This window comes from Uloborus diversus, chromosome 5 (genome assembly GCF_026930045.1).
Source record: "Uloborus diversus isolate 005 chromosome 5, Udiv.v.3.1, whole genome shotgun sequence".
In the NCBI taxonomy this organism is placed as follows: Eukaryota; Metazoa; Arthropoda; class Arachnida; order Araneae; family Uloboridae; genus Uloborus; species Uloborus diversus.
Genome location: NC_072735.1, coordinates 136294966 through 136355913, shown reverse-complemented (window position 1 = coordinate 136355913; position 60948 = coordinate 136294966). Strand labels below are relative to the sequence as shown.

The 60948-nt window shown below is 30.9% G+C and overlaps 2 protein-coding genes across 2 annotated transcripts in view; both read right to left on the bottom strand.

Annotated features, from left to right (window-relative positions):
* Positions 1-9997: 9997 nt before the first annotated feature.
* Positions 9998-49442, bottom strand: LOC129223155 (zinc finger protein 836-like). Its single transcript, XM_054857723.1, has 8 exons — positions 49337-49442; positions 44262-44465; positions 34547-34821; positions 33061-33234; positions 20170-20303; positions 16380-16966; positions 14619-14831; positions 9998-10311 (listed from the first exon to the last, which is right to left on the bottom strand). The coding sequence occupies exons 1-8, from the start codon at positions 49440-49442 to the stop codon at positions 10103-10105; spliced, it is 1902 nt and encodes a 633-aa protein (XP_054713698.1). The 3' UTR covers positions 9998-10102.
* A 2755-nt stretch (positions 49443-52197) lies between these two features.
* LOC129222626 (uncharacterized) overlaps positions 52198-60948 on the bottom strand; it is a 46315-nt gene continuing 37564 nt past the window's right edge. The window contains exons 12-16 of the mRNA XM_054857152.1: positions 56001-56090; positions 53627-53751; positions 53364-53490; positions 53123-53238; positions 52198-52501 (exon numbers count right to left, since the gene is read on the bottom strand). Of these exons, the coding sequence (XP_054713127.1) occupies positions 52235-52501; positions 53123-53238; positions 53364-53490; positions 53627-53751; positions 56001-56090 (725 nt within the window). The 3' untranslated portion in view covers positions 52198-52234. The remainder of the gene's footprint in view (positions 52502-53122; positions 53239-53363; positions 53491-53626; positions 53752-56000; positions 56091-60948) is intronic.

Genomic DNA, 60948 nt, shown 5'->3' with positions numbered 1-60948 from the left:
GAAAACAAACAAACATAATTCATAGAAAATAAAAGTGGCACCAAAACGAAAAGTTAGTAACTAATCAGGTATGTACAAAAAATAAATAAAAATTGCTTTGAAAAGTCACAAAATGATATCTTTATGTATATTTGAAACAGGTAAATCTCCACCATTTCAATTACAGGGAGTTATATTGTTATAAAAAGTTAATATTCAAGATTTGAAATATTTCTAATTGAAGATGCAAGTTACAACCTATAACATGAAAGAACATATCTCACACCTTATACACACATTTCATAAACAAGACTTAGTTATAGCTGTTATTTAAATCATAAGCATGCATATCAAAGGTAGTGATGAAACTGTAGTAAAAAGCATGCAGTTATCAATCAGTACAATGAACACTTAATTAAGTAGAAAATCATAACATAAAATTTCATAAGCAACAACAGTTAAAAATCAGTTACAAATGAAATGAATAACCTGAAAATTCTACACTACTTATTTTCATTTCTAGCTCAAAATAAAATTAAAAAGTACAACAGAATTGAATTAGAGTAACAGCATCAGTAACAGACATGCTTAAGACATCGTTATAAGCTTAACTCAATTTTCTCAGCCTTATAATGAATACTTAGAAAAAAAATTTCCTCACATCTCATCTAACGTTTGGCTGCTTCTGGATCCTCTGAATTAGTTAATCGTATTTGTATTTGCTCAATTTTGAAAAAAGGTTCGACCCCCAGTAACATACACTGAAAAATCTGATGATACCCAGTAATGGATAGGATAAGGAAAGGATTAATTAATGGACAAAATTACCATTTGCTCTTCAATTTGTGCAAAAGTTCTTTATTTTTAGAACTAAATGGACTCATTTCATATCGTACTGTAGCAAGATGCAAATGTTAAATCTAGAAAGAAAAAAAATTCCCTCAAAAATTTAATCAGATCCCAAAAACACTTTGAGTTCAGTCTATAGTTCTACTATTAAAAGTTATAATATAGATAATTTTGGAATTTACGGCTTACTGCGACGGGCTAAGTTTGAGGACATCCAGGGCCAAATTGATCCAGGCATGGGCACAGGCCCAGAGCACCAAAGTTTATAGGGCTCCAAATCTGCATCTAAAGTTGGAAAAACTTGGAGAAATTTCATATCACACTTTAGCAATATTAACACGTACACATTCAATTCAAACCCGCAATATTTTATTACTGCAATATACATTGTAAAAGCGAAGGGAGGGGGCACCAATTGAAATTCATGCCCAGTCAGTGGCGCCGACTCCATAGGGCTTGAGGGGGCCTGAGCCCCCTCAATAGTTTGTTTTGGGGGGCAGAGCCCCCTCAATAATTTAAGAACATTATTTGTCATATTATGATTTCTAAAATCACAAAATTACGTTGGTATTTTTAACTTTCCTTGTTTGAAGATAGCTACATTGTAAAATACATTCAGTAATGAATTAAAACAAATAACTATTAGGGTAGTAAACGGGTTGATTGAAAACGAGTGGTGTGAATAATGATAGTGTTACAGTGCTGGCAGCACTCATAGAATTTGTCCCTCTGCGCAAACCTCCGGGTAAGTCTCGCCGGCGGCGCTCTCATCTGCGTTGCTGATTTGGAAAATATATATCAGGGTTTGATTTGTATATTAAATGGAAGGCGTGATAGTTTTCTTCAATTATTAGAGTTAATAAAGTAATCTGTATTATCTTTTCAAACTCTATTAAAGAATTAATTTTGAGACATTATTTTTATTAAATGAACTCTGAGCCTTATTCAAAGCAAGCTTAAATTAGTTATTTCACTTAGAGTAATCAAAGTGCGACAGCAATCTTTTATGCTTTATTCTTTTAATGATAAATTAGATTTATTTAAATATCATTTCACTCTTTTCAGAGCTATATATTCACTGCTCTGTAATCGACTAAAAGCATAATTATTAATGTAAATTAAATTAGCTTTTTACGAAAATATCATGCGTATTTTTTTTTTTTTTTCAAAGCCAAAAAATGCGTTGACATGTCGAGTTTATCAGAGTGTCGATTTACCGAGTGTCGAGTTTTTGGGGTTCTAATGTTGATCATATGACTATAAAATGCTTTAAAAACTTTAAAACTCACTATTTTTTTTTATCTCAAATTTAAAAAATTTCCCCTGGCAAGGTCCCCGTTATGGCACTCCCCCCCCCCCAATAGTTGTTATAAATCGGTGCCACTGGGAGTTCCTTTCCATGCAAGTCAAGTGCACTACCTTGTATGCGCCGTAGCCTAGCTATGGCACTTCACGGCTCCCCACAAAATGGAACTGTAAAATTGTCCCTCATTTAAAGCAAATGACATGATCGAATTGAAGCAGAAAATTTGTGCACCAATTTCTAGATTGTTTTACTTTGAAAACGCCATGTCACATATTGTTTGTTTGTATAAATTATACACACCAGAAAATATGTATAAGTTGGCATTTTCAAAGCACAAAAATCTGATTTTTTTCGGGGGGGGGGGGGGGGCTCCGTGCTTTAACATACTCCCTAGACCCCGGTGACATTGAGCCCCCCCCCCAATAATTTTTTCAAGTCGGCGCCCCTGTGCCCAGTGTCCTCAAAAGTCATAGCCGGGCCCTGACTGTCTGTTACTGGACCCTTGTCTGTTACTGACGCCATTACCTTACATAGTTTCATTCACATAAGATTCAATGGTCTATCAGGAAAGAAATTAATAACTAGCAACTGTTTTAAGAAGAGTGCTTTGATATCATATGCATTTTAAGATCATTTTTCCTAAAGAAATCCTTGCTGCAAACCTCACAAACAAAAGCTTTTTCTCCAGAATGTATAAGTAAATGGCCACTAAGATGATGCTTCCGCCTGAAAGCTCTGGAACACAGATGACATTTGAAAGGTCGAAACTGAGTATGGGTTTGCACATGCCTTCTGAAATTGCCCCTGTCTACAGTTGAGTAAGGGCAAAGTGTGCAAGTACGGATCCGACTTGGTTCGCCTTTAGCCCTCAAGAAAACTGTGGGGGAAAAAAGATTGGTCATTACTTTTTGATGAAATAAGTAAAAAGTTATTTAATTTTGAACATTATACACAATTTGAGCAAGAGTTTGAAGTTTAAAGTTACTGTTTGATAACATTTAGTTTTAACTTTTCCCCTGGCAATTACTTTTACTATCTTGTTGCTAAGATCATTCTATAGCTTAGTCCTTTGTGATAGTGAAAAAGGCATATTGGGGCATTTTCATTTAATTTTATATATTGCCATATCTTTGATTTTTCAACGCCAGGGCAAATCTTGAAACCGCCACCCTTATTTATCTTCTATCAAGTTTTATATCGAGTTAAAAAAAAAAAAAAACAGAGAGAAATAAGGCAAATTTGCTGCTTAAGGTAAGGGGCTCAGCCTGCTACCCTTTTAGAACTGGCATTGAATTTATACCCTAGAAATTTAATATTATCATTCTCACCTATTTTTTTTTAAAAAGGCACTAAATTGAGAGGTAATAAAAAAATGTTAAAATGCTTAAAATTCAGCCAAATCTGAAAAATCTTTTCCTTATTTAAACAAAAAGTAGCCTCAAATAATAGCTTTGGAAGCACAAGCTTACAAAAGACAAGCTACTACTTCTAATTCAGCAACCATCAAAATAGTTATGCTTGCTTATAATGAGAACTCATTCCACAAGAACCTGCGTTTAATGAGGCAACAAATTCTTGGTAGGCACACTGTTAAGTCTATTAGAGTCACTCTTTATAAGAAAAACCAGTTTATAGCAAGCCATATTTTTTTGATTCATAAAATTTCTATTGACCTCCAGCTCAGCTAACCCTTTCTGGGGAAAAAATGGTAACAACAGTTTTTCGAGTAAAAAAAAAAAAAGTGATTTATAGCTAATGACTGCAATAAATTATTGACTAATTAAGACTAAACATCCTTACTATAATAAACAAAAAAAGCTTACTTTTAGAAACATTAAAAAAAATGGTGAGCACAAAGACTGGGTTGGAAAAAATCAAAATATTCAGCATGACAACCTTACACATAATTTGCCAAAAACATTTGATTCAACATATACAGTAGATGTTCATAATAAGTACACCTATCATCCAAAACAATTCAGTCACTATAATTCAAATGTACAATACATAGGGTCGTTCCATAAAAAGTCAACCCTTTGTACCGCACGTGATGTGTGGTTCACATATTCCATTAAAAAGTAAGAATTTTAAAGAGAAATGACGTAATTTTTTGCTTAAGAAATCACACATAAGTTTGTAATTTGTTAAGCAAAAAAAAAAAAAAAATTGTTCAGTAATATTTTAAAATATTTTCAATGAAATATATGAGGCGTCACATGCAGGACAAACTGACAGTTTTCTTTGGATTGGCCCTATAAGCATGTTTTCCAGTCATATTTAAAAATACTGAAATCCTATTCACAAGTGTTGCTTCATTTTAAAAGGGAATCAAGAAAATAAAAATGTTATAAATAATTGCTAGTACAAAATAGTAAATGCAAGTGTGATTTTAGCTTTATAAGGGGAAGGTGGAAGGTTCAGATCAGTGCCTGTTCCAAAGATTAAATAATATTTTTAAGTACCACTTAGAGCCTGTAGTTATAAAAAAAAACAAACCTTAGAATTGTAACTATTAAAAAAAATAGTTACAATCTCAAGACCTTGTGGGAACTCTAACTCTTGTACATAAGAAATTATCTTAATATATAAAAATCTTCTGTGCTGACGTTTGTCACCATAAGGCTTTTAAACGGCTGGACCGATTTTGATCAAATTTTTTGTGTGTAAGTAAGTTGTGGCAAGCATGGTTTCGAAGCGCGATGGATTGAATTGGAAATGTTTTTGTTCATTAATTAATTAATTTAAACATTGGATGGTTATATCTCCCAAATGATGAATATTTATTTTAACCTATTGTTGAGCGAGAACTGAAATAAATATTTAACCCGTTGCCAAAGGATAATAAGAAAGCCAGTTCAGCTTTTTGAAATGAAATTTCCTACTGTGATGATGAGAGAGAGAGAGAGAGAAGCCTTCACATTTCTTGAAAGAAACGATTTTAGGTCCAGTGACTTATTTTAAAGTAAAGTACTGGAAGAAATCGGGTTTCTTTCACTAGGTTCACGCAAAACGCGTATTTTTTGTTGTAGTTAAACCATGTGACTGGATCGGTGCTTTAATTTTTCCTAACCAAATGATCGGAAAGTACCTTACATAACAACATTTGTTTATCGGTTCAAATCCATCCGAATTTTGGCACAAATGGCAGGAATACTTTAAGGATTACCATACTAATCATTACATCATTAAAGGAAAAGATGGTGGAATTTAAAGACAAAACAAATTTTATTTTCGTCCAGATAAATTACAACAGAGTAGTTCTGTACACACAAGATCGGTGCAGTGGAAGATTTTTATCTTTGGCGGAAAGAACAAATTAGGCAAATATATGAAGTTTTCGTTTTACAGATGGGACCAATAATCAGTCGGAGTTCGCTTTGCTCACTGATCGGCTGGATTACAGGAACGTGGTGGCTTTGCGACATTGGCCATTACAATACAGTTGCGTGATTATTTGTTTACTACTGTTAATGTAATTTATTGTATTTTTTGTTCATTTGGTGAAATGTTTTAAATCGCAAAGAATTTTTTTTTTTGGTTTTTAAAGAGTGTTAAGTCATTTTAGTTGAAGAACGTTTTTATTTTACATCGGGGACGGGTGATTTTTGCTTATTCAGAGAACAGTTTTTACATTTATCATGTTTTAAAACGATATCCTTTTGATTGTTTTTTTTTTTTTTTTATATGGGTTCGTTGCAGCGGGATTTCCCGTTTTTTCTAGATGGATAGTTAGTTTTTTATACCTAATATCTGAGGATGATTTTTATCCTTTGAGTGTGTTTGAAGGAACAAACCATACAATCTATGAAGATCTTTTAAGTACGCGAAAAAAAAATGATAAAGCAACTGGTCAGTGAGCACTAGATAAATCAAGTTGTAATAAATATACGCATTCTGACACCAAGCAGCTTAAAAGCATTTTCCATTTACTTATTTTCTTTAACAAAACGGTTCAAATGCTTGATAGTTTATTGAAAATTTTCAACATTTCAATTAACTAAGTTTGAACAGAACAACGTCTGTCGGGTCCTCTAGTCCATTTATAAAAGTTTCCAGGTTGTATGCATGTAATTAAAAATATATATCTAAAAATACTATATAAGTTATTTTACATCAATAATGGTTAATAAGTTATTTATCACTAAGAAATTATTAAAATATTTTTTTAAATAAAATTTTTAGAAGATGATAAAAATTAGTACATAATCACAATATAAGAAAATAATTATATGTATACAGAAACACACACACATACAGATCATTTTGTGCATTATTTCATTGTTTATACATTTATAAATATAGAAAGTAATACTTTCTTCCTATGTTTTTACAATATTTTTGTTTTTTTTTTTTTCAAAATAAGCACTGTACACAATAAATAAATAAATGACTCTTATGTTTAATCCTCAAACACTAAGAATAATCATATGATTGCATTTACTGACTCTTGATTATATTTTTCAAGAATAATTTAAGCAAGAAATTTTTAAACAAAAATAAAAGCATAAGAGTGTTGAACTACAACAATTTCCATCATAATATTTTCAAGAAACACTTCATTGATATATTGAATTGTATGAATAACAAATTAAAATGAAATAACTTGCTTACTAAAAAAATTAAAGGTAATTTTATTGATTTTAAAACCATGAAAAGCATGATACTAAAGGAATATTTGTAAATAGTAAAACCAGTTCTCTCACTTTTTCAACTGTCCCACATAATGCAATAAAAATACATTAACTGTTTAAGAAATATTCTTCTAAATTTTTATATTTTTGAGCAAGAACCTTTTCAAGCGAAGATTTACCTTTTTATAGTGTACCTGCAATTGAGATATCCAAATAATATATACCCATGCACTTACATGCTTAGCCATATGAATTTTAAGATAATCTTTTCGATTGTATGACAAATTACAGATGCTGCATTTAAATGGTCGTATTCCAGAATGTTTAATCAAATGTCGTTTAAAATTACTACTATCAGTAGTAGAGTAAGAACAAAAAGAGCACAGATTAATAACACCACTTCCCTTGAATTTTAAAGGAGTTGTGAATGCTGAATCACCTAAAAAGAGTAACAAATTCAGTTTAGATTAAAAATGTTTAAAACAAATACATACACTATTTAAATCAATGCTAATTTCTTTCCTATTTTTGAGATTTAGAGAAATGGAAATTCAAAGTTTTGAGCAGGTCAGAGACACTAAAAACTGTAGTCCAATTTTGTTAATCAAAAGCATTCATTAAAAACAAAAACAAAACAAAAACAAAAAAAAATTAGGATACATATATGTTTTCCACTAGCTCTCATGTTAGAAAACATGAAATTTTTAATGATTCAAATCAAATAAACATAATGAAAGATCTTGAAAATTGATTGCTGTCTGGACCAAAATGTTATTACAGCATCTTTCAAAACCACTTTTTCATGATGCAAATACTAGTCTTTTGAAAATAGGTGCCTCTTAAATTAGAATAATTGAGTGGTTAACACAATATTGATGTAAAATTTGATAATCTCATCTTGAAAACAAGAGTGCTATTTTTTTTTTTTCTTTTTTTAAATCTCGTGTACACGCAGTATACAAGCACACTCAAATGGTTGATTTTGTCTCCCCTCCCCCACCACTTAGAAGCTCAATTTGAGAAAAAAAAACTATGAAGTTTTGTTTATAAAGCTCTAGAAATTTTTATAGCAAAAATTACTATACTCCGCATAGCAATAAATTAAATTAACTGTTTTCGTGGTTGAGGCATATCATTCAAAAAGAGCAAAGATATCAAATGAATATTTTAAAAACTTATTTCCAAGGTATTGAAACGAACACAAAACTTCAAAATTACACATTTATTTTTTCTATTTTTAACTTTAGATAGTTTTTGGACACTTTTTTTTTTTTTTTTTTTTTGTAATTAAAAGAAAAATACATCATAAGTATATATTTATTGACACTGCCTTTTCTTTGTCTTATGGAAGTTTTTGAGATTTTTAATAAAATATTTCTTCACTTCATGGTATTTAAAAATAAATAATTTCAATCCTTCACATGTATTATATCCCAATGAGGAGCATAAGTAGATATACCCAAGGCACATATCAACCAGCTTCAAAAAATAAAAAATCAACATATTTAAAGAGGAAAAAATAATAAAACAAACATAAATACTGATTATATTAAAGGAATTGTTAAACTTCACAGTTGAACATCAATAAGAACTTATTTTTTCCCACAATAGCATACTGTATATATCATACTTTGTTTGGTTTTGAATAAATGTCACATTTGCTTCATCTGATTCTAATTTTTTGATAAAAAGAAATTTTACTACATAAAAATTGTTCTTACAAATGATGCTACTGCAGGATAAATTTACCATGTAATGCAATATGTTTTCAATATCATTAAAAACATACTTTTTAAGTAAAATAAAATACTGTGTCCTTTTGCTTTACCTTCGTGTAACATAAAAACGCTGACCATTAGATAAGTAAAACAGTCTCTTTTAACGATTTTATAAATTGATTGCCAACAAAATTAAATGATAGTAATTTTAAATATGCACAGCCTATTTTAATTTACAATAGTATACAGATAGCAATAATACAACTATTTAAAGGCAAATGCAAACTATTTACATCTCCTCCAAGAGTTTTGTTCACAAGACACTTCCAATTATCTTTTGACTTAACTTGCAAAAATAAAAAGATCATAACTGAATTTTAAAAAGTTAAAAATTGCCATAAATTTACCTAAACGTTCATAAAATATTCCAAAATTATTAATTTTAGCTTATTTGTGTAAATTATCTTACTTGAAGTGAGCAAGTGATAAAATTAAATGATGTAAAACACTTGGTTGAAGCAAAGAAATTGTCAATACAAAAAAGATGCTCATTGCTCAAAAAATATTGTTTTATGCTGAAGTGATGTTCATCTAGAGAGAATTTGTATTTCAAACTAAACATATGATCTTCCCACCAATGCCTCATTTATTGGAAATTGCTTTAATACTTCTAAAGTCAGATTGTCAGTAGTGCATGTAAACCTTACGATTGCTTTATTTATTAATTCATTTTTTTAGCTTTTGATTTATTAAATACTGAAATAAATCTTCATTTCAACTCTTCAGTAAGCACTTTGGTCTCAGAAAAGCAGTCGGAAAAATATTATTGTCCAAAACTATATGCACTTTCTCAAAACATGAAGAAAAAGCACTTTTAAGGATTCTCAAAAAAAAAAAAAAAAAAGATGCATTTTTTAAGGTGGCGATTTTGTTTGAAAGTTTGGACTATATTGAGTCATGGAAGATTTTGCATGAACTTGAAAAGGCTTTAACACAAAATATATTGTGATAAGGGCAAGAGTATTTTAGACATGACAAAGTGACAGTAAATGTTGAAAAAGAGCTTTTGAACGCTTTGAGTCAGAGCCATACACTTGCACCAACAAGAAACTCCCCTCCCCCCTCCCCCACCAGGGCAACCCAGTCTGTTGAATATCCAGCAAAATTCATTACTTTTCAACACTGGTTGAATGCAATTAAGAGAGGGGGAAAAACTATAGCTGAGTTAAATATTATGATTAAAGATAAACAGTGACAATTAGGCCCTGCAATAAATGAAATTTATATTAAAATTTTTTGCATGTTGTGTATTTTTTTATCACAAAAAATAAAAAGTTGATTCATTGGTATATTACACCAATTTGAAAGAATACATGTAGCTATGAACATATGAGTAGAGAAGTTTATTACTATTTTTGTCAGTTATGAAGGTAACAGATGATTGGTAGACGTGACAAAGAAGATGCACTAGAGTTAAGGTGTACATTTCAAAATGAGCACAGCAAAGAATATATAACTATTTTATTAGAACTCCCCAAAAAATAATAAAATTCTCGAAATATAGCCCATACAGAAAAGGTCACTAAATATTGGGACTAAACACAACACAAAAGTTAAAACTACACTTCTTTTGTAAGATGTGTAATCCAGTGGCGTTTAAGGTGTTCTTTTTGCTTATATGATTTTTCACAGAACCTGCATTGAAAGGGTCGAACCATGCTATGAGCGGCCAGATGTCTTTTCACATGTCCAATATGGTAGGTTGAATAAGAACAATATGTACAAAAATACTTGCTGCCTCTTTTTTCATAGCTTTTATCAGGATCATCTGTTTGAAAATAAATGCAGTATTAACATTCATTAATGTGTGACTTAAAAAGTAAGACACAAACACTTGATGCACAAAAATTATACATTAACATTCATAAGCACACACAAAAGTAATGTTGTATGATTTTTATTTTCTAAGCAAGTTTATGCAGACAAAGAAATCATGTATGAATAACGAAAAGAAGCTTCCTGTTTTCCTTTGAACTTAAAAAAAAGGAAAGAAAATAAGAAAAATGTCTCACAAAAATGATAAAAATTGGCACAAAATAATGGCTTCAGAAAGCCCTCTCATCCATGCACATAGCTGCCAACATGTCAGCTTAAAAAATCTTACAATGTGCAAGGTGGCTATATTTCTACCCTTTTTTGACCATCATAAAGCAAAGTATTAAAATTTAAATTATTATAATATTTTCAAATCCTGAGTTTGACTTGATCTCTCTGTGCTTTTATAAGCAAAAAAAAAAAAAATTAATAATAATAAATAAATTTAAACATAAGTAGATAAATAAAATTTAATTTCTTTGAACTTAAACTTTGAAAAGTTGCCGACTTCGCAGCTTTCAAAAAATTATCTAAAACTTGTTCAAAACAATAGTCTTCCTGCTCTCAAAAAAGTGTTGGATGTAAAAGAAAACTTCAACCGTTCGCAATTTATCGTAAAATTAAAACCAAAAACCTAAAAATCGCACAGATCAGCCATAAGACCGTACAATGGTACAAAACTTCCGAAAATCTTACAATGTACGGCTAAGTTGTACAGGTTGGCAGCTATGCATGCATATGCACTACACATACAGAATAAAAAAGTATGTTTTTTTTTTAAGTTTTAAAATTTTAATTTCTCATAAGATTGATAGGAATGACATAAGCATGGCTTAATTTTACTCAGCACTAATTTTACATGTGGAGTTTCATTAAAAATTTTTTACAAATGATATAGTAATATTTTATAAGTCACAAGTAGTAGCAAATGAATATTAAATATTTTTTTATCAACTAAAAAGTCTATTTATTCATTTGCAGTTACAAATGCTTTATTTTTTATACTTCTCGCCATTGGCCGAGTACATAGTCAAAACTTGATTGACTACAAAGTACTTCTAAAATTGGCCAAGTACCAAGTATATACTGAGTACACATTGCATGATATAACAACCAGTGCATTAAATTTTGAAATTTGTGCTACAAAATTAAATAAGAGACCCATCATGGGAACATTAATATTTTCAAAGTTGATGACCATACAATATTTAAAAAAAAATATTATAATAATAATAAACACCAAACAAAGTAATTCAAATAAAAATACTTTAATAAGCTTCAACCTAATAGTCTTCAAGATATGACAGAGAAAGAAAGAAATGATTGCACATTACAGATAAGGTACATTTTCAAACAGTACATCGGTCAAAAATACAAACTCATATTTCATAGCTCTCTCAGTCAAAAATCAGTTTTTTTTTGATGAGTTCAAATAATTTTTTTCCCATACAGAAATTAATTCAACTTCCTTTGTGTGAAGTTGGTGTATCTTCTAGAAGTTCATTAAACTTTCTTTATTTAATTAGTGTAAACAGTTCCTCACAGAGTCCATACAATACTGTACATGTTTTTCACTTCTCCTTTACGCTCAGTAAACACTGGGATAGAGATGAGAACCCCAAAATTTTGGGGGGGAAACTAGTTTTCTTCCAAAGGGTTTTTTTTTTCCACTTGGGGAGAAATTAAAAATTTTGAAATTTCTAGCAGAAAATTATGCGTTCAAAAATTCGTACATTCCAATGTTTTTTTTTTTTTAAATGTTCAGTATTAGACATGAGAACATTTTGATAAGAAAAGCTGTAAGATAATGTACTTCTTTGTACACCAAAATTTTACTTGCTACTTTTCTCATTAATAGTGTTAATGTATACACAGAAGAGAATTGGTGTATCAATATCAATTATAGGAAATACTTAAATAAAAATTTTAATATAATTTCATTTATGTGTGTGCACTTATGTACTCTTACATATAAATGCGTGCCACAATCTTTTTTAAAGGTAACTTTCTGTTAAATCTCAATTTACTTTAAAAAAAAGGTAATTCTTCAAGACGTTTGATTTTACAAAAATCATATTTTTCTCAAAATTAATAATAAATTGGTGATTTGACTAAATAGATAATTTTTGGTGTTTTGAATGAAGAAAGCTACTGGTTAATTTTTCAACAGTAAAAGTTTCACCTATATTTCTGTCAAAAATAAAATATAGCACAAAACAAATGCAAGTTGTGCTTTCCATTTACATTTTTGCAAGGATTCTACATCATTGCAAAGTGCTAACATCTAAGCTACTGATGAGAAATCTAACATGTCTGATATCAAGTCCCAAATGTTTTTTTCTTTTACATTATAGTTAACTGTTTGGTCCATTATTTTATTTCTATTATTTTGAGCTAATTTAAAAAAATAAGTTATACTTAGTTGTAGGACCTTGTCTCTGTGATGAACATTTTTACATTCGAAAGATTATTTTTCACTTTTTAGTTCATTTTGCTACAAGAGTGTGTTTATTTATTTTTTTAAACTATTATTTTCTTTTTATTTTTTTAGTCTTACTTGTTTTATGAAAAAATATTTATTTTAATAAAATTCCAGATTTTTAATTGATGAAATTTCACAAAAAACGACAAACGAGCTAAGGAAACTTCTAAAACTGGGAACTCTCACACTCTAAAAAGAATAATTATACCCCTTAAGGTATAAAATCAAACTCTAAAAATATTCAACCTTGTAGATCAACAAGTCGAGAGATTGTCTAATTCGGCTAATCAGCTCTTGTTCTCATTGAAGTCCACTTGTATATGAATTAAGCTATACTAAGAAGCATTTAGTTAAACTAAACGAGAAAAGCAATTGATTGTGCCAACCTCTCTGATTCAATTTGTGCCAAAACCTAAATTATTGAATAGTCATCCCGTTTTTATAGGTGAGCAAAGTTTCAATAATTGATTCTCGACCACCCCAAATAACATACCTGATAAGCGGGGGTTGAAAAAAAAATTGCACACATTAATTTTTACAATTTATAGTATGAGCGTGGAAAACACACATAAAGAGTGTTTTTTAGAGGTATAGAACTTTAGGTTCAAATAAAACACCGTTAAATGATATAAATCGCCATAAATTTGGCTTTATTCAAAAGATGATTCTTTGCCATTTGTATTTAAAATTCAACTGATTCATGTGATTTCTGGTATATGGCCACTTCGGCTGGCTTGGAAAACGTCTAATCGGGAAGTCCAATTTTCTATCACTTTTTGCAGCAATGGGGGCGCATGTGAGTGATATGTGGCGAATGTTCATGTCCAAGGCGTCAATCGTCTGTGGCTTTATCGGTGTAGACCTGAGACTTCACACAGCCCCACAAAAAATAATCCAGCGTAGTAAAATCGCATGATCTCGCAGGCCAATTCATGGGTCCGTTAAGCAAAATTATTCGTTCACCGAAAGTTTCTTTCAATAAATCAATTGTGACAGGTGCTGTGTGGCGTGTTGCACTGTCCTGTTGTCTATTCATGATGAAATGGCAAACCAAACTAAACACAAAACAAGTGACAACTATCAAAATGGCCCACAGATCAAATAGTGTTCCCGACTTAAAGTTCTATACCTCTAAAAAAAAATACTTTATATTGCTTTAAAGATTTGAGATACATTTTAATAAAAGCACTGTTCAACAATAACCATGATCAACAATGAATTTTTAATTGAAGACTCATCTACATTTTAGCATGAAATTAGTTAAAACCAATTATAATTCACATTCTAATTACCTTGGAACATTGGAAATTTTTTTATCCAAAGCAGAAAAATCAGTTGTTTCTGTTGTGTGGATATTAATTCTAATTTCTGTTAATATTTTTTTGTTTTCATATCGGAGGATTTATGCAAAATTGTTGATTAAAATTTGAATAAATTAATAATTAATCAATTTGATTACAGAATATTGCATTGTCATCAGGTTTCAGATTGCAAACCAAGTTTGAAAGGAATCCGATCGCATTAAGTGGGTGAAAATTGAGCTGCAAGATTCCGGTACACATACACATACATAGATACACAGATGAAGCTAATAAAAGCATGTTAATGATATTAACCCAAACAATTAATCAATTACTGTCAAACAGCACTTTGAATTTCATGAATGCATCCTTTTTACTATTTTCATCACTCTGCAATTTATATTTATAAAAGTCGATGTGTCATAAACATATGACTTTTAAGATCTGTTCTGGAAAGATACTTTCCACACAATTTACACTCAAGATAATGAGAAGCCGAATGTCGCTTTAAATGGGCTCTTAGTTTAAATGACTGATCACATATTTCACAAATAAATTTCTGTTTTTGACTATGGCCAAGTAAATGTTTTTTAAACTGATCATATTTTAGTGTTGTAAATGGGCACTCTGGACAAATTCTCAGCATACTATTTTTACTAAGCTTCACACACATTCCAGATTCCAATGAGCCTAAGAAATAAAAACAAAAACAAAGTTTAAGTGTCAAGTAAAAGGTACATGGAATTTTAAAGCTAAATAAATCACTTGATTAAACAAAGAAAAAATTAAGAAATTACATTTCCATTACTAAAAAAAAAAAGCAAATACACACATGTTGCAGTTTTACCTAAATGAAATATTTATCCAATCTACCGAAATAAATAGTAAAAATAATATGTAGATTTTCATATTTTTTTAATGATTTCCACAATACAAAATTAGAGAGAAATTAAAGGTTACTGCCAAAAAAATGGGAAAGATACACTACACTTAATTATTTCAAAACTGTTTTGTGTGGATTAAATCGGCATATTATGCTGATTCAGAATTTTTATGTAGTAAAATAATGTTTTACAAGGTAGAAATACATATACAAGACATACTGAGGGATAAATTTGGAAAAATCATGACATCAATGTTTTGAATACATCAGGAATGTTAGCAACAAAAAATATTTCTATAGCCCAATTTAGAAAGCTAACAAAATAGATTTGAAAAAAAAAAACATTCAAAAGTATTTTGATACCATTTTCATAAACATGCAAGATCCTTAAAATGAAATGGTTTTGCAAAACGTTTCTGTAAAATTGATGCTTACAAAAATTGTTTTTTGCAACAGTATGAGATAACCAAATAAACCGTCAACAACAGTATGAGATAACCTTTCTTAACATTCTTTTATGAAAATGACATTTACATTAGAGTGGTCTGGTTTCATTTTGTATAAAAGTACAGTAGAATTCCAACCATCCAAATCAATTGAGACTGGACCAGTCTGATAATAAAAATTTGGATACTTTAATTTTTTTTCTTGAAAGAGTATTTTAGTTGATTACTGTAGGCACGTTGAAAATGAGATTAAAAGGTTAATTAAATTAAAAGGCAGCATTATTACGTGTTACGTGCACTAACAAGGGCTGTACATTAGCATAGTATGTTGTACTAGGAATGCACCAATAAGTAAATTGGCCAATTACTGATTAATCGGCAGATTAATGATCAGAATGTTTTTTTTTTTAATACTACTAGTTTCTCAATCATTTTTTCTCTTATAATTTTCACTTTCAAAATGGTAAATTGTTTATTTCTGAGAGATCTGTTCCTGTTAAAGAACCCATTCTCTGTTCAGATTTAATAGCACCAGAGAAATTAAATACACTGGTCTCAAAAAGTTAAGGTACAACCGGTTATTTGTGTCTAACTCACAAATGAATGACTGTAGAAACAAAAAATTTGGAGGATATGTGCATTAAGTAGTTTTTTACTGAATGCAAAATTAGTATAAGTGTATTGCAAAAACGATTTATCACGAAAAAAGCGCAATCTTAGTGGAAAAGTCCATTCTTGAAGAAAACAGAACATCACAGCGTTATGTAGTAAAATGTCATAGAAACAATTCAAAAATTGAGTTCTAATAAGGAATGTGTCCCTCCCTAACTTGAATGCATTGGCGGCATCGATTTTCCATGCTGTTTAGTAAATTGTCGAACACCGGAATAGGAAGCAAAGACCAGACACAGAGTAAGCCTTGCTCCAGCTCATGTAACGATCTTGGAGGACGATTTAAAGCGGCAACCTGTCTGCCAAGATAGTCCAAAAAATGCTGTATTGGATTCAGATCTGGAGATCGAGCTGGCCATTCCATTTGTTCCGAACCAAGGTCGTTAAGATACTCCTCAACAATCCGAGCTCGGTGAGTTCGTGCATTACTATCCATCAGAATGAAGTCATTACCAATAGCACCAGCATATGGGCAGACATATGGATCAAGAATCTCATTCCAATATTTCAGACCAGTCAGAGTTCCTCCACAGAACACATGCACGTCAGTGTGACCACCGAGCGAGATCCCTGCCCAAATCATGATTCCACCGTCTCTATAACTGTGCCTTTCAACAGTGTTGGATTGATGGTATCTAGTGCCGTTTCCTCCAGAACAGTAGACGCCCGGAACCACTCTCCAATGTAAATCTGGACTCGTCTGTGAACAGCAGAGAAGTCCATTGTTGTTGGGTGCAGAAAACCTGTTCTCTTGCCCAGCATAAGCGGATCCTTTGCTTTGGTCGTTGAGTGGAACACACACAACTTTTGCCTTGCATTGAGACCTGCATTGTGAAGACGATTTGGCACCGTAGCAGCATAGATTCTTCTTCCTGATGCTACAAAGTGGTCTGCAACGAGCTGTGGCACAGTAGTGGTTCTTCTCCTTCGGGCCGAAAGAACTAGAAAATGGTTTTCTACAGGTGTTGTAGCTTGTGGTCAGACTGGAAGAGGTCTTCTGGATACAGAATCTTCTGATTGGTATTGATCCCAAAGTTGCTGAACAATACTACGAGACACATTGAGAGGTCTAGCAGCATCAGCCTGAGAGACAATTCCATTTCCATCCATCCAACTGCTCGCCACCTTAGCAAATCGGGCAAACGACGTCTCTGAGACATTTTCTAAGCTCTATTGACTATTGTCACTAAAACTGCCAACAACGGTTGAAAATCAACACAAGTTACACACAAAAGTACGAAAGATTGGTATTTGCACATTTTTTTCTCACTTATAAAGATACGTTCTTTTCTATAAAATAAAAGTGGCAGCTATCGTTTTTTTATAAATGGTTTTAAAGTTCCCTATTATCATTCATGCAAAACATGCATTTTATTGTTACTCCACTTTTTGAATAGTGAGCTTTGAAAAACATGTTGTACCTTAACTTTTTGAGGCCAGTGTACATAGATTACATTGATTTAATGATGACTGATGTAATGATTTCCTTATGTTTACAAAACATTTTACTAGTCCAAATTTGCCTTAAATTTAGTGTTAAACTTTCGCAAATTAACAACAGTTTTCTTTTATTTAATGATTGCAACATTTGCACAATAATCGACTACCAAAAATACACTAGTATATGCTTAACAAAGGGAATTTTCTGAGTATTGTACTAAGGAAAACGCTACACCACATGTTCCTTTGTTTTATTTTTAAGAGCAGTAATGCAAACTATGTGAGAGCCTGTTCATTCATACCTGCTTGCCCTAAGGCTGAGTGGTGACAAACAGAAGTCCTGTTCAAAACTAGCCAAAAGCTATGATCCTAATTATGCAGTGAGCAAAATTTAAGCACATGCCATTTTGATCTTTGCAAGGCATTTTAGTTTGCTCTAGAGAGTCTGAAAGCTCATTCATTTGGGGGGGGGGGGGGGCACTACTAATGGGTTACTGTTGGGAGATGTGCCTGCCAGGTGACCAAAAGGGAGCACATAAAATATTTGTAGTAAGTACCGGTCACTTGAAGAGTGTATGTATATTTCATGCATCAGTATCATCTGTGTTTGTAAGTGATTTACTAGTAAAGAAACAGTCCTTTGAAAACTGGTGAACCATTCAGGCCAACCTTGCACGAAGTAGTGCATGAAAATGACCCCAAAATATTTTTGGTTATCCATCTGCAAAATTGACAAAAAAAAAAATCACGCCCAAATAAAGATTAGAAATTTAATATTGATTGAAAAAGGTTGACATATTATTGCACTATTTAACGAAGACATTTCAAATATTTCTTCAAAAATCATAGAGCTGATAAGTATAGATACTGTATCTTATCTTTGTCAAGAATGAAACTAAAGTCTTTTTAAGATAAAGATGGATTAACAGCATATTTTGAAACAGGCATAATAAATAACACACACATGCATAATCAGGATACAAAAAACATTTCCATTTGAAAGCCTTCCTTTAGCTTTTTCCGAACTTACTGTCCACATGTTATTTCAAATTCATAATCAATTGATGTTTCAAATACAAGTGAGTTCTTAAGCTATCTTTTCTTGAAAAATCTTTTTCACACAAGTGGCACGAAAATCGTTCACTAGAATGAGTAGACATGTGAGACTTTAAATGTTCCTTTAACTTGAAGGATAGACCACAGATGTCACACCTAAAATTACGTTTTCCAGTATGTAAACGCAAATGTCTTTTAAAATTACTAATATTATTTGTTGAATAAGAACATGCAACACATGTATTTATCACATATGGTGTTTTAATTACTGCAGTTTCTCCAGTTAGTTGAGCACCTGTAAATGAAAAATGCGTTGAATAAATTGTGAAAAAGGGGACTTTTAATTAGGAAGCAACTGATAAAAAAACATTAAAATATAGTTAAATATGAAATTCATAAAGCAATAGCGAAATACATATTTTTTCCTTTTATAACTGCTCAATCTATTTTCTTTGCTCAAATTTACTAAAAGGAATAAAATATACTACAGCTGTACAGAAGCGAGAATATTGTGAAAAAAAAATGAAACTTCCACTCTTAATAAGGAAATAAATATGCAAAAACATTTAATAGTTAAAAATATAATGAAAAAGAGACAAATATAATTTTAAATTCAATAAATAAATAAATACAGATAGCAAAAGCAGCAAATAGTTAAACAATCGAAAACAGATAAAATAAAACATAAAATAAATAAATAAAATAAAAAGTTACAAATCTGAAATATATAGAATTTTTTAAACACACCAGATAAAACTTGTAAACAAGTTAATAAAGTTCATTTTTGATGTCAAATATCTACCTTACAAGTGTTAAAAGATATAAAAAGTGGAAATAACAGGACCTGAGGCCTAAACACAATAAAACTATTTATTTAGATTTTAAAATTCAAAGTATAACTTAACATGTTTGTAACAGAGAGGAATAATTTTCCATTTTCTTAGTAGGAAATTATTGAAACAAAACAAACATAAATCATTGAAGCAAAATGAACAACCTTTTGAGATGAATAGCAGAAAAATGAATACAGGAATGCACTACCGATACCAGTAATGCACAATTTGCTTGAAAGTACAATGTTTTTGCACAGTTGTAGTTGCTTGTTGAACAAGCAGCAACCAAAGCTTGCTGATTACAGAATCGGTGTGTGATCAGCTTTAAGATTTTCTTTGTTTAGGTGTAATAATTTGATTAAAAGCAGCAGTTCAAGACTAATGCGCTTTGATATGTAATATCAATTACTTTCAACTAATGTTTCTTACAATTGAAGCCCTCAGGGCAAGAAAGAGACAGCTCCACATTTTTAAAACTTAAAAAAAATAATAATAATAATATTAATAATGATCTTTAAAAGATTTGTTTTTATATTGAATTATGTTAGATTTGCCTCAACTGATTTCAGTAACATTTTAATAAATAATGTTATCTTTGGGTAACTAATTGTTATTGCTTACTATTCTTATGTGCTCACAATTTATACAGAAACTGCCGCAAGAGTGGCTAGATTAGCCGCCTTCAGCGCCTGGCTCACACCAACCACCTCAGCTGGGTTGATGACCCCCAAAGTGCACCACCTTGGTTGGTGTACTTCGGGGGCTTTGCCGCTACCTGGGGCTCGCTCAACTCGCCTGCTGCAGGTTTCTTCAGCACTAGAACTACAAAAATCTGACAATTTGTTTATGGCAACAGATAATGAATGCAAAATACTAATGTTTAGAGCAGGGTGGTAATAATGAGTAAAGAGGTTGATTAAATCATTAATAGTTTCATATAAAAAATATTGCCTTTTTGGTATTTTATTATTATATCTACATAAATAAAACAAAGAATATTTATGCAGTGGTTGGAAAAACTACATTTTTTTTGTAGAGAACTACAACTACTTTATTACAAATGTAGTTAACTACAACTACTTTTTCGAAAGTGTAGCAACTACAAACTACTTTTGAAAAGTAGTCGCTACTTCGCTACTTTTTAGCTACTTTAAAAAAAAAAATAAGTAAAAAGCATACACCGTTTGAGGATTGAGCGAAAAGATTCAAAAAATGATTTAGAATAATAAACTGAATCATTTGAACATGGAATATTACCAAGAATTATTTATTCTTTCCGTTGTTTGCTGAGCTAATTTGTAATTCCAAATATTTTTAACAATTTTTTTGAATATTCCCTGCAAGAAAGGATTTAAAAGTTAAAGGAATTCAACCTTAACAAATTTAATCCTTTCTTGACAGTGAATATTTCATTCAAGAAATGCAGCTCGGCTACTTGAAAGTGTAAATAGATGCAGTCATGCCTAACAGTGTTTTTACTCAATAACACAGCTTTTTTAAAAATACAGTAAAATTTCAGTTCTCTATATTCTCTATGTTTAAATTCGGTAATAGAAGTTAAGAAATGGGTTAAAACAGTTTGAGGGACGTTTTCAAATGTCTTAAAATGATTGGTATACTCATAAAAAATCCTATAGATACCCTTTTCCACGATGCGAAATTTCAACCTATGCTAGAAGCCTTGGAACGCATCCCTCGCGTTGAAATTTGACAGTAATATACAGGTGACATTGATACCGTAAGCCTTTTGCTAAACCAGCCAATTTGCAAGAAATGAAAAATTTCCATGATTATATATTTCTATAATACTGTAATATTTGTTGTTAGCCGGCCAAAAAAAAAAGGCAGTTCAATATCATTGTCTTCCATAACATTTACAGTTGCTTCCATATTAGGTGGATATTTTGGCAAAATAGTCTCATTGAAATCGAAAATGTTCATCCGCGAGACATTCTCAGCTGCCAGAAAACACAAATGCGGCATGGGCGCCCATATAAAGTTTTTTTTTTCTTGGGAGGGGGAGGGGGGCTCAGATATTTTTCTCATGGTTTAGTAGGATATTTTCACATGGAAACCGATTTCATTACAGATTAGAATTATCAAAAAATTTGACATTTTTAATAATGTATTCATTAATGGCTGGAGAAGAAATGTTTTTAAATTTTTGCGAAGAAACAGTACTAAAAGCAAGCGGTAATTTCTAAAGCAGGGGGGGGGGGGTTGAGCCACCACGTGCCTTCCATATGGGAGCCCATGAAACACGGTACTACATTGGCATTGGCGAGATCCGCTTATTCTTTTCTTTCTAAGTCATGCTCTATTTAAGTTGAATATTGGGGGAAATGTGAAAATTCCGATGCTAAACAAACTAATGGTGTCAAACAGATAGAACGTATGGCGTCAATCTGAGGTCAGTTCGTAATTTTCATAGTCTTCTGAATCTGATTGGCGCAAATTTTACTCGCGTAAAATTTGCACAAGTCAGATTCGTTTGAAACCTCGTTCATTTCTTCTTCTTCTCTCTTTTTTTTTTTTGAAACTATTTAAAAGTAGTTTTTAGAAATCGCTGCAAACTACTTTTTTTTTTTGTATCAAACTACTCGCTACACTACTTTTTTTAAAAAGTAGTGCGCTACACTACAAACTACTAAAAAATGTAGCTACTACAGTAGCGTCGCTACTTGTAGCGCGCTACTTCCAACCACTGTATTTATGTATGTGTGTAAGTTCCCTATACAAATCCACAGTTTACGTCGGATCTCAACGAAATTTGGCAGGGAGGTACGTGGGCACCCGAGAAGGAACGTAAGGGGGTTTTCAAATGCCAAAAAAGAACCGAACTGTTCGAATTTTAATTTTAGGGCTTGAAAATGGCATTAAACTGCTCTTTCTACCCAAAATAATTATCCAATCAGTTCGATTTTGGCGCCATTCGAAAGCTTGCAAAAAACCCCCATAGAGAAAGAGAGTCCCTTCATTTCCTTCCAATTTGAAAAAAAAAAAAACTGTAAAATCACCGGGAAAAAATTAAAAAGCACTGCTAAGCCTCACGGAAAAGAAATTTTAAATCTGAAAATTATCGTTTGCGCGATCTCATTTTAAATTAGCGTTCAGAAGGTTGCCACTTTTTATTTCTCGGCTGTGACTAAATAAAATTTTGTTTTTGTTTTGAGGTAAAAATTTCCTTTTTTAATTATTACTTGGCGATTTATCTTCTTTTTTTTAAAGGATTTTAGTTGTATTTATGGAGGGTTTTGTTTAATTTTTTCGGGAACTTTTGATTTGCTGTTTTCTTTCTTTGAGAATGATTATTTTGACGGGAAATTTTGTAGCATTTTTTTTCTGTAATTGAAGCCTGATTGTTGAACATGCGTCACTAGACAAAACTTTTATTTTTGAGGTAGACCGTGCAAAATCGGGCAATGCAGCTAATCATTGAAATAAAACAATGGATAGTAAATAATTAACTTACCTGATATGATTACAGAAGTTTTGGAATGGCAGCATTAATGAAAAAGTAGCTTATGAAAATTTATTGGTTTTTAAGATTATATTGCCACTATAATTTATTTAAAAGAATAAAAAAATAACTATGTAAAAAGCTATATTCTTAATATGCAATCACAATAGTCATAGTTCATATTTATTTATACCAACTGAAGAAATACTTTTGAATTGCATGATTAATTAAACCCTAGAAGAGGTCAACAACTACTTTACTGCATTTAATTTTTTTTTTTAAATCTGTTTTACTTTTGAACAAAATATATTATGTAACTTATCAACTGATAAAATATGTTATGCCAACAATATATTTCCAGCATTGCTCAACATCTGTAAAATTTACAATGTGCTTATTTTTATCCATAAAATGTGAATAGGAAATTTATTTTATTAAACTCATTTAACCTTTTTTGAAGCATTTTAAATTTTTAAATTATATTGCTGCTTCAGATCAAATATGAAAATAAATAAATAGATAAATGAAAATTAAATTAAATAAAAAAAAAAGATGGCAATGATTCAATCAGAGTCAGAAAGGCAACAAATCATCATTAGCAGCATAACTGAAAGAGAGTAAAGATTCCTGGCAAAGTGATCTAATTTTTTCTTGCTTCCACTAAGAGTTGTCAATCTTTCACACAAATAGTTTTAAAGCAGAAAACTACATATATCGTCTTTTTAAATTCACAAAGAAAGCATACATTATATCTGTGCACCAGGCTAGTTAGTGCACTTTTAGATTTAGAGTGATTTCAAGGTCCCTAGATCTGTCCCAATCCCTGGTCCCCTTGATATTCAAAATTAAATTCCTAAAACGAAAATAAAAAGAGGAATTTCTTGCTACATCTGCCTGGATCTTCAAATTAGTAGAGATTACTACTAGGGTAACGGGTATTTAATGTTTGCCAGAAAAGTGGTTATTTGCAATGAGGTGAATAGTTTTTAGTGGGCACTTTGTTTTAAATGGGAGAATGATTAATGGAGTAGAAGCAACCTAATTAGGCTGTAAGTCTGCAGTTTTGCATTTTTGTTTCTAAAAAATAATGGATTTAATAAGAAAACTAAATTAAAACAGGGAAAAAAAGCACTTAAATGTCATATATTAAAAAAATTTTTAAGAACAAACTTTGAACAAAATCGTATAAAAATACATAATTAAAAGAAAATAAATAAAAAAATAAATAAATAAATACATTAATGAATGAAGTGTCAAATGATGAAAAACAAATTTTTGATACAAAACCATTTTAAATACCAGAATGCCAGGATTTATCAATTAAAGTCCCCTACCTACCTACTAAATAGAAAACCTACCTTCTATACCACTGAAAGTTTCTCAAAATTACTTTCCATGATGGAAGTGAGGGAACACCATTCAGCAACCATCATTCTTATCCATCTTCAACAACTGACAGACAGATTCAGATATAAGAGCTAGTTTGCTGAGCATTAAATTTCTACTTTACCACCAAGAAGCCACAGACTAGATATAGATCTAGCCTGAAATCCATCATGGGTGGATTGGTGGAGATTTAGCGTGACCCAGGCCGCACCACGAGGAGGCCTCCACCACTACGGCCCAGAACCCTGAGGTTTCACTGGCAAAAGTTTCACTCCTGCATAGCCTAGATTCTTTACTGTGACTTCAACATGAATCCAATTTAACAAAACTTTAAAACTAAACATTTTTAAAAAATAATTTTGAAACAATTTGTTCAAGAATAAACCTACTAAAACTCTCCAGATCCCACTGAAATATTTGTGTTAAAAATGTGTTAGAATACACATATATACTGCCATGTGCAGGTAAACGGCAGTATCTGCAAAAATGAGTTTTCGAGATATTTGAAGAAACGCGTTTTGGATTCAATACTAACAATAGGGAAGTGTTGGAATCAGATGCCTTTTTTCCAGCGGAAACCAAATAAGTGAGCTTGTACAATAAAGATAACGTACAATAGATGACAAAAATGCAAAAAAATTAAAATTTTGCAGCTACTGCCCTTTACCTGCACATGGTGGTATACATCTACATCAGCATTTCTTAACTTGTGCTCTATGGAACCCCAGGATTCCAAAGGATATCATTCAAAGCTTTCACGAAACTTGCATTCTTCCTTTCAATTCAAATTAATAGAGAAAATAGATAAAACATCTATTTATGAGAAGTTTTAATCAGAATCCTTTTAAACGAACAGTGGAACTTTTTTTAATGAGTGGCAGATTAAAAATCCATTACCTGTCAATGTACAACCTTCAACTGTGTCAGTGCAAGAGTGAAACTTTTATTCAAATCATTTCTCATTTATCCTTACAACCAAAATTTACAACATTTAAATTAGAAATTAGGTGTATTTTAAATTAGGTGTATTTTAAACGATAAATATTCTAAACTCATGTATTTCATTAAAAATAATACTTTAAAATATTGAAGAACAAATTTTTTCTGCTTAACAAATACAAACTTATGTGTGATTTCTTTTGCATAAAAATTCATTACCCTTTGAAATTATTGCTCTTCAATAAAACATAGGAACCGTCATGTGCAGGACAAAAGGTTGACTTTTTGTGGAATGGCCCTACAGTAATAAGGTGCACAGGGTGCCTGCTACTTTTTTAGTTATGAAATCCATGACTTTCTACGATTTTGGCTCGTAACTTTCCATAACACTGGTATACAATTTTCACAGAAAAAACACACAAAAATATCTAAACTAGAGTTTTGTGTAAAAAAAATTGTAACCATGTGATCTATGATTTGCATATATGTTTCTAGAAATTCAAATAAAAGCAAAACGTAATGAGCTGAGCAACTATTATAACTAAACTAGTATGTTATAGCCATTACAAAACTTTCTTTTATATCTATCTTATAATTCTGATCCTTCCCCATGCTTGACGAGGAAGCAATATTCTAAACAAAAACAAAATTACACACACTAAAACTTGACGACCATCCCAATTCACAATTTATCTCAAAAGCAAAGCAAAGAATGAAAATTGAAAATTATTTTAAAAGTCTTGCTTAAAATAATTACAAACATTTATTTGTTAACAAACACAAGATGGCAACAGTTAAAAAGTTTAAATCATCACAATTTTCTGGTCATTTTCCGGCAATTAAAATCACGCAAAATACCCAGATGACAGTCAATCACGATTTATCTTTCATATTGTTGTAATTACAAAGCTATTTTTATTCACAAAAAAAAAAACAGCCCTCCATGGAGCAATTGGCGCCAAAATTGAACCAACCCCTGTTTACACATGGATTTCTATTTATTCCAAATTTCTTCTAGAACGTAGAATCACTTCCGGAGATATGGCACTCACAATGGGAAAAAAACTAACGCTCAATTGCGTCACCCCCTTTTCAGTTGTTGATGCCAAAACAGAATCAGCTCTTATATCCTCTAAGGGCTACTTGTTGATAAATTTTTGTTTTTTTCCGTTCATTATTTCTTGAGATACAGCAGTCACAATTGACGACGAAAAACGCTCTATAGCTCAACCCCCCTTTGAGCTACTGAAGCCAAAATTGAATCAGCACCTGTACCTGTTAAGGGCAACATATGGACCAAATTTTCTTTGATTCCGCAAGTTACTTCTTGGGGGAATAGCAAGCAAGCATAACTCAAGAAATATAACATTGCTCCACCCCCCAAGGAGGAATTCACATCAAAAACCAATGGGTTTAAGCTCACATAAGGGCACATATGTGTACTAGTGATGTGCCGGATCATCAGAAAAGTAGATCCGCGGATACGGATCCGAATACGGATCTTTAGTGTCAAGATCCGCGGATACGGATGCGGACACAGATCTCAATTTTTTTTTACCCAGTTCAACTATCCAAGTGTTTAATTTGTTACGGAAGGTATTCCCATCAAAATAATGGCAGTTTCTTCAAAAAATGTCATCTGCGGCAAAATATAATCAAGACTATGATTTACTCTTTAAGGAAATCTCCGTTAAAATTGAGGGAGAGTTGGAAGGAACGGGTCAACGCTGCATTAATGCTTAAATAAAATGTCATAAATTATTTCTAGCTTGCTCTGTAGATGTAGGATACAGGAGCAAGAGTGCAAAGCTGCTACTGGACAGGCTAGAAATATTTTTTGCATTTTTTTTAGCATAAATGCAGCACTGACCCATTTCACTCAACGTACCCCGACCGACAGAATAACAGAGCCGGGAACACCTTTACAAACAGTAAATACAGAATTTAGTCTCACTTTCTTTTCTTTTTTTTTGAAGAATGCCGAGAAAAACCAAAATGAAGAATAACATTACCACATAGAAACCCCAAATCAATAACAGAAACTAATATTAAACTAAGAAAAAACATGAAAACATGCCCACCTGATATTGAGCTGGATTTTGCGGGTTAGAACACACATTGTTAACAAATATAAAACTGACAGTGGATAGAAATTTTAAATCATTGAGCTTTTCTCCTTATCCGACTATGAAATAGCTACCGATCACAAGTATAAAGGCTTTGAATTGCATTTAAAATTTTCTTAATACAATATAGCTTTTACTGTATATAACTTGGAAGTTCCAAACTAATATCGCACGCAGAAAACTTCGTTCTTTCAATTAGGGCCAATATTTTTAACGTACGGGAAAGTTTTTACTACCCTAATTGTGAAAAACGTTAAGTCAGTTTTCATTAATATTTCCGGTAATTCCAGTCCTGCAAAAACGAGACCAAGCTAAAAACACTTTCGATCAAGTCACCTTTTGAACGAAAAAAGAACTATCAAAATCGGTTTATCTGTTTAGGAGCTACGATGCCACAAATAGACACAGATACACTTTTAAAACTTATTATCCGTTTCTTTTTGGAACGGAGGGTACAAATTGGCTTCTGAAATGATACCTTATAATTTAAATACGGAATAAAACCTAATTTAAACGGAATTCAAGAGTCTTTTATTCAAAAATTTAAGAATTTTTAGAATAGAAAAGATCCGTTTAAGATCCGTCAAAAAAGAAGCGGATACGGATACCGATACAGATCTTTATTTTCCCTCGGATATCCGCGGATACGGATACGGATATCCGGAACATCACTAATGTGTACCAAATTTAATTCAATTTCATGCAGTAGTTTTTGCTGTAGAGTAGCCACAAAAAACTGGACACACACATACTGGACACACACACACACGGACACACCGACGGACAGACATTTTCTAAAAATGGTCAAAATGGACTCAGCACTCATCAAAACGTTCGAATCCCTCAAAATTCGAAATTCGAAAATTTGCATGAATCCAATACTTTCTTCTATATATTAAATATAGAAGAAAGTAAAAACAGTGACTATAGCTTGGGCAAACCTTCCCTGATTGCATTGTGAAAGCTACACAGATCATAGCATTACAAGGCTGCCAGATTAGGTTTGCCCCAGCTATAATGATACACATAAAACAATTACAAGTGTAATTTTCAAACGATATTTAGCTACAAAGGGTATACATTTATAAATCTAAAATCTGCACATACACCCCGTTTCTGACAAATCATACAACAGTTTGAAATAGGTATGAATTTATATGAAAAAAAAACTTATATTTATCAAAAAAAAATGATATACAACAATCTTTCTATGACTAAACATACTGAAAAAATTTTTTCATTGTAAAATGATTTTCTAAAATAAAATTATCTTCAAATGTGCGGCAATAATGATGTAAAACTGCTGATATATTATAGTGAACTGTTCACATAATTTTATAAAAAAGGAAACATTTAGTTTTTTTAAACAAATAAAATGCTAACATTTAATTATTTTAAAGCTTACAGTTTTTTTTTTTTTTGAAACAAAATCTGAGACTACAAATAGTTTATTAATTGCTAAAACTAATTTCACAATAAATAAAATAACAATCAGGATAAAATATATAACATTGAATAATTAACTTAGCTGATATGATCGCCAAAAGGTTAGGCTACAAATAGTTTTTAAAAAATCCCAAATTTGTGTATTTGCATAACTTTTAGACTTTTAAAAAAATTTACCAATGAAAATCTCCTGATTTCCATATTCTTTCACCATATTAAATGTCCTTATTAATTCTTTAGACCAATTTTATTTTTTAAAATCTTCATTAGCTTAGAACACTAGTGAAAATTGATGATAATTTTTATGCATCTCTGGAATCAACTCAGAGGCAAATGAATTAAAACTTTCAAATGAGAGCGGCAAAATTAGAAGTTTACAAGTCCTCAATTACACAATGAAACATATAAGAAGGAATAAAAATAATACTAAACACAAAATCATTGATGTCCAAGAGATAGAACTGCATAGCAATGAAAAATAAACGAGTTTCATAGCAGCAGATGCAATTGGATTTCAAAAATAGTAAAAAATCGGGACTGACATGTAAAAGCGTAAGAACAACTAAGATACAAATTTTGCACCTAGAACAACAAAGATACAAATTTTGCACCTAATCTGTTAAATTTTATAAGTATGTATGTTCTAGAACCTAAAATCCATGACAAATCAGTTTCCATTATTTTTGAGCATTTTTTGGTTGAAAATCATGATTTTCCAGGTGCGCGGATACCCAGGATCCAATGTTAATACGCCGCTGGTGCAACATCGAGTCATCAAGCCAATTCAGTTACGTCAAGGAAAGATCACCACAGTCAGTTCTACATAATTGCTACAGAACTTGCTACCAAACATGTGCTAAAAAAAAGTAGCTGTCATTAAAAAATTAACTTAGCTTTTGACTCATAGTTATTGATTTTCCCTTTCTTCGAATCTAATTTTAGGCCTTCCCTTTCACAAGCTGTTCAGATTATCCGGAATTTCGGATTGCTGAGATTGTCACTGTATAATAAATATGTTCAGTAAAAAAATTTGTATTTTAAAAAGAAAATGCATAAGGACACTTTAAGGTATGTTAGGAACAAAAAAAGAACAATCAAAATATAATCCTAAAAGAAACATTTATTTCATAAAACTAATTAAAAAAGCTTTACAGATTGCATTAATAAAAAAGCAGAATAGATCAACAAAATTTATTTCATTTAAAAAATATTAATCAAGTACAATTACTTTGCATAAAATCTTGCTTATGATAAGAATATAAATGGCATTTAAGACCTACTTTTGAAGAATAATCTTTACCACAGAGCTGACAAACAAATAGACGATTACCAGTATGTAAAGGCAAATGTACCTTTAGATGCTCTTTCTGCCTGAATGCTTTGTTACAAACATTACATTTAAAAGGTCGAACTCCACTGTGGGTTAATAAATGTCTTTTCAAGTGGCCTATATTTGCAGTTGAATAGGAACAAAAGGAACATAAATTTATGATACCACCTAGTTTAGTCTTAGAAGTCTCATATTTAGTATCACCTAAAAAATAAAAAGAAACCTGATACTCTCTAAAAGAATAATAAAACATACATAAGCTCAAAAATATGATAATATTCTACATTTCAATTTCATTTTGTTATATTTAGTGCTACATCTTGGAAAAGTTTTTGAGAACATAAAATGTTGACATCATAGCAAAGAACTTTTCAACACAACTTAAAAGATGAAACGATTATCTTTTCTCTGACCATATTATTTTTAGCAACTAAATTTTATTTTTGCTCATCAAAAGTGGCAAATTATTTCATCTTTCTTTTCATTGAATCTAAATATCAGGTACTGCTATAAATTTAGTGTCATTTCTTTCTAAGAAGTTATTTTTGCACTCACAGTATTTGGAGAGTTGAACTCAATTTAGCAAGAAGTTCCATTACTTCTCCTATTGAACATTGAATTAATAAATACTTAATGAAACTTAAGGTGGACGATCGAACAGCTCATTTAATTTTTTGATGAGATAAAAAATTAAAAGTAGAAAAGTGGCCCTTCTCATACATGAAAAAGAACATTGTAGATGATTTTTTTCTTAATTGGAACGCCCTAAGATGCATTGGTTTGGTTTCATTAAGTGGTTCCTGTAATTAAATAAACTAACAATAAACTTTTAGAGAAAGTAATTTAAGGAAGGAAAAAATGTTGTCAAGGAATAATGATAGAAGCACTTATTTTTAAACGGGAGAGTAGCAAATTTAACAAAACAGATCATTTAAAAGTGAACTAATTGTGGCATCAGCCACAGACAGACAGAACCTGTCAAAAATAATGAGAAGTCATAATAAAATTCTAAAACATTTTTCCTCAACTTTTTTTTTTTAAATCTTTAAAAAACATTTTTTATCTCATCAAAACATATTCACTGCAAGAGAGAGAGAGAGAGAGGAAAGTTGAATCTATCCATAAAAATTCATTTATTTTATGCATGCAAAAAAAAAAAAAGATGTTCCATAAGGTTCATTAAAATAAAAAAATAAATCTACTGAAAACAAGTTGAAGTTTACTATTGAGATTCAACACATGAACACAAAGAAAGCCTAAACTTTAAAGAACAAAACTTATTTCAAACAAACAAAAAATATGAATTAAGAAATGCTTAAGAATAAAAAGTTAATTTTAAACCATTAATACACAAGCAGTAGAAATGATCAACTTCTTAAATCAAACAAGAACATAATTAGTATGTATTTATTGATTTGTGTTCCTACATAGCTTCTAGTTAAACAATGTTTTAACAGAAATTGTAACTACACAATCTCATTTCAAAAAGATTGGATAAAAGTATGTTGGATTCACAAATGCTAACATTTTGAATAACCACAAAGATAAAGATTGAAAATATAATGGCACACATTTTTGAACATTAAATAGAAAGGAAATTTTCAAAGCATATAATAAATGTAAGAAACTGGAAGATAATGTTTTTGAAATTATGATGGTTTTTTATGGGATAGATTGAAATTATTAAACAATTCAAACAGTTTTCATATGGGGTATAAATAATAATATATCAACAATAATAATAAAAGCAAAAAGAGAAGAAAAAAGTCTTTTTTTTTAATTCTTAGAATGAGAAGATAATTAGTCACTAAGTCATCATATTTGCTCAAAAGTTCTAGTGAACTCGTTATCATGTTTTGAGATAAGATGGGTTTTAAGATTTTGTTTGGTCAAGAATCTTTTTCCACAAATGTGACATTTAAAAGGTCGCTCTCCGGTATGGGTAATCAAATGAGTCTGTAGGTGAACTTTCCTCTTAAAAGCTTTAGAGCACATTCCACAAGCATAAGGTCGACTTTCGCTATGTTTCAGCATGTGCTGTTTGAAGTTTCCAATATGACTTGTAGTGTAAGCACAAAAAGGGCATGGACTAAGTATATCATTCACTTTGCCATTGAAGAAATTTTCATTATTTATGTCACCTAAAACAAAAATTCAACACGCTTAAGATACAGAAGTTTCTTAGACTTGAATGAAATAAACGTACACTGATATTTAACCCATATAAAAATACAGTAAACTCCCGATTATCCGCTTTGTAGTTTAAATTTTGCAGTATTTTTTATATTTTTTTTAGTGCCGATAATTTATCCATTTTCACTTAACAAGTACAAAATCAATTTTCAGACATTCCTATAAAGGGAGTTTTAAGATGAGAGGAGAACTCCTTTCAAATGACATTCAACACGCCAAGACTACTAAACCCAGACAAGTTGGGACCTGATATTTAAAGTTACGATCTTCACATGCGTAAACAAGTGACCGGATCAGTTTTGTTCGAAAAAATTCCTTACACATTTTTTGTCGAACCTTTCTAGCATATGTGTGTAATAATAATCTGCAGAAAAAGCCATTCTTTTTTAGCTTTTACATACATTATTTTTCATAGACTGTTAGAGTTTAAATATGCATGTGAGTGTGATTTTTATTGGATTGTTTTATTTTACAGATATTATTTTACAGATAATACGTGAAATTCATTTATTCCTGATCACTGTGCCACCTTATTCTGGAGATAATCTAGAGTTTGCTGTACTTATATTGTAAATGTTCTTTTCGAGATGATTAACCAATCGCAACGTATGGAATGAAACTTCAAAAAGTGCTCTAATTTGTTAATAACTACAAAAGATGTTCATTTTTTTCCAGAAGATTTTGAAATAGAATATTCATGCTTCGATACCGTATGAGATTTGAAGTTTTGTTTCGTTGAAAAATCTTTTCCACATAAGTGACATGTGAAGGGTCGCTCTCCAGTGTGAGTAATCAGGTGAGTTTTAAGATGAGCTTTTTGCTTAAAAGATTTATGACAAACTTCACAAACATATGGTCGATTTCCAGTATGTTTCAGTAAATGCTGTTTGAGACTTCCTGCATCACTTGTGGCAAATGAACAAAAATAACATGCTTTAAGATCATTATTCATTTTGACCTCGTGGAAACTTTCCTTTTTTATGTCTCCTAAAATAAAATAAAAAAGTGAAGCCTTTAAAATAATTATAAAATAAGCATAAGGTGTAAAAGTAAGCAAAATGCAAAATTACAAGCTATAGACAGTGACAAATGTTAAGCTGAAAGACCAAGTTGAAAAGAATAAATATTATAGTGTATCAAAAATTTGATTTTACAAAAAAAGGGCATTTCATAAAATGTGTACCACTGCAAATATGCATTGAAAGTTGAAAGTAAATTACCAGAAATAAACCATATTGATTGAAATTTTTATTTGAATGTCACAAGTTGTAAGAAGAAACTAACAACTTATATATTGGTGGGAAAGAGGGTTTTTTTTCTTTTAAAAGTCAAAGAAGAGTATCGTACAACACTCTGAATTTACGAGTTAAAGTACAGATCTTATTTGGTAACTAAATGTTATCCCTAATACATTTGGGAACAGTGATTATGATTTTGATTATACTACACTAAAATATGGCTTTTATGTTTCTTGGGTTATTGTGAGATGGTTCAAGTAGCAATCATGTAGAAATTCTGCAAATCATATCATTATGTATTATAGAGCTGATTCTTTGCAGACGAACACATTACTGTGCTCGATCATCTACTGCTCTCACCACATCCCATATCATGCAACTTCTACTTGTTTCCAAAAGTAAATAGTGCATTTGAAGGGAGCACATTTTCAGTCTGTAGTAGAGGCAAAAGCAAAAACTACAGACTAACAAAGAGAAGGTGACACCAAATGACCAACAGCTCTGCTTTGAACAGAAGAAAACTCTCATGCTGCAATGTATTAAGAAGGATGGGGAGTTTGTTGAAGGGGACTAAAAGGTATTTGCATATTTTTTTCAATAAAGCTAATTTTTAAGACCTATCCTATTATTGTCACATCTTGTATGAATGGGTATGAATATTTGGCAATGATATGATTGGCAGATAAAAATTTTTGATAAGAGCACAAACATAAATTAACAAATAAGGAGAAAAAATACAATTCAGAATGAGGAGATTGACACCTTTTCTCTGAACTAAGAAGAAAACTCTACTGGAAACTCACTATTTAAGTAAATTATAAATATTGTACAATAATGAAACAATCAATTTTCTCTTGATTGAAAATTTAGCCATGACAGTAAAATGTTCACAACATTTCAACCTTCTTATTAGTTTACGTGTCTTAATGGAAGCAATTGTTCATGTCTAGTAAACACATGATGCTTAAGATTTTGCTTCGAAGAAAAACTCTTATTGCAAACTCCGCACTTAAAGGGACGCTCTCCAGTGTGCACAATTAAATGAGCTTTCAGATGGCCTTTCTGTTTAAATGATTTTGAACAAGTTTCACACGTGTAAGGACGCTCTTCTCTTGAATGATACAGCAAATGTTGCTGCAACTCTTCTCCGTTATATGTTGAGTAAGAACAAATAGTGCACATTTTAAGAGAATTTCTTTCAGTTGCTTTGAATTTTGCAATTGTTTTCACATCTGAAACATAGAAACAGACATATTAGTGACGTTAATTGTAATAAGATGATGAGTAAATATATCACTCTTCCCATTGCTATCAGTTTTTCAAACAATATTGCAACATACGATAAAAATCAAAACTCAATTCTCATCACTTTTGAATATATAAAGTTATGTTACCAACTTTTTCCTGTTGAAAAAACAAACAATAACAATTAATTTAAAAAGCATTTATTAAAACTGTTCTTTAAAACTGATGCAATTTTACTTTTAGCAGAACTATGTTTAATATCAAAATTTTCCGTTGCATTGGGAAACTTGAAATTTCAACATTAAGTTGATAAGAACTGCACCTGTTTTGATGAAGGGATGGTTTAAACAATCTTTAAAAGTAGGAAACAAAATAACATCAGACAAATATATGTTGTTGATTTAAAATTACCAAAAGAAATATTTCCAATTATATCAACATTCAACTTTTAATACTTGATCAAAGTTATAAAACAAATAACATGGAGGTGTTTTATTAAAAAAGAGCATAAAGATGCAAAATCAAACATAGATTATACATACTTCTGAAGAATACTAACATGTACTGTTAGTAGAAGCTAGTAATACAAAAATAAGGCATCTTGTGCTTTAATTAAAAGCTTTCTCTTTCTATCATGCACATTAAGGACATTGTTTGATTTATCCAGAAGGCAAATGATCAATGAGCTGTTACTTTTCAAGAAACATGAGGCATGCTTTACAACTGAAAATTTCTTCAATGGGATGGCTATATGAGTGCAGTTAAACTGTTCAATTTAATTAGTGGGACAATGAATAGAAAAGCAAAACTTTCATTGCTAAAAAATATGATCGACAATGTTTACCCAAAAGCATAACACCATTTGAATTTCACTTTAGAATATTGAAAATATAACAATTTTATCAAGTGCATTTATTGTTTAAATTGCAAGTCTCGTTGCACATAATTTTATAAACTCTTCAGTACATAAATGATTTTTATCAGAAACATTTAAAATTCATGTATAAAAAATGGTTATAACTTATTCCACACACACACACAAAAAAAAAAAAAAAAAAAAAAGAAAGAAAGAAAGAAAAAAGGAAGAAGAAATAAAAACTATGACATTAAACATACACAACTGAACACACTAAAAATAAGGTCAAAACTAAAATAGTGAAGTTCAACTTAAAGTTTTGTATTTTTACTTTTCATTTATCAGTTAAAATTTTACTAGTGTAACCAAAGATATCCTGAAACAAACAGTCAATAAAAGTTTGTATCCAAACGACAAATAAAATTTAAGAGTAAGATATTTTTGAATTTTAAAAAAGTAATTTTTCAAAAAGGTAATTACAGAAGTTGAAACATCAACTTATGCAAGAACTTACATGTAACAACTACATGCTTAATGTGAGAGATTTGGATTCAGTTTGTAATCGGGTATGAAATAAAGTGTCTGTATAAGTCAATAAAAACGATCTTCTAACTTTAACACTTGAAGAAAAAAATAGTGAAACCTGATGCGTTAAATAACTATATCTGTAATTTATACATAACTTTCAGAAAGAGCTTAACTTGTAAATGGTTACCCTCACTAGGATGCATTCATCGTAAGGGTGAGTTTATCTGTTCAAATATCATTCTCCAAAGGTTATTTGAGTACAAAATTACTCTAAATCATATCTCTTCAAACATTTCATATTTACATTTTCATCGTAGTTTATATGCCTTCAGTTGATATGGGCGGCATTAAAAAATTTGATATGGCTCCTGGAATAAAAGAGACGGTTGAAAAATGAAGGGAAATTTATTTTAGCACTGAACTTTCAAAAAAAAAAAAAAAAATTCACAACATTTTTTTCCATTTCATTTATGAAAACTTTTATTTATTTTCTTTTATTCATACTAGAAACTCGATATATTAATATACATTCACATATACACAAACAAGTAACTGCAATGTATTTTTAAATACTTCACTGTTTGATGAAGATAGACAATGATCATATTTTCATGCCGAAAAATATTGCTAACATATTTTTAGTAGTTTCCTTTTCACTTTTGACATTTACATTTTCATGAGTCTTTTCAATATCAAAGACAGATCAAAACACATTACAAAGAAAATATAAACATTCTCTTAAATAATAATATTCTTCCATAAAAGCAATGATCTGTTTAGAAAACATTAAAAAATAAATTATATTTTAGCTGAAACTTAGCTATATCATTCAGCTTGGGGAAGGATTAAAAAAAAACAGTAATTTAAATTTTGTGTTTGAACTGCATTTCTATAAACAGAAACAAGGCATTAAGAAGAAAAAAAAATATGTAAATACTAAAATTCAAGAATTGGAGCTAACCAATACAAATGGTAGGATAACCTTGCCTTTGTTTTGTTGCAAGAGATGGTACTAGTAGCCCTGGTAGACGCTGTTACAAAGCATGATTTGGAAAAAGAATTCAATGAAAGCCTAGCTAGGACTTGGATTTAAAACACACTTTACTCAAAACTTGAAAACGTCCACTTACATTCCTTTGCTTTTCACTGCATCAAATTACATTAAATATTATTAAATTTTATTTAATTATTTATTTTTTTTTCGACACTGACACAAACAATCAAATACTGTAAAAACAAATTATCACTATTACAGAAGTAAATGATACAGAAATTTTCAGAAAGAATGGTCATAACAACTTACAGCAAAATATTTATTTGGGTTAGAGCAAATGTTTTAACATTTCTTTTGATTTGATGCTCTCTTTAAAACAATTCCCCAATATTCTAAGAATAATATATAAACAGTATCAAAGTGAAAATTACTTCCTATTCATTAATACTTTAAAAAACTCTAGATATTTAAGTGTATTAAGTTAATTTTTTTTGCTTGAAAATAAATTTGCTCTTTGAAAATATTAATGACCATGAGTAAGATTCAATGCCAATTTTTTACATAAAAGCTAAACACGTTTGAATACTAAACGGGAAATTATAACTCACTTCTGAAAAGAAAGTGAAAGATGCAAGAAAGTTTCATGAAAGATAAACATAGGTTTCTGATATCCTTAAATTTTGAAGAGGTGGAAAGTTTTTTCCAGCTTTTCTCTAAAAATTTTGGAAAAAACACTTTTAATACAACAATGTATGCAACAATGAAAATAAAACCAAACACAAATGCCAATACATTTTTGCATGTGAGGAAAAAGTGTTTAACACTTTTTAAAGGAAATAGCATGTTATGTAACAAAAGCAAGAGATTGTTTAATTTTTTAGAAAATATATTCAAGACAAATGAAGTGCAACAATACGAGAAAGTTCACTCACTATTTAACAAACAAAGATAAATTTAAAAAATCTTTAAAAAACTTTTAATATGAGCAGAATTAAGAAAAGGAAATTTATCACAGTAGATTAGAAATGCTCAAAAAAGAGATGTTGCAATAAAACATTCAAACAGAATATGTACAAGAATTCATGTTTTCATTTTGAATAAAAGCGTTATGGACAGCAGGAATTTAGCAACTTTGTCCATTTATGTCTTATATAAAAAAAATAGCAGAAAATTCAGGGTGGCGACAGGAACTGGGAAAAAAAGTTCCCTGACTTTTCCCTGATTAAGTTCATCAAATTTCCCTGATTTACATTACCAATGATAATGGTTTCTTTTCTTTGCCCTACCTGAAAAGCATTGCATATTAAATAAAATGCAGTGTTTAGAACGGTTTAAGCTGTTAATTAAAAATATATTTTGAAAAGATGCTCCTTTTTTGTTTTGGTAAAAATAGTGTATTAAATTATTGACTGAGAAATATTGTAGGAAATCTAAAACAAATACTTTACTTCCAGGAACCAGTCAACATAAGCATTCTAAGAAATTATTGGAACCACTCTTAAAGAAATATCTAATCATGATAAAACTAAAACATTTAAATGGAAATAATCTTGAACTGAATTTTCAAGCAGTATAACTGTTGCTGCAAGAATAACAAGTGATAGTTAATGTATAGAAGTAATGTAGTTTTATTTACGTAAATAATACTGTCGTGTGCAGGTAAACGGCAGTATCTGCAGAAGTTAGTTTTCGAGATATTTGAAGAAATGTGTGGTGGATTCAATACTAACAATAGGAAAATGTTGCAGTTGGACGTTTTTGTCGCGCCTCTTTTTCAGCGGGAACCAAATAAGCAAGCTTGTACAATCAAGATAACGTACAATAGATGACAAAAATGAAAAAAAAAAAAGTGTAGTTACTGCCCTTTATTTGCTTACGGCAGAATAGACATATTTATGTAAAACAAATTGAAATCTTTCAACAACCAGTCATATTGAGCTCTTCTCTAATCAAGAACTTACGTTTTAATGAATGAATACAGCATTTTAACCATTAAATAATAAATAATAATAATATTTACTTATGTACACAACTCAATTTCAAATGATTTCATTAGTTGTCAAAAAAAAAAAAATCTTAGCTTACTTTTTAGTAAAAAACACATTGAAATTCAAAAATAATTATTAATTTCAAAATGTATATGGTTTTAAAATAAAAGTGTTTTAAAGTCTGAAAAAAAAAAAAAAACCCTTCGTATAATCAGGAGTGACAGCAAATAATACTATGTCCAAAAAAAAATTGATTTTCAGTCAAATTCCAATTTTAGCAATTAAATTAAAAACGCCAAGTGATAACTTTTAAGATTTTTTCAGCATTAATTTTTTTTAAAAAAAGATTTTTTTTGGAAATCGTGATAGCAGTATGCTAATTACTTCAAGACAATGAGTAAAGGCAAGGGAGCAAAGTCATTAACGAAGGCTTCCTCTTTGCCTGTCGGGTTGTTTATTTTAAGTAGCTTGGAATGCTTGGAAGGAAAATTCAAGCAATGTAAAATAAACAACTTTACAGACACACAAGCAATCTTAGAAAGCTCATCCTCAGATTGAATACTTTGACCTTGAGGAAAAAAGATGCAAAAATATGCGGCACTGGTATAATCACAACTCATTAATTTTACTTTTTCAGAACAAATAATTGGCGGAAAATTCGAAGGGAATCAAAGTACTTCATTTTGCAAGGAAAAATTTTTCTTCATTTAATCAATTTTCCCTGAATTTTTGTTACTTTTTCAAAATTCCCTGATATTTCCCTGATTTTTCCCTGAGTGATAAAGTTCCCTGACTTTTCCCTGATCTCCCTGATTTCCCTGATCTGTCGCCACCCTGAAATTAGTGCATAATAATTTAATTAAGCTTTAATTTGGCACAATAAATAATTTATCTTATTAAATTATTATTTGGCACAATAAATAATTTATCTGAAGAAACTTCTGATTTTAATTACTCGGGTGAATGTAAAAGTTTTATGCTAATTGCAGTAGCATAATCCAATACATGAGCACATTACAAAACAAATATAAAGTACTAATTTCTATGAGCACATAAAATCTGTAATGTTGGGGGTTTTTTTTTTTTTCAGATATGAAACATGTTCAGGTAGAACCATACATGTGATTTTTCTGCTAACTGGTGGAATTCCAAGAATTTCAGTCTTCGGATTTGGGAAATTCTGCTTTCATACTTTTTTTAATTTTTAAAAAGTATTGAGAAGAATAACATAGGAATTATTAAGGAGTTCAGGAGTGATAATAGACTCAAGTAAAATTTTCGGACAACTGAAATTTTCGGAAACTATGAAGAAGTTTGACCCCTTCGAACCCCCAGAAAAAACTTTTCAAATTTGCATACAAAAATCATTGAAATCATAGGAAAAAAAAACTAAAATGTTTCTTTTTTAAAAAAATACTTTTTTATAATGTTGTCAGCTCAAAATCTTTGGAAACGGCAATCCAAAATTTTTAAAATTTTGAATCTCAAACACCCCTGGAATTATTTTTTAAAAAACATGTTTGCAAAATAATTTTGTATTTCTTCACTGTATACTTGATATTGTGTGCTGTTAAGAAAAATAATAAAGGTTTTTGAAAACCAGAAGCAGATGTTTTGAGATAGCAACTAATTTATGAAATTTTGAAAAATAATTTTGGTACAATTTGGATTTGATCAGTGGGGCACACACGAATTTTTCAAGGGGAGGGGGAGGGGCAGAGTCGAAAATTGACCATTCTACTATCATACCACTCCAATACATCGCCAAACATATACTTTCAATTTTATCGATTATTAGGAATAACAAAACATTTAAACATAAACTATAGGATAAATAAATAACCATTAATTAAACAAATAAATTATTAATAACAAATACTTATTACCTACCCCTATATTAAATTACCTGGAAGCACAGTAATTTATCTATTTACTTTTTTCATAACCCAAAAATTGAAAAAAGGTGAATGATTTGCAGTAGAACAAGAATCTTTTTTCACTTCCAGAATGTTTTTTTTAAAATCTTCAATCCTGTTCTTCACAAAAGACAATAATGTAACTTATTTTTGTTTATGATTTTAACCACTACATTTTTACAATATAACTTAAAAATATTTTTACATCTAAAAATTAAAATGGATTTATCCTGTATCTAAAGAACATGCGCGTTGCAGAGTCACGTAGAGTAGAATTATGAAAGACAAGTAACGAAAAATATTCGACTCTGTTGCCATGTGGAACTACCAGTGCACTTGGTAAGATGATAACTAGATAAATAAGATTACAAACAATTGAAAAAGAATTGAGGATGAAAGGGAGGGGTCTGGACTACCTGGACACGCTTCTTATGTGCTCCGCTGGTTTGAACCACAGAATACACACTTGTCTTTAGTGTGCGATCTTCCTACATCCTAAACCAGGGATGGTACAGATGTGATATACCCCCCCATTTGGCGACATCCGATTTTTTGCACAAAATTGAAATATTTTTCTCGCCAATGAGGCGATAATTTTTTAAGCATGGCATCCCTGGTGAAACTAACCTGTGTTTGGCAACGCGAAGGCAATCTTGTTCAAACTTGTTTACTTGGGTTGTTTACTCTATTTCACGCAGGAGAGATACGTGTTGTTTCGTGCAATATACCTTACAGGAAAGCTTATTTTGTGTTAGTTTAGATTCAGTAGTTGTGTTTTGAAGTAAAAACATTAGAAAATGCCAGTTTCTTCAAACTTGAACGTTAATTAAAAGTTAATTCCAACGTGGTGTGTATCTGTAACGTGCCATTGTCATATGATGTTTTGTTTTGGACTGAGTGTGAGGATTTATGCCATAAAAAGGTAAGTTCTTTATTTTAGAATTCAAAAAAAAAAACTCTCACTTCCGAAATTCTTTGTTTTTTACAAATCCTTGAGGGGTTCTTGTAGTTTTTAACTTTATTTTTACTGTATGTAAACTAATTTTACAAAAATTAGTACGGTTATTTTGTTCTAAAAGTTCATTCTTATCGATGCCACGAATTATTTAGACATATTCTATTAACGTGCCTCCTTTAGGTACTGAATTTCTGAAAAAAAGTCGACTCCAGCATTTTATAAAAATATAAAGGTGTTATTTTATGTAAAATATAATTGGTATTTTGAGAGTATGTCTATATAGCAAATAAATGTATGGTATTTTTGTATTGTTTATGTTTAGGATGTTTTGTTGAGACATTTCTACTTTTCATACATCGAAATTTGAGTAACTAAGCACTTTTTTGGCTGAAATAGTTATGGATTTTGGGGATGTTTTCCGCTTTAAACATCGGGATTTGAATCACTTTGCTCTTTTTTAGCAGAGTATGAGAAAAGTTTTTGTTCGATGAAATGCATGTTGGAAAATAGCTTTTATTTCTATTGGTACATTTTTAATTGGTGAACTGTTATAGTAATTTGTCAATTTAAGCATTTTAAATACTTTCTAGTCATTGTTCTTTGTGTACAAAACCTTTCTAGTTTCTGGTATTTTTGAAGCGTATATTCGTGATGTTTTTTGTTGTAGTTTTATGTTGTTTTTATATATATTGTGTTCTGAAGTGCTTTGATCATGTTTTTTTATTGACTTTTTCCTGTTGGCGCAAAAAAAGCATCGCTAAAAACGATGTATGACATATGTCGTCATACATCGTTTTCTTGGCGACGCTTTCTTGGCGCCAACAGGAAAAAGTCGCCAAGGGTGGGGTATATCACATCAGTTCCCCAGGGATCGCGCTAAGGATTTCGGATTGTTCGCCAGTAAATTAGCCAAAATTTTAAAGTGTTAGCCAAACTTCAAAAGTCTTAGTCAAAGACTAACTTTTACTCATTTTAATGTATTTTTGTCTGCATAAATATTTAATCAGAGAGTGAAGTAAAACTTAATTTTTGACAATTTTTTGAGGATAAGGACAGGGGTATATCCAGGAATTTTTGTCCATTTTTAGGAATTTTGTGAGAAAAAAAATGCAAATTAATTAGTTTTTCCGCAAATCATATGTAATTTTTCAAAGGGAAAATGGCTAAAAACAACTTAAAGTGATATTTATCATTCTTTAAAATATTTGAGAGTAGAAATAAAAGCTTTAAAAAAACTGCATTCCTATCTTACTCTGATGTTTCAGACATCGAACACAATGAAACAAACATCATCTTTCCACATATCCGATGGATGGTAAAGCTCCGATCCGTTTCTAACGTGCGTGCGCTCACCTCAATCTGCTTGGAGTGGTCCGAAGATAAAACAACTTTCAGTGATTGCTAGTCTGGGAGTTTTGTGAAATGTTCGTTTTTAGGGGTCGGAATTTTACGAAGGGTCTGTTTTTAGGGGTCCGAATTTTGTGATCGGAGGTAGTTTTTAACAAGATTGACATCTGAAGGGAGATTTTTTATCATCTGTGTATATTTTAGAGAATTTTCTGTTCGCCAAATTCGAATTGTTTACGCCAAATTTACGATTTTATCGCATTTGGCGCATTGGCGAATGCTTAACGCGGTCCCTGCTAAACACAATTTAGACTTTATTTCCTTTCAAATTTTTTAAAGTTTTGTTTTGAAGTAAATCAATTAAATTTTCTTTTCATAAAAATTTTACTTTGCAAGAATAGATGTACTAAATGTACCATAAAATACAAGTAAAACACTTATGCAGCCAGTAATAAAACTTAAGATGAAGGATGCAGTTCTTAATAAGTAATCTGATAGAAAGACTGATAGTCTTTTAAAACATGTTTATTTCCCTAGTGTTGAAAAATTAATAAAATAAAGCATTTTCAGTGAATTAGCGAACACACATGATGTTTAATCCACAGGTTTAGGGAATTTCAAAAAAAAGTTCAACATTTTTTTTTTAAAGCAATCACATGTATGGGCAGTACTCAAAGTATATTTGCTCTTAAAGTTTCATTAGTTGAAAACACAGACACACACTCACATTGTCTTAATAATTAAAAATCAACTGTTTATGTCTCAGAACCATGTGACTCCTAAGGTTAGGTTTAGTGGAAAAATTTTGTTTACACATTTGACACATAAATGGGCGTTCACCAGTGTGGATAAGCATGTGAGTTTTCAAATGTTCTTTTTGTCGAAATGCTTTGTGGCATAATTCACATTTGAAAGGTCGCTTTCCACTGTGCCCAAGCATATGACGTTTAAGGTTACTAACATTTGGCGTTGAATACTGACAGTAAGAGCAGAAATTCATGACTCCACTTCTAAATTCAAGAGCAGTTTCATAATTATTGTCACCTAAAAATTAAAACAGAACCAATGAATTTGTGAAAAATGAATGGAACCCTGGAAAATTAAAGGATAATTATTAAAAACACTTCGCACTCAGAATTGAATTTTCAAGGATTTTTCATTTCTTATAATATTTCACCAACGCAAAATATTTATAAACTAAAAGACAGACTATGCAGAAATGCACTTAAATTCAAAGAGTATAAAAAAAAATGTTCAGTGGCATTAATTAAACCTTATTACTATACAAATTGTTGTTTTAGTAACAATCCCTAGATTATTTTGCTCTAGCTGGAGAAAAATCTAATTTTGCAGTGTCATGATGCTGTGATCATGATCCGAGTGACCTTCAAAGTGCTGCCAGGTTTGGTTTGTTCCAACTGTAGTGTGTTCAGTATTTTTCATAAATACAATGGTTACAATATTAAATACAGAATTTTACAAAAAAAAAAAAAAAAGAGAAAAGTATTTAATCACGTTTACCAAATACAATTAACTGTTGATGAATATAATGGAACTAACAAGGGATTAAACCGCATGAACCTAAAACAGAAATCAGCAATCACATAATTTTGATGTAATTACAACTATTATGTTTGATTTAAATTAACACTGTCTTGGTAGTAAGTGTTGGTATGATATTTTGTTAAACTAAAAACAGAAATGATCCTCACATAGTATTTCATAAAATTTTAAAGGATAGAAAATTTAAAACTTGAAATGAAACATGGCTCAATTTAAGCTTCTTTCCTCTCTTTTCCTTTAAATAGGTATAAAACATATGTATGTATTTTTATGCACAAGAAGTTTCATTTCTTGAATCATTCTGTGGTATAACACAAACAATACACATTTTATGAGAGTAAAATGCTTGTAGCTTTCCGTACAGAAAAACCCTCACCTGCATAGTGGAAAAAAAAAATAATAATAAAGAGCAGTTTCTCTGAAAAATTTAATTATGTCTCCTTAAAAAAATTCACTGAAAAAAAAGGCATTAATGCATAATTTAATAAAAATTTGCTTAGACTAGAATATGTTAGTACTTTTTGGAACTGAAAATAGAGAAGATATGGTTAAAGAATCATTAAAGCAGAGCACAGAGTTTGACAGAACGGTACAACCTCGTTTATATCTGGACTAACTGGGATCAAAGGTAATCTGGATCCAAATATCCGGATAATATGGGTTATAAACAAAAGAAATGTTTAATTAAGCAGACGTAACATCTAACACAGTAAAGAAGAATGCTTTGGAAAAAAATTACATAGGATTGTTTTGAACTAGAGACGTACTGAATATTCGGTTGGTATTTGGTAAACTGCATATTTGACAGAAAAACCGATTATTTGGTTTGACCGAATACTTCATGCTCAACAACAGAATAAGTAAACAAATTTAAATGTTCCTAATTAGCAAACAAACATACTCTTTGAATGCATTAAATGAAAACACACTCAGATGTTAAATTTGAATTTGGTTTTTCAATTTTTCTTTAATCTTAAGACACATTACATTAGCCTTACTATCACAAACTGAGAAAAATAATTCTTAACGTTAAATAGTAATAAATATGGAAAGTCTGTTCATTACTACTAACTGGTAATTTATTACACAAAATACGAATAGGTATTAAACTTTGGATATTTAATTTTGCAGTACTTTAGTGTCTAAAGTTTTACACCATATGAAATATAAGATATTGTTTAAAGTCAAGCTAATCAAAGTTAAATCATTATTATCAAAGTTCATTTTTTTTTTTTTTTTTGCAGTTTAATAGAAAATATGAAAATATCTTTCAATGTTTGAATTTCATTCCTGTATTTTAATGAAGATACAATTATTTATCAGTTATCAAAGATATTAGCACAGCAGAAAATCAAATGAATAATTTGTAAGGGTATTTTAAGCAAATTGGGTTACTATATAGCCAATTAACTTGTTTTCACTTTTAAAATGATTTATCTTAAATTAAAAAATTACATTAAATGTGTAGATAAATTTAGGATGCAAAAATACTTTTACATTTCCTAAAACAAATTGATAAGTTCTATTCTTAACTAGAGTAAAATTCAAATATTACAGTTAAAAATTTTAAACAAGTACAGTAGGCTCTCTGTTTAACGATGCTCTATTTAACAACTTTCTCAATTTAAAGACGACTTTTCTCAGTTTCAGATGGTCCACTATAGTATTCAAAGCATTCTTTCTACTTAAGGATGATTTTTTGTGGTCCCTTGAAAGTTGTTAAACAGAGAGCCAACTGCATTCGGTATTCAGCCAAGGGCGCCCATATAGGGGGGCAAGAGGGGCTCAAGCCCTTGCTTTAGCCCCCCCCCCTTGAATTTAGTACTTTATTGCTTTTAGTACTTTTTTTCTTAGCAAAAATGTAAAAACATTTCTTCTCCAGCCATTAATGAATGAGTTATTGAAAAAATCAAATTTTAATAACTCTAATTAGTACTGAAATCAGTTTCTATGAGGAAAATATCCTGCTAAATCATGGGGGAAATATCTGAGCCCCCCTCCCTTAAAATTTTGCATATGGGCACCCATGTATTCAACCAAATATTTGGTTCGAATTTTAACCGAATATTCAGTATTCGGTGCCAGGGGCGTAGCTAAGGGGGGGGTTTTGGGGACAACCCCCCCCCCCCCGAAACGTTAGTCTCAAAAAAAAAGAGAAAAAGAAGAGAGAAGAGAAAGAAAAAAAAAGAAGAAAAGGAAAAAATTCCAAGCGATTATATATATATATATACATATAATATATATATGTAAAAGAAGTAACCCCCCCCCCCCGAAAGTCGGGTCTAGCTACGCCACTGTTCGGTGCATCTCTATTTTGCACCAACACTTAATCATTTAGAGTTCAGCTGCAGTGGATGCCCGAAGTATGCCATGTTTTTGTCAGATTACTATTATGTATAGCACAATCTATACAGGAGTTGTGCATTTAATCAAAATAAAAAGAGCATAACTAGTATACTTATAGTTCAGCTATGACAATTTAAAATTATTTATTTTGAGGGCATCTTTATAAGGTATGTATTTTTAAGGCTACAAAATTTGATCTGGATTAACCGGAAATCCAGATAAATTGAGGCTGGTTAAACGAGGTTCTACTGTAATACTCACAAGAAGTTTTACATTTAAATTTTGAAAAATAATATTGCTAGCTTAGTTCGTAATTATTGAAAAATAGAAACTAGGTATGAAGAAATTTTAGAAAAGTTTCTCTCATTGTGTGCTTAATTACATTCAATTGTCAAAAATAATTAACAGAGAACGAGTTCACAAAAAAATTTCCGTTAACCCGTAACAGGGAATGTGAAAAAGTAGGACGTAACAGGGGACGTGAGGTCTCAAAGACCGCTGTATTTACGATTTTTTAAAAAACCGTGTAATTAAGATACATTCCTGTAATTTCAATTAGATGTTCTTTAAACTCATATTAGCATGGGGATTTTTTTTTTTTTTTGAATTGAAATACACCTTTTCCGAGGAAATTTTGCTAGAGTCTTAAGATTTTTCGAGAAAATCATATGCTGCTGTAAGTAAATAACTACTCGTAATTAAAATGAATTTATTATTGATTAATGATTTCATTTTAGCTCTTTAATATATACAGAACATTTTAGTACCACAAAATTAATTATATCATGTTATGGGAAAATTTTGACAGCCCTTTAACTATTAGTATTTTGGGTCATATTTCGAGGAATAATTCAGCCTTCACTGTCCCTGAAACATCATTGCGTGACGTTTGTAAGCATTTCAAACAAATCTCAACCTCATCTAGAATATTTTGCATTTCTTCTGCATAACGCGGATAAGATAAATTAACCTATATCCACGGTTCTAACGTTAAGAACCATGTCTACTACAGCCGTAAATTGTAACACTGAAGAGGGGGTGCGGTCTCAAAGACCGCTTCTAAAGAATGCAAAGAAATTTGAACCAGATGCACTTGTCACAAAACAGGTTTGTTCAAGGTCACAAAACAAGAAGCTATTGGGAAAAACCATTCAATCGGACTGAAAATGAAATAGGGGTGATCAGATGAACTGTTGAGCGGTCTGTGAGACCGGACCTCCTCTGTTACGGGTTCAATAAAAATTTCGTAAATTAGTATATTTACTAACATTTTAAAATTGAATAAATGGAAGATGTAGTAGACTATAAAAGAAATGAATTTTATCAATTTAATTTACAATATTTTAAAATCCAAGACATTTTATTGGGAGGGGTTTGTGAGGAATAAAAATCTTCATTAAAGTATGAATACACTATGCATAGTAAGTGGGGACCCAAGTTGCAGTGTGTTAATGAAATAAATAAGAAATCAATTTTAAAGCACAAAATATGAATAGAAAAAACGAAGATTTTTTTTTTAACAGACAATGTTTCGGCAAACGCAACAGTTTAAAGTGCAGCTCCTTAGGAAATGGTGATTATCATGTTTCTTATGGTTTGGAAAACGAGACACGAAAATTTTTCCAACATACTTCGAGCAAAAATCCCTGCAATGGACATTTTCAAAAGTAAAGAAAGTGGCGCCAAACAAAGTTTTAGTAATTTCAGTTCTAAGTTATACGCCTATCTTTAACATTTTTTAACATATACTATGATACAAATGCTTAATTGCTACATTATTTTGGTGTTCATTTAGCTTATTTGCAATATTTTTCACCAATAACATTAATTACTCCAGGTTTCAAATAGCTAATGCGTCAATGTTTTAAGACCGGTGCGGTATCAGTTTGGTAAGGTAAAGAACAATTCGTCGCATAATCAAATACCCCATTCAATCGAATATTACATGTTGGAACCAACGGTATTCGTTAAAGGGGGGCCGATAAATCAAGTCTGAAAAGTTTTACTTTTGCAGTATTTGCGGCGAGGATGGTTAGAAATATTAGCATCATATACACACAAGGAGCGACAAACCAGAATTGCTATCCGAAGCAATTTTAGCTCATGCGTCATTTTCACGATTTTGAAACACATGAGTATAAATATCGGCACCTAATGTAAATTGATTTTAAGGAAAATTTTTTGTAAAATGTAAACAAATGGTATTTGCGATATAGGATAGTTAACACAGCTTCGCGCTAAGCTTTCAGAAACGCCGTTTAGTAAAAAGCTGTGTGGAGTGCTATCTGGCTTGTAGGGACAACATTTCACGAAAGTACTGTCGCTGCTAGCTTGCGCTCGACAACAACCGATAGCTACCGGTTAACCGATCACGTGTTTCAATCAACAGCTTAAAATGGTTGCCGGTAGATGATAGAACGCTGCGGTTAGTAACCGGCTAGGGTCGTCAAGCGCGACCCTACAGTCCCTAGTACTGCGAAGCAATGAATTTCTTCTGTATGCCGAAATTCTGTAAGTGGTATTTTTCTTTTTGGGACATTCCAGATTCCAAAAGTTTTCATCAAACTTTTCATTCCTTTCAAGCTAGCTGTATTTTATAGGAAAATCTATGGTTCCTCAACCTTTTCTGACCCGTGGACCGGCAAGATTTATTTAATTAGAAACTAGAACTGCTTGCCAAACGCCTTGCCTCCGGACACACACAGGAAAGATTTGCAACAGAAGGGAAAGAAATAACACCCACTACCTCCGGCTTAGAAAACGAAGCTTCTACCACAGAACCCTCGACTGACAAGATCTTCTGAAAAAAAAAATCGCGTACCGATGAAATCTTTTGCTTTTTCAAAAAAAAAAAAAAAAACCCTCGAGTTACGAACCGTTAAAAACTCTCGAAAAAAATTATTTCTGACGAATGAAGTTCTCCCTCTTACTACTTTTATGAACATTCGAGAAAAACTATAAAAATTGATTGCAAAATTCACGTAAGTATAATATACGGTTTTAATATCCTATTTTGGAATGTTGATTTCCTGCTGAAGGTGGAAGAGTAAAAATCTCCAAGGACCAATCAATTTTTTTCGAAGGACCATCAGGCAAGTCCACCAAACCACCGGTTGAGACTCACTGAATTAGAGGATATTGTTTTGCACTAAACCTCAACTAAAATATGATTTTAAATTTCATAAATTTCGTGTCTTGTTGCGCTCACTTTCAAAGTTAGCTCCGAATGAATTTTATTTGAAATGGTATTGAAAGCTTTTGATTTCAGTGGTGTCCTTTCACCTTCATCCCCCTTCGCCGTTTCATGAACATTTTTAAATAAATATTGATAATTTTTACGTTCAGAAGAGTCCCAACACCCCCACTTTTTCTTTTTTCAGTGCAAGAACTATTACTAATTTCTGGACAGACTGATTGGCATATGCATAAAACTCAATTCCAGCTGTATACAGCTCAGCGTGTTTCATCTCTAATGTGTGCTTGCTAGCTCTGCAACTGCAAACAATTCAAGATTTAAAAATAAATTAGAATTTTATTAACTGGTTTTTTTGGATGTCTTATTTTTCAGGTAAACTCAGAAAAAAATTGTAACAAACTGTACAAAGCTAATTAGTTGAGTGTATCTGCCGTCTTCTGTCAAATTCAAATATTTTCAGGACCATATGTCATAGATAGAGTAGAGATTATTAATGAGAAAACTTGAGGAAAATTCAATGAAATAGTTTCTAGTTTTTGTCCTGTAAACTTTAGCTTCTGTTGAAAGGGTCACAAGTTAAAAGAATTCCGTGTGCGCTGAGTGTGCAGGCTTTCGCAGGTGATTCTTGAGAAAGCCTGCAAACTATTTTTAGTTGGGGAGAACATAACTAAATTTGTAAAGAAACACACCTCTCTATTTCAGTTAACAAAGATTTGTACTGCATTTCCTTGGATATAATCCACAAGTAGCATGGAATGGTGTTAGCATTTTTATTGTTTTGCATTTCCAGATGTGGATTTAGGTTTTACGATTACTCTAATGTTGGTTTATATTGCAGACGCATTTTGATTTTCAATCTATGTCCCTAAGTGTTGAAAAAATTCAGCTACTGGCGGTACATCGAATTCTTACAGTTCAAGTTTAATGGTTAAGTTCATCGATCTTGATGTGCAGGGTTTGTAATAAATTAATACTAATAACTTGTTTTATTTCTACCAAGAATATTATGAAAGTTCATTAAAAACTGCAAAGCATTTCATAACAAAGCTGGAATTGCATGATATCAGATGTTGAGAAAAAAATTATGACCCTACAAGGAAAAAAAAAAACATCTGTATGGCATTATAGCTATTTAATGGAAAAAATGCTTTATCATAATTCGGTCACAAGAGAGTTAAATACGTCACGACCAATATAAATACTTTCTCAAAAGATAATTTATTCTATATGAAAGAGTTATTTCATTTTTTAAGAAATTGTTTCGACAATATATAAAAAAAACCTTATATTCTAAACTCCAATAAACTACAGGGGGTGCTGCAGTCACTGTCTAATGGCAGATGAAAAAGGTAAAACAAACAAATGCTGTAACATATAACTTGCTTTGATGCTTTGTGAATGACAGTAGTTTTTCATTGTGTTTGTGGGAAGCTTTCTTTTCTATTCTTCTGAAATTACATTATATCATAAACTGTCTGAAACGTGTAATTTACCACAAAGAAAACATGTGGAATGGAATGTTTTACTTTTTTCTTTAGTATTGTTAATCACGGCAAGGTAGCATATTCGAGCTCTGGAGTTGTGAATTCTAGTGTTGAATGACCACAAAAATAAATAAAAAGAAAAATTTTGATAATCTTTTGTAGGATAATTATTCATAAGTACAAAAGAAAACATAAAAATATTTATTACTAAACAAATGAATAATTTATTTAAGTGATCTAATTAACTTTTGTAGCAACGAATCCTCTTGTTCTGCATCAGGTAAATGTTTTAAAGCTTGAATAATTATTTCTTCTGTGTCTCTCAAGCATTCTGCATCAGAAGTTGAAGTGATCATCTTTGCAAGGTCTATCAGAGCAGAGCTGAACAATGAAAAGTTTTCTGCCCCAATATTTGAAACCAGGGAGCACAGATCAAGAAAAAGGTTCAACAGAAACATGAAATTAATACATTTTTCTTCTTTGATTGTTGTCTAAAAAGAAAATGAAAATGATTAGGTTATATAACCACTGAAAATTCAAAATACATGTATGCACACAAATCAGTGGCGGATACAAGAGGAGTGTTATGAACCCCCCTAAACTGTTGACAACATTATCCGTCCACATTTGGTTTAAACACTTAATGCATAAAATGAAAACAATTACAGTATTTTTCAATTTATTATTTTTGAAAGTAAATATTTGAACTACTACTTCGTTTCATTGCTTATGAAATTAATTTGCAACATTTATCCCCAATTAGGTGCCTTATTCTTGAGGGAAGGGGCGAGAGATGAATAAAAATAGATCTTTCAGTTTGATGACTTAACCCAAAACTTAAAATTAAACCAAAAGGTAAAATACCCTTTTAATATACGCCATGGACCAAAGATTTTGCATTATAATGATTATTTCTTAAATTTGTAGAATAACATTCAGAATATATTCCTATAACTTGCACTTTAAAATAAGGTTCTACTATGCACACGACCTCACATCAGTATTCAAAAGATTGTACAGAGCAAGTTTGAGAACCCCTGATGTACACAACTCATAGATGAAGCTGTAATTTTTAAATGCTCACATGAATTAGGAATATTTATATCAATTACCATTAGAGTGTTGGTAAAGCAGCTACATAAGAAATGAAGATCTCCAACAAAATCTTGCAATAAAAACCCAACACTTTCAATCAGGCATTTTATAGATGCATACAGAAACAAATGTTCTGAAAAAAAAAATAAATAAATAAATAAAATAAATAATTAATTAATTAAATGTATAAATGCAATTAATAATGTTTCTAACTTAATTATATCCATTAAATAAACAAACAAAAACTCACAAACTAACCTTCTGAAAATTCAAACAAGAGATCCACATTTTGCAATGCTTCCTTAGCTAAAGATGAGTGAGCCATACATAGCTTTATCAAATCCACAGAATGAAGCCATTCTGAACTTGAAAAATGTGGCAGTAGCTGAAATATATTAACTAATGTAAACAATTTTTACTCTAACATGGGCACATTAGTAAAAGGAACATGGTAAAGTGCAATGCACTTCACACTATATTTATAAATTATTTATGAATCAAGAGAAGCAACTAAAGTTTACCTGTATCAATGTGTTGAGTAAATCTGTATAAGAGAGTTTCTCAATGCATGCTTCATCCAAAAATGAAGTGGTTTTAGATGCACAACACAAAATCCACAATGATGTTATAGGCAATTTTGAAAAATCTGGGGTAAAAAGGTAAGAATAATTTGAACATACAGGTGAAAAGTTTACCTTTGTGTATGAAAAAACATACAATATAAATAATATTATAATTTAAATGCACAAAGAATTTTGCAATGAAAAAAATAAGTGAATCAAGGTCATTTATGAATGCTTGCATAAAAATTAATTTTAAAATAGAAGTCTCGTAAGTAAAACCAAAATGAGTTTTCAATCGTCTGATTGAAAGCATCAACGTTCGATTTAGATATTTGATACCTAAAATCTAGTTCTGAGCATGTCCGAGTCTTGTACATTTTTAACATGGACTATGTCAGAACTTAGAGTGTTGACTAAAATGTTCAATACTTTGTTTAACACTATTTGTATCGATTAAAAAAGGAAAATAAAAATTACAGTGAAGCACCGTTTATACGTTTCTCTTTTATGCGTTTTTATCAATTATACGTTTTTAAAATGGGCCCCTGCAGAGTCTCATATACATTAACCTATACCTATTATACGTTTTTTTCATTTATACGTTTTTTCATACAGTCCCTTCAAAAACGTATAAATGGTGCTTCACTGTATTTCATTATCAAGTGTACAAGCAAAACGTTTTACATCATCTTTTATAGCAATTGGCCAAAAATACTATATAGTTCAGTGAGAGTGTACTCGTTTTAGCAGAAGAGATGCACGCAGAAATTTTTTGAGGAGCGAACTCAAGTTTACTTTTATCTTAATTTGCATTATGTTAGTAGAAAGTAAAATAATACAAATCTTATTCTGTTAAATTTTTGCCATACGAATTACACTGGAATAATCCAGTTGCACTGACAAAACAGGGTAACTTGGTTGCTGAACGAGTTTGACAAGCTGCTCAGCAGAAAAACTATCTGAATGTGCAGTGAATGAACAGAATTCAAAAACTCTCTTTTGTCAGGGGATAAATGGTACAAGAACTCAGGTATGTCAAAACATGCCTCTAAGCACCTGATAGCAAAAAGTGATTAAATTTTGTTTCTCTTGTGAGTAAAAAAATCTACGCTTATTTTTCACATTACATGATCTTGAGTTCATATTTTTGTAACTTTACTTTGACTCAAGTTTATTATGTATTAATTCATATTGGAGCAGCTTTTAAATTTATTGTTTTTATGCATTACTTTGAAAATGATTCATTTAGTTGACATCAATTATTTGGGTTACTTTATAGAAAAGTGCTTGACAAATTACATTTTCAAGTTTAGTTTGGGTAGCCGTACATTTTGTTCACATGACATCAAAATAATATGTGAATCATCTTCAACACATTTCTTCAAAGCAGCTTCATATTATGAGTCTAGTGGTACAACATGAGAAACACAATGTATTTTTTGGAAAAATTAGGAATGGCTCAAAAGTGGTCAAAAAAAATTTATAGTGGAAGTTCTTTTTACCGAGGGCTGTACCTCATATTAAGATTACTCTTGTGGGCCAAAATGCATACAAAATTTGAAAAAAGTCGATTTTTTCCCGAGATAACATGGGAAAGCATGGAAAAGGAAGGAAAAATTAAACACCCATATGTTTATTGCAGCTTATAATCTGAGGCGACAGCGAATAATACGATGGCAAAAAACAAAGTTGATTTTCACTTAACATTCAATTTTAGCAACTAAATCAAAAACACCAAGTAAAAGCTTTTAGCAGTACCCACTTAAAAAAAAAAAAGATTTTTTCTTGAAATCATAACTACTTTCAAGACAATGAGTAAAGGCAAAGGAGCCAAGTCATTAATGAAGACTTCCTCTTTGCCTGTAGAGTTGTTTATTTTACATAGCATGGACTGCATGGCAGAAATATTCAAGCTATATAAAATAAACAACTTTACAGACACAGAAGCTTAGGAAGTTCATCCTGTGGTTAATAACTTAAGATTCAATACTTTGACCTTGAGGAAAAAAGATGCACAAATATGAGTCAGTGTATAATCGCACCTCACTAATTTTACTTTTTTTAACAAATAATTGTCAGAAAATGCATAGAAAAAAGGGTATTTAATTCTGCAAAGCAAAAAAATTTTTTTTTTCTTCATTTGATCAATTTTCTCTGAATTTTTATTACTTTTTCGAAATTCCCTGATATTTTCCTGATCAATCAAGTTCCCTGATCTGTTGCCGCTCTGTACTACTGAAGAAATTCAGATTAGCAACTGACAGGAAATACATAGATAACCAATTTGTAACACTTGAAAAGCACATAGGAAATCAAAAGTAAGAAATCATACCTATGTCTTTTTTCAAACTAGCATCAATATATACAATAACAGCAGGGTGAAAGTTAGATAGGGCTTCCCTTATATCCATTTTAAATTCATCTATAAGAAAATATACAAATCAAAAATTACAGGTCATTCATGAAAATACATTACTATCTTTGCAGTAGAAAATAAAGTACTAACTTAAAAGATTCCAAAAATGTTGCTACCATAGTTGCAATATGTACAGCACAGTATATAAATAAGCAGATAAACATGCTCAAGCCAAAGTTAAAATTATGTATATTTTAATAAAGAACTTATGGGTGAATATCAGGAAAGGTGGTAATTTAAGTCCAAGTAGTAGCAAGTTCTAACTTGAATTTACTATTTGTTTGAATTTAGTATCTATAGGCACTAGGGTGGTCCTTATTTATATGGGAAATTTTTTTTTCGGAATTCAACAAGTGACGCCCCCTAGTTTTGTGACACTATAATAAAAAGTAACATGTGCAAAATTTGAACTTGATCGGTCAATAATAACACGTGCCCCTAGGCCATTGAACTTTAACACTTTTGATAATTTTCCCACAAATCTCCCAGTTTTTACTTCAGACCCAGTACATCGTTTCTCCTAGGTTTGCAAAATATTTTTACAGTGAGGTAGCACTAAAATTAATCTTTTTTAATAACTTTATATCATCTAAAGATTTTACTTTGAATAAGAATGAAATAATGCTTTAGAAAATTTCCTTAATTGTAAGCTTTTTTCAATGTATCTCGATAGTGTGTATTTTTTTTCCGATAGTCTTGGACGATCTGCAAAATAAATTGCTTTGTGACTCATATTTAGTAAATTAGTTGTGAAATTCTTTGATTAATTGTGCTCCTCTTTCAGTTGTATCATTCACAATTTTCAGTATTTTAACAATCTCTCTTCCCTTTAAATATTCCTTCATTTTGCCGTGAATCAGGATCAAATAGGAAAAATTCTTTTAGTATTCGTAACTTATAAAACAGTTTTATTGACTCGTAATTGATTCTATAAAGAGGAAGATCTTTATTAAGAAAGTATTCCAAATCATCTACTGTTATCTGAAATTTGTTAAACAGTCATCAAACACGTCTTCCTTATCACAAGCATTTTTTGGACTAATCTTTTCCTATCTTCAAAGTTAATTCCTTCATCCAATACGGACAAAGCTACTAGTTTATCCCCTAAATACCATAAGTGATGTATAAATTTTCCAATCACTGCTTCTGTTGCATGTTTGTCATCATTTTGTACGCTGCTAGTTTTTCAGACATATTATATTATTCAAAGGAGCCTCGATTGGGTTGCTGCGAAAAACCATATCTTCATACAGCATTGAAGGGTTTTCTTTTCATGTAAGGTCAATTTAAATTGTTTCCAAAATATAAAAATTTTCGAACAAAAATTTCTTTTGCCATGTGGCCTTTGCCATGAGCTTCAGGTTGCTGAAAACATATCCCTGTAGGAGGAAATTCACCAGGAAATATTATTACAAGTTATGAGAATTCTCTGTAGTCTTTCTCAATTCCGCTTTTTACGAACAATATGTCATCAACTTCGTCTTTTAGAATTTAAGTGGTATGTGTACTTGATTGAAATGTTATAAGTTCTGAATGATAGACATCTTTCCACAAAATTTTGAAGCGCTTAAATAATTGAATATCTGATCTAGAACTAAGAAAGGCAACAACTTCTTTAAGGACACACTGCAGTACGATTTTAAATGCATGATGATGGCAATCCAAATGTAATACATATATCACCATTCAGTTTTTGCTCTAAAAAATTGCATGCACAATTTATACGCTTGGTATTGCAAGTTGTTGTATCAAACACTAGAGCTAGAACAGTTAGCAATAAAGAGCTATCATCTAAGATATCATATACAACTGAAGAAATATCTAGGGAATTCCGAGTAGCTGTTCAATATTAGGACCTGAAGCTATACCGGTAATCCTGTCGGCGTTCTTTTTTCAGTTACATCTGGATGTAACTTTGTATCCCAGTGAATAACTACAAAATCTAAATTTAAATTCATAAAATTTAATTTTACCTCTCGAAGATTTTCTTTTGCTCTCTTAAGGAATGTACAATTGATCACTAGGTCATTTGGATTTAAATTTACTGCATCTACATAGGCTGTAAATAAATGAACATCATCTTTATCCCTAATACGACATTTGTCTAACAGTGACGAAAAGTGAGCAGATATCAACAGGTTAGGACAGATACCCATTTCGGTTTCTAGATCTTGTGAATCGCAAGACTTTGATGATAATAAAGGACTATGTACTGAAATAGAAGAAAATTAATTTAAAGTATAGATTTCTACATTGTTCCGATCTGGATATTTTTTTTAAATTTATATTTTAACTATGGAAAATGCAGTATATTTTTATGTTTGGAAAAATCGAGGATTTTTCAAAATTTATATTTAAAAATTAAAAATATAAGCATTTAGGTATGTTTATAAATAAAGAACAGCAAATTGAAATAAAATTTCAATTACTTATATTTATAGCATTGAAACCTTGCGACTCTATTTACCACACCTATTACATACACAGGGAATTTTGTACACCCCCAAAGTTTGGAGGAGGCAATTTGTTGCTGTCAAAGATCAGGGGCGTAGCTAGGGGGGGACAACCCCCCCCCCCCGAAACATTAGTCTCAAAAAAAAAAGAGAAAAAGAAGAGGGAAGAGGAAAAAAAAAAAGAAGAAAAAGAAAAAAAAATCCAAAATGACTTTTTTCTGAGTAACAAAGGTCAAAAATTCACTTCGTCCCCCCCCCCCCCCCCCAATGCCATCGAAAATTTGCTCCATGCGTGACACTCAAGCATAAAGACGCCTCCCTCTGCTGAGCCATTTTTTTGATAAGTGAGTGAAATTTGACACTTTGCTTTAGAAATGAGATTGCTTTGTTAAATCCATGTATATGCAGCCTTTCTTTGTCATAGATTCTGCAAATTGTTAAATATGTTTAATTTTATGAGCCACGCAATGGGAATACTGCATACAGTCGAATCTGTATATTTCGAATTTCACATTAAAGAAAAAAAACGAGCTAAAGAGGTTTTGAAATACGGGGGCTTTAAGAAACTTTTTATAGAAATTTGAAATATGATGGTGAAAATTTGAAATCAATACTAAAGACAATATAGGCTCTTGATTAAAATTCCTCTTTATTAGTTTTGTTCGGTATTTATTCTATTATTACATTATTAAGTGCTTTATTGCGAGTTTAAGGAATCATTTTGACAGTAAAAGAAACTTTAAGCATATCTTTTTCAAGAAAAAGTCTTTCATTGCTTTTTAGTCTCTGATTTTTTTTTCTTTTTTGATTCATTATTTATCCTTTTGAGGTTAGCAATTGCTGCAAATCTAACATCATAATTTTAAAAAAGAGAGCAACCAAAGAATAGTACTAATCCAGATAACAGAGCGAAATGGCTTTTAACTTGAATGACCTTTAAATATGAACTTGAAATCATCTTGCATGTCAAACCTGTGAATTTCACCCCTTCACTCTTCTTCCAAGAAAGTGCACGAAACGACTGTACTTTGGTTAATCTTCCTGGAAAGCCTATTTGTGGAACGCATTTCTCCCTTTTTTCCACTGCCTCGCCTCCTCAGCTCTTGAAGACAATTCCTGTGTTTCTGAGTTAAAGAAAATGTTTTTGTTTGCTGCTTTAAAGATCACTGGGCTTCAAATCCGAAAATGATAGCATAACCGGAATTCGAGACGATAGAGGTTTTTGTTGGTCTGGTCTCGTGTGTGTCATAGATCATAGTCAAAACGACCTTTGCTAACCAGAGTATTCATTGCAATCACATTGATTTTTCAGCCAGTATTTACTGTGTATTCTTTTGGAAACGTACAGTCTGTTTGAAATAGTACATTCTAAGTGAAAGTTGTTGCATAATGAAGCAAGCAAAACCGATAACAAGCTTTTTTAAACCCAAAGAAAAAAATTAAAATGACGAAAAGGATTGCTCTAAAAAGAGAAAATTAACGTCGTCTGAAGAAAACGAAATACAGTCTGCAAAGCAGCATTAGTCCCATCGGACCCTTCTGAAGGTAATTTTATTTTAATTCAAAAGAAAAACTGCATTGCATTACATGAATAAAATGTTTAAAAACGAAATGAATCTAGATTGTTTCTATTAGCTTGGTTCGGATTAAAAAGTAGAAAATAAAAAATACTTCTGTTTATAATACCCGAAAATTGCTGTTGCTATCTCAAATAGATGTTTATGTAAATTCTAAAGCAGCTAAAAAAATTAAAAATAAAGATTTGAGAGGAGAACAGATGGTATGCATTTGAGCGAATAACTTTTTACCGCCTATATTTCTTCCCTAACTTTTTTATTCAAATTTTATTAACTGCTTTAGAATTAGCATAAATGTAAATACATAAAAAGCAACAGATAAGTATAACAATATGAAAATCAATTTCCTTTTTTGCGGGTTATAATTCAAGAAGTCTTTTTTTTTTAATTTTATTTCATACTTTTAGTGCAAACCAAGTTAGTAAAAAGTCTTTATAGTCTGACCACCGATGAGATTGAAAGTCAAACATCCAGTTTAAAGGCGGAAATGGAAGTATCTATTAGCTTTCAGGGATGCCAGCTTTTGTAGATAGGGGTTAGCCTCTAAATTAAGCAGTCACTCTGAAATGAATGGAACACGCTCATCAGATGTTTGATTTCCCCCTGATTTGGATTGCCTGGTTTTGACAAGACGTTGCTAGAAAATTTCACTTTAAACTAAATGGAGGGAAAAGAAAAAAAAGTTGAATTTTCCATAACATTAAAAAAATAAAAATTTCTTTGCTTTTGCTTTGTTTGACACAAGTATCAGAATTGGAGCACCCCATTCCAAAGTGTGTAAGATTCACCTCCCTCTTATTTTTTTTTATACTAAAAAAATTTACATACACACAC

What these genes read in the sequence shown, in the direction of transcription:
- LOC129223155 (XM_054857723.1), bottom strand. Translation starts at nt 49,442, where the DNA reads ATGACGCATGAGCTAAAATTGCTTCGGATAGCAATTCTGGTTTGTCGC. An exon ending in AAAACTTCAAATCTCATACG is followed by an intron (nt 20,304 to 33,060) that starts GTATCGAAGCAT and finishes ACAAATTGTCAG; the next exon opens with ATTTTTGTAGTTCTAGTGCT. An exon ending in ACCCAGCTGAGGTGGTTGGT is followed by an intron (nt 16,967 to 20,169) that starts GTGAGCCAGGCG and finishes TTCACAATGCAG; the next exon opens with GTCTCAATGCAAGGCAAAAG.